This window comes from Lactuca serriola, chromosome 1, assembly GCF_051521515.1.
Source record: "Lactuca serriola cultivar US96UC23 chromosome 1, Lser_US96UC23_V15, whole genome shotgun sequence".
Classification (NCBI taxonomy): domain Eukaryota; kingdom Viridiplantae; phylum Streptophyta; class Magnoliopsida; order Asterales; family Asteraceae; genus Lactuca; species Lactuca serriola.
Window position 1 is genome coordinate 42,018,452 of NC_136408.1, and position 72,089 is coordinate 42,090,540.

The following is a 72,089-nucleotide window of genomic DNA, read 5'->3' on the forward strand; positions in this document are numbered from 1 at the left end:
GAGCGACTCGGCGAGTCCACGAGTGGACTCGGCGAGTAGGGTCGCGACTCTAGTCGCGTGTTAAGTGACCAACTCGGCGAGTAGCATGGGTGGACTCGGAGAGTTGGTGCTGAGTGGAGAAAACCCTAAATCCGGAGGTTGAGCCCTATATAAAGAACATTATGTTTCCTCCCCAGCCTCTTTATCATCCCTTGAGTTCCAGAAGCCCTAATTTCGTGAGGAAACCCCATTGTTGAGTGAATTGGAGCTTGGAGAAGTGGTTGTTGAAGAAATCTTGAAGGAGAAGAGACTTGGATCAAAGGGCTTTGCAAGGATTCGGGTTAATCTTCTCTTGGAGCTTCCTTTTGAGGTATTATTTCATTGTTTGAGCTGTTATTATCTAGACTCATCATTTTGGGGGTGTTAGAAATCATATCTTTTGATGTATTGGAGTTTAGAGGTTAGATCTGAGGTTGCTACCTCAGATCTGGATTGGAGAAGGGTTGGAATGCATGAAAGTCCCTGTTTGTGAGTGATTGATGGAGCTATCTTGTCCCAAACCCAAACCCTAGAGTGAAAAGGCCTAGATCTCCTTGGATTCACGTAAAGTTTGCCACTTTACGTGATGGATGGCCTTGGGAAAGGTAGATCTTTGGTTTGGACCATCTGCATGGCTTGGAAAGCCTCTGTATGGATTCAGACCCGGTAGTACTCGGCGAGTCACATGGGTGGACTCGACGAGTTGCTTGAAGATAGGCTGGGACTCGATGAGTTGGAAGAACAACTCGGCGAGTTGGATGAAGATGTCCTGGAACTCGACGAGTTGGAAGAACAACTCGGTGAGTAGGTTGAAGATAGCCTTAGACTCGATGAGTCTGTTCTTGGACTCGGCGAGTCTTGTCGAAGAGTCCCAATCTTTTCTGGTTGAGCCGTGAATCGGTGAGTCAAGGGATGACTCGGTGAGTTGTGTGAGAGTGGACCCAGAGTTGTTGAACTCAGCGAGTCTCGGGGTGACTCGGCGAGTTGAGTCGCGGATTGGGGAATTTCTGAGCATGGGGACTCGGCGAGTCATCGGGTTGACTCGGCGAGTAGAGTCAGTCAGGGGTTGCCTTTGACCAAGGGTTGACCAGTGGTTTCCAGGGGCATTTTGGTAATTGTTGGATATTGTTTTGAGTTCGGTGCCTTGGTGGTTGTCCAGTGGTGTAGATCGTATCAGTGATCGGAGCAGCTTGGGTTATTTGTTCAGTCGGCAGTATCGAGGTGAGTTATCCTCACAATATCAACAGGGTCTAAGGCACCAAGGCTGGCCCTTTATCGGATTGAGATCCGGGTATTTGTTGTATGTTATTGCTTTGATATGTTGCATCCTGGTAGCTAGGATGATATATGTTAGAGACTTGGTTGAGATCGGTATCCTGAGATGTAGGGCGATGCTATGCTAGTGACCGGTTAGGTCGGTATCCTGGTTAGGATGATGATATGTTATGTGATCTGTTTGATCGGCTTGTTGACTGTGAATTGTTATATGTTTGTATGTTTATGTGCACATGGTTGTTTGGATTGGAGTTGGGTTGAGGTGGGTCCTGCTTTGTGCTGTAGGCCAAGATACTCAGGGCGGACCGGTTGTCCCGAAGGCCCAGCGAGCGGTCCGGATAGGCTGTAGGCCCCAAGAGGGCGGACCAGACATGCCGAGGCTTGGAGAGTGGACCAGGCCGAATGAAGGCCCGATGCGGGCGGACCAGTTATACTGTAGACTCAGAGATTGGACCAGGTGGATTAAAGGCTCGGTGCGGGCGGACCAATCACACTACAGACTCGTTGTATGTGGATAGATTCGGAAGGTGGATTGAAGGCCCAGTGAGGGCGGACCAATCACACTGCAGACTCGAGGTTTATGGCTAGACTCAGAGGGTGGACCAGGTGGACTGTTGGCCGGTGCGGCGGACCAGTCACACAGTAGACCCGAAGTGCATGGTTGTTCTGTGATCGGATATGTTATGGCATGTTATGCGTGTATGGTATATGTGGTTGGTATTTTGAGGATGTCTCACTAAGCTTTCGGGCTTACAGTTGTGGTTTTATGTTTTTCAGGTTCTTCAGGAGACCGTGGCAAGGCGAAGGCGTGATCGTACCGCTCCTCATGTTTATGTTGTGATAAGATTCTGGGAATACTTTAATTTAACTGTATTGAAAACCTTTTTGTAATAATCTTAATGGAATCGGGTCGTTTTCGAAAATTTTAAATTGGTTGAAATTTTTGGTCGTTACACTTATAATGGAGTTTTACACTAAAGGAGAGGTTCATACTTGCTAAAGCTGAGAGCTTTATGAACTTAGAGACCAAAGAGAGTTCAGATATGAAGTTACAACTTCAGATCTTAGCTCATACCCAAGAATAGCTTCTTATTATGCTAGAAAAGCCCTAATCTTTAACCAAATGAGATATATAATGAAATGAGGTCAAGGTAACGACTTGATACCTTCCAAAAGATACCAACTAAGGTAGATATCAAATCCCCACATGTTCCTTGATTCTAGCCACTTGCTCTCCAAGCTCTTCTTACAAAGATCCATCTTCCAAAGCTTAAAACACACAAGAAGGAAGCACACACACATATTAGGGTTTGCTGGACTCTCAAGAGGCTGTAAGGGGGCTGAAGGAGGCTTATGATCCTTTAAATAGGGTGCAAAACCCCAAAAATTAGGGTTTCATCCTTCAGCCCCTACTCGTCGAGTCCTATCTTGGACTCGGCAAGTAGGTCACTTAAACACGTGTCCCAAACCGCTTCTACTCGACGAGCCAGGGCATCCAACTCGTCGAGTACACCTTGCAACTTATGAAAATCAAAACCATAAAATTATCTCCTAAGAGTCGGGGCGTTACAATTCTCCCCCACTTGAACTAGACTTTGTCCTCGAAGTCTGCTGCGGTGAACAACCCTGGATAGTGCTCCCGCATTTTCGCCTCCGGCTCCCACGTCTACTCGGACCCTTTCCGATGCTGCCACTGGTTTCCCTACATAGTTTAAGTGCTCTCCAACCTGAACATCACTCGGCGATACAAACGTCTACTCATCCAATATGCGCCTTTGTAACTGCCAAACGTGAAAAGTGATGTGAATCCAACAGAACCTTTCCAAAAGGTCTATATTACATGCCGCTTTGCTAGCCTGAGAAAATCCTGATGATCCAAAGTATCGGAAACCCAACTTTCCCTCTTCCTGAAGCGAACCCCTTTGTGCTGACAGGATAAAGCGTCCTTCAGCTCCTAAAATATCATACAAAATCAATCCACTAGTAAACACGAACACTCATGCCTGGCCCAATCAGCCTCGGGGCTGGAATACCAGGCATGCCTACGACGGGTCCAGTCATCCCTAGGATGGAATACCCTCGTATCCCCATACATGTTTGGCCCAATCAATCCTCGGGTTGGAATACCAAACATATCAAGTCCAATCAATCATAGGGTCCAGTCATCCTCATGATGGAATACCCTAGATTGGAATACCTCTATAAACATAACTTGGATCTACTCATAACTTGAGATCCAAGGATCTATACTTGCATCTCATCCACCATCCTCTGATTCGTTACAACCGAGTGCAACTCCCTCGAATCTCAACAATACATCCATTTCAAACGTGCTCCTACCAGAGACATAACCAACACAATCTCTATGCCCACAGCCTATGACTGGAATACCCTTACATGGTCCTCAACATAGTTCTGGATTGTCTCTGAGCCTAGAGCATGAGTCTGGTATGCCATCTCCGGCCCTCAGCTCATAACTGGAGTGCTCCTAATAACCTATTGACACCGTTGTCGCCACTTCAGGTGTCCAACACTCTATCCTGGAGGTACTCGCCTCCTCCATTGCCCAAGAATGCCTAATCAATGTCCTTCACAATGCCAACAAGTGTCACAGTACTGAAACCTCGCCCTACATTATCCACTTATAGAACAAGTTGCTACCCCATAACACATATATACTCTGAACCTGATCATATATCTAAAAAACCCCATAGAAAGTCTTCAACATGCCTGGACCGCCTCAACCCAACCACCCTGGAAACCGATATCTGAACCGCGGCATCCAGCATCTCACATAGCTAATGTCTCATCCGAGAATTCCCAATTCTCCCCCACATAGAGCACTAACAACTACCTACCGATAACAAAGTTGATACGCGGCTCAACCGTCCCGATCCGAAGTATCGAACTTCAAAAGAATCTGAATTCCCACTGATGATCTCTGAGTTTCTGAATTACAACTACATGCCCCAGACGGGCGATTATCTATCCTATCTCTTATCCTTGAATGCATCTCCGGATCCTAACCATCTACGATCCCTTGATAAAAAAAATTCTCCCTAGCATCTCCTATGTCCTAACAACTCATGCAAAAAGAAATTGATATATCATAATACAATCATAAAGAAACGATAGGAGAAAAGACATATTGGTCGCAACATCTGGTACTTTCCTGACCTCCTCGGTTGTAAGCTGAAAGGCACACCCTTGAGCCTTCGAAGGCTCTGCTCTACCCTGACGCACGCCAGTAATCCTCAGGGTAGCTAGTGTTGGGGATTGCACTGGCCTGGCAGCCAGTAAGGGACATTGGGCCTTCATATGGACCACCTGCTCGCAATGCTAATAAAGTTTGACACTTGCCCTTGGAGTCTGCTACCTATAATCCTTCGCGATGTGAACCTCCTTGCCACACTCTGAAGAAGATCGGCAAGCCCCGTCATGTACCTTGCCGCACTTTCCACAAGTACGACCCCTCTGACTCTCCTGTTTGTAATCAGTGGCCCTAAATCGTTTCGGAAAAGGCTGTGATTGTGTCGGGGCCTGTATTTGCTCTCTCAACTGAAACTCAATCTCAAGCTCATGTTGCCTACGGCCTCCTGTAACTCTAGCAAGGTATCACATCTTTGCTTGGACATGAACTGCCTGATGTCCATCTTGAGCATGCTCAGATATCGAGTCATATGAGCCTGCTCCAAAGCAAACTCAGGGCAAAACATCACCCTCTCAGTAAACTTGCAGGTGATCTTCGTCACCGACTCTGAATCCTGCCGCAGATCCAAGAACTCTTGCGCTAGTCTCTCCCGCTCAACCCACGGGACGTAACGGGTACGAAACATATCCCAAAATCAATCCCAAGTAACCACAGCACGTTGCTCATCCATAAATGATCCAGTAAACAACCTCCACCAATCCTTTGCTACGGACCTCAGGAGGTTCAGAGCACACCTGACCTTCTGGTCAGCGGGACATGAACATGTGAAGAAACATCCCTCCACGTTCGATAGCCACCTCATGGCTACGATCAGATCCTGAGTACCATCAAATGTTGGGGGCTTCGTGTTATCGAAGTCCCAGTACTAGAAACCACGACTGGCTCCTCCTCCCACCGCTGCTACAACTGCTGAAGTTGTTGCGGCATCCGTCTTAGCTAGAGCTACATATCTGTCATCAAAATACTCCATCATAGCAGTCTTGATAGACCCAAAAATCTCCGACAACTGAGCCTGGAACATATAAACAACCTCATCATGCATGATCTCCCAGATCCTATCATCTATCTCGTCTGGCTTCATCTGGTCGATAGTCGCGGGCGCTGCCGGTGCCCCCTGTCCGCCCTCTCCTAATCCTGACCCGGATCCAGTCACGAATCATTGTGTAATCGCCATACTGAAAATACACCAAAAGATATCAGATACTCCTCATATCAACCCGGGAACCAACTCCCAACAAAAACCTTAGGGGTTGTGACTTCCTTGATACATGTATGGGTCCTGTGCTTTTAGTAGTACGGGCCCATACTACCTTCCACACCTACCCACATTTGTCTCAAGTATAATAACAACACCCTAACAACATACATATACATAGTGATCGCTCAATCCTCACTCCTAGAGGAATGCTAACTATCTCATAACTGGCCTCCCGTCCTCTCACTACCCACCCATCCATGAAACTTCCACCAATTCTACAGCACTAGTGTATGCTAGCCATACATAATGTTGGACCCTATAGACTTTCGAATACTTGATCCTACTTTAAGCCCTTCATCATACAAGAATAGGAAATAAGGCCAAACCAAACATTCTCAGGCTATAAGATCTTAATTATGTACAGTCGTGATACATACACCAAGCAACTATAGTAATGATGTCAATTTCATATAAGGAAAACTCTAGGCTATCCGGCATCATGTAATCAGGCAATTCTATCATGAAATCCCTGAAGATCCCTAGCCTAGTACTAGCATGATGTTCTAACATATCACATAATCAAATAACTGCTTGGTATTTTGGGGTCTACTTACTGGCTCCGGCTGATCGTACACTTCGCATCCTCCATTACTTATTTTAAAAACCATTTAAAAACCATTTTGAAAATCTTTTTCCTTAGTTTGAGACTGGATTCAAATGAGTGTTCCTCCAATTCACTTAAACCAAGGCTCTGATACCAACTTGTAACATCCAATAAAATTCGAGCCAATTTAAAATTTTTTAAATCATTTAAAACCATTCAGTTATTAGAATTTGTTTTCAAAATAGTTTAAACATCAGAGTTCCCAGAAATCTAATCATCAATCGAGGAAGTGTACGGTCACGTCTTAGCCTTCCCGTGGTCATCCGCTGAACCTGAAACAATAAACTGAAACTGTAAGCTCGAAGGCTTAGTGAGTTACCCCCAAAATACCCATACACACAACCATGCACATACAATAACAAACAACATACTATGGGTCCAATCATCCATCACGATGGAATACCCCATGCCCTCAACCATCGGGTTGGAATGCCCACATACTACGAGTCCAATCATCCTCAAGATGGAATACTCTCGTTCCACAACCATCAGATTGGAATGCCCAAACACAGTACATATATATAACAGATACTATGTGTCCAATCATCCATTGGGATGGAATACCCCAGGCCCTCAACCATCGGGTTGGAATGCCAACATACTATGGGTCCAATCAACCATTAGGTTGGAATACCCCAGGCCCTCAACCATCGGGTTGGAATGCCAACATACTATGGGTCTAATCAACCATCGAGTTGGAATACCCCATGCTCTCAACTATCGGTTTGGAATGTCAGCATAACCAATCAAACATGTGCACCTATATCAGATAATCATATAACAATCTATAAAGACAACATACTAGGGTCCTATCATCCTCGGGATGGAATACCCTCAACTACCAATCAATCATGTGCACATATAACAAGTAACCTCCTACCATCATACAGACAGTCTCTCCAAACTATAGGTTACTAAGCATAGCCACATCCGATCTACCATGATACAGATCTAACAAATCATACTAGCATATAACCGTCCTATCTACCAGGATACCGATCTAACAGATCATACCAGCATATAACCATCCTATCTACCAGGATACCGAGCTAACATATCATAATAGTAATAATCCCAAATATTAAATCAAAGGGCCGACCTTGGTGCCTAAGACCCTTGAGTACAGTGAGGATAACTCACCTTGCAACTGTCGACTCGAAAGATAAACTCAAACTCTCAGATTACCGCCACAAACTCCACCACCTATATTCACCATAGGACCATACTCATAAATTTCCAACTTCCCAAAATGCCCCAGAAGTCAAATAGACAACCCTTGGCCAAATTCAAAGTCAACGATCAAGGTCAACAATCCATGTTGACCCGAATCATCGAGTGCAGTCAGTGACTCGTCAAGTCCTTCCAGAACTTGAGTAGTCATAAATCCCCTACTGACTCGTTGAGTTTCCCTGCAACTCATCGAGTTCAAGCATGTCCAAAAGTCTAGAAAACCCAAGTTGACTCGCCGAGTCACCGCACTGACTCGCCGAGTCACCACACTGACTCGCCGAGTCCATGCAGAAGTCCTTGCACAACAATCTTCATCGGATTCACCGAGTTGACCATGAAAATCATTGAGTCCATACAGTCCACTATCCTTTCAGATGCTTTTTAAGCCATTTTAAGGTTCCATATTGCAGATTCAGCTTCCCAAGGCATGTTTATCACGTAAAGTTGCAAACTTTACGTGCATGTAAGGATCTAAAGTCTTAAAATGTCAAAACCAAGCTTGTAATGGAGTTTTACACTTATGGAGAGGTTCATACTTGCTAAAGTTGAGAGCTTTATGGACTTAGAGACCAAAGAGAGTTTAGGTCTAAAGTTACCACTTCAAATCTTAGCTCATACCCAAGAATAGCTTCTTGTTATGCTAGAGAAGCCCTAATATTTAACCAAATGAGATATAGAATGAAATGAGGTCAAGGTAACGACTTGATACCTTCCAGAAGATGCTAACTGGGGTAGATATTAGATCCCCACACGTTCCTTACTTCTCGCCACTTACTCTCCAAGCTCTTCTTAAAATATCCACCTTCCAATGCTTAAAACACACAAGAAGGAAGCGTACACATAGATTAGGGTTTATTGGACTCTTAAGAGGTTGTAAGGGGGATGAAGGAGGCTTATGATCCTTTAAATATTGTGCGAAACCCTGAAAATCAGGGTTTCATCCTTCAACTCCTACTCGACGAGTAGGTCACTTAAACACGTGGCCCAAACCGCTTCTACTCGACGAGTCAGGGCATCCAACTCGTCAAGTAGACCTTACAACTTATAAAAATCAAAGCCATAAAATTATCGCCTGAGAGTTGGGGCATTACAGAGAGCATGTTTTGGTATTTTGGAGCAAAATTACCATACATGAATGTAAAGATCGAAGCTTTATGTGACAACTGAGTCTTGAGATGCTAGATCTAGTGTTTGGAGTGGTATATCTGCTTTAAATCATCTAAATAAGGAATGAGTTTTAATGGACTCGCTGAGTCGATAAGCCGACTCAACCAGTCGGTGAGGGTTTGTCCCAATGAGCTTGATCATGCGATAAACTCGGTTAGTTGGGGGTCAACTTGATGAGCTGGGCTGGACCTTCACAATACTTCTGAGGAAATGAGTGGAATCGACGAGTCACATGGGTGCACTCGGCGAGTCGGGTCAAACATGGACTGTTGACTCGAGTTTGACTTATGTTGACTTTAGGGTTGGGTCAAACATGAGTAATGGAGACCATGGAGGGGTAAAATGGTCTTTTATCCACTTTAAGACTTAGAAAGAGAAAGAATAGCCTTTGGGTATTAGAGTCATGAAAAGAGTATTAACTAGAGATATTCATCCTTTGTGTTAGTCAGAGGTTAGTTCGAGATACGAGTACGAGGTTATTTGCTTGCTTGTTTGTGAGGTGAGTCTTCTCACTATAATTACCATGAGTAGTATCTTTGTGTGACCGGAAGGTCTTGTATGCTAATCTTGAGTATTGTGATACCCCTCATTATGTTTTTTGTGATTTATGTTGTGTATTATTGTGATGATCTTATTAAGATAGGACCCGAGGGTCCACCCGAGTTGTGGGACCGGAGGGTATCCACTGAGACATATTGACCGGAGGGTCTTATTTGTGTTATAGCCCCAAGTGGCTAATGTGGTATGTGTGGTATTTTGGTTAACTCACTAAGCTTCGTGCTTACTGTGTTATGTGTTATGTGTTATGTGTGTTCAGGTTTTTCTTAGGATCACGGGAAGGCACCGGTTTGATTGTACACACCAATGAAAGAGTTATCTTTCGAGGATCCTGGATTTTAATCAAACAATTATGGGGTTGCGATTTGTAAATTAAATGATATTTTTGTAAAATGTGTTATGAGAATTATATGATTTAAATGAAAATTTTGTTTTAAAATTTACGGTGTTACAGTTCATGAGGTATTGATGGGCATTTGGGTTCAATGTCTCAATTTCCTTCATCAAAACTTTAAATGCCTTCTCAATTGTAGCTTTGGATGCTCTCCAAAACAATGTATGATCAATGGACCCTGTGAATATCTTCTATAAATTTTGGCAAATATGTCTAGACACTTCCTGTTATCTACATATGGCAGCAACTCTTTAACAGTCTCAATCAAACCCTACAAGAAATGAAGTAAAACTATGTTTACAATCAATCGGAAAATATTGAAAGTCTTATGAGATTCCAATCAAAAGACAAATATCGAAATTTAACGAAAACATAAAATTTTAAATAAGTAAAATTTTATTACTGAAAGTTGTAAAGAATCTCGTTAGAAACATTTAGGCGAAAACCTCATCGAAATCCGAGTTATAATGAAAAAGTTATGACCAATCGAAGATCCGCGACAAAACCGGCACGACGCCGAATGACGTAAGAAGTGAGGTTTTTGATAAACTACTTTTTATCTTTGGTGATCTGAAAGAAAGTCGTGGTATTTTTTAAACCGAGAATTTTCATAAAAAGAACGTCAAAATCTGACTTCGTATGAGGAAGTTATGATTTTTCTAAGTTTCAGAATAGCAGTAGACAGCTAAAAACTCGAAATAAAGATCGAGTGATTTTTAGCCGACGCAACCCAAATGAGAATCGAAGGTCTCGTCAATAGTAGTACAACGATAAAAAGACTGACAAAAAACGGACGTCGGATAAAGAAGTTATGAATTTTTAACGGATTTTCCTGCCACAGTCTGTTAAAAATAATAATATTAAAAATAAAATCAAAAGTAGCCGACAGAGTCTAAACAAAAGTTGTAGAGCATAATTTTACCTACACGTGCATATAAATAACCTAAAAAACAAAGTCCGTATGCGAAATTTATGGATTTTAGAAGTTTGGGACACAAAATTCAAGAAAATCCCGAAAACCGAGAAAAATTGCATGGACCTTATCCGGCCACATCACCTCGCACGCGAAGATGCCCGGTGTCCGAGGCGCGTCACCCTCTCCTTGTATCTGAGACGTGGTCCTCTCCTGAACCGATGCATGGCTTTCCGCTGGCGCCTTCTGAGCCCGCCTCGAGCCCCCTCGCATGCGAGCCACGTGCTCGTTTCTCCTCCCCTTCGGTCCGAAGCCTCCTCTATATAAAAGGGAGGTGCAAGATCTCCCGGTTTTTGTTAGAAATTCTTATACTTTTCACCTCTAAACCTGATTTCAAGCAACTTTTAATCCCCCGAAGCCCCGGGATCATACCAAACACCTAAAATACATTCCGAAGTGCCCGAGAAATTTATCTTTTCGGTTTGAAGTTCAACCCTCGCAGGACCTGGTTTTCAAGAAAGCTCCTGGTTTTCATCGAAGAAAGCTATTTATTATAATGAAGTGCTGCACAAATTACTATTTTAACCCCCGATCAATTCACGGTGAGTTCAATATATAGGAACAACTGTATGTTATGTGCTATATGTGCTATGTGCTTTTTCGTTATTATTATTTCTGCTATTTATGATAGCAAAGCTATACATTTAACCATGTGATCAGTGAAAGGACTTAGATTCACGATGATACTGGTATGTAGCCTCTGGCCATGTAGAGCATGTCTCGTAAGATAATGGCTTCTATTCTATGGCATTGGCAGAAGGTTAAACAGGGTTGAAAGCTTAAAATCTACCAAAATGTTTAATCAGAAAGTGTATGTCTTCTGTGCCATTTGGGCCGAAGCTTTATTGATGTATATCAAGTATGGAAATTGTTATGTCTCATTGTTTGTATATCTTTGAATCAAATCATTGATTGATATGGAAAGTTTGTCACATGATTCACATATGTCTTTGTTGTTCCTTGTTCCTCTTTGCTTCTTCCATATTGAAGTATATATATGGCATAACATTATATTATATCTATTATTGAACTCACTAAGCGCCACCGCTTACCCCTCTCAATGTTTAACATATTACAGGAGATAAGTAACCAATATAATCGTATACTGTTGGAAGATTTTGAATAGTTTGAACCTATTGTATTTTGTACTCATGCATGTATAAATTATAGTATCTTTGGAAGTTATGTAATATATAACACTTTGTAATAGTCGGTTTGTATCCAGCCTTATGTAAACAAGTTATCAAAGTAAAATATTGTTTTTAAGAATATGCAAATAGTATGTTTTGGAGTAACAATTGTCAAATATGAAAGTGTGGGTCTTTCAGTATATGTCAAAATTATGTATCAAAATAGAAATGTATTACCGTATAATATACTAACCTTATGTTGATCTAAAATTAAACTGTATCTATTGCCTAAATTTAAATTCAGATCATCGTTGAGCAGATCCAAAAACTACTTCCAAATTTTGCTTGTTCTCCACACAAACAACTGCCCAAGCAATATGATATATCTGATCATATGCATCCCTCCCAATTGTACAAAGCAATTTGTCACACCCCCAAACCAAGGATGGCGGAAACGTCCGGGGGTGGAGGACTTCATGTACAGTATCATAACAACAATGACAATAGTGATGAAAGTAAACACAAATCAACATATATATAATTGAAAGAGTTACATCATTGTAGGAATTACATGTTTCAAAATCAATTACAATATGTTGACAAAATATGAAATGTTTGACGCCTTAACGTCCCATCCTCAAAATGCACTTGATTTCCTGAGAATACAAGTTGTTTGAAAAAGTGTCAACACAAAGGTTGGTGAGTTCATAAGAGATTTCGTTAGAGAAGTAAACTGTTTTCCTTGTAAAAGCGATAAAGTACGTATCCAGAAAATCCAATATTTTCTTTAATATGTATATGTAGTCCTAAATCCCAGGACCGAGAAATAACAAGTATTTGCCATACTTAAAGATATAAAAGTGGTTTTAAATCGGCATAAAACCCTTTTTGATTTGAAGGAAAGTCCCGTAACAAATGATGTGTACTCTTAAATACCAAGACCGAAAGTGTACAGTAATATCCCTACTTATTGATATAAAAAGTGATTTTAAATCGACATAAAACCACTTTTGATTTATAAAAAGCCCCGTAAACTTTATGTATTGTTAGCTCCCTATGTGAGTCCCTATAACCATACTATGACTAGAGGTAACCTGCACAACGTCTTTCAGACGCCCTGATCCTATGACTCTTGTCACCCGCAGACCTGCCGGTCCGGCTGTAGCTAGCAGCGAGGTGTGGGATGTCAACCCCAATATAGATCTATACACAATTATCACGCTCTCCCTACAATAGATTTTGGTTATAACTTACAGGAATTTGGATCCCGTACTCGGACGTACGGGGAGAGAATGTATCACAACCTGAGTTAACAAGTTTACGTGTAGTGTGCGTGAGTGTAGAACCTTTTTGTATAAATGTACCCTTTTTGTATGAGTGTGTTATGTGATGTATTATAAAATAGACCTATTATAGTTTATAAAAACAAGGGAAAAAGTGGTAATGTACATAAACTATACTTAACATAGTTTATTCAAATGTTTGTATGTAATAGATGTACTTTGATTATAACAAATTGTTATTTTTATGCTTTGTCTAGAAAAATCCATTTGTTAACTGATATATGTCTACATACTAAGACAATATGGTCATATATTGCAATAACATATAATCATGTAAAGATATAAACCTTGCTCAACATGGTACAAGGTGAAATGAAATTGACAATATTTTTCTGTTGATAACATTTTCTATCCTTGTTATTAGAAAATTTGTAGAAAAATCATCAAAGGTCCAAATCAGAATCCAAAAATTCTGAGAGTTTGGAAAATGAGTCTAGTTTCTCCATAATTTTTCTCATGATTTTTAATGACCTCTAACTTGTGTGAACAACTCCATAATCACAGACTGGTCCGGATTGATGTTTGAAATGATAGGCAGTTTTGTAAAAATCACCATAAATCGTAGAAAAATCGTGTGGAGATGTGTGCAAGTAGTCATTTTACAGCTAAGAACTGGAACCACTTGCACCTAAAACAATTTTGAAAACTAAAATGTTTAAGTTTCCCAAAACAGTCCGTGAATGGAGTCCGACTTTTCTGATGAAAGCTGTTAGAAAAGTTTAGTTATGTTCTTGGTGTTTTAACTTGTATTCCCCCCCTAAAAACTTAAGAAAACATGAAAATGTAGGGGTATGAACTCACCTTGAGTGATTTCAGTGGGTGAATGTTGAAGATGAGAAGTGTTCAACTCAAGAACACTTGAAGGATCACTTGAAGATTCGAAGATCTAACATGAATGTGATGATGTTTGTGTAAGTAATCTATGGTTTTGAGTAAAAGGGAATGTATTAACCATAAGGAGAATGATGAAACTTACCAAAAATGAGAAAAAGTTTGATGATCAGCCCTTAAATCTCGAAATTGGAGTGAGAGGATTTGAGAGAAAAGTGATGTTTGATACTTGGAGGAAATGAGGAAAATGAGTGAAGTGAAGAGTGAAAGAGAGTTCTCCAGCTCCTTTGGACGTGGTTTGCTAGGAAAGGAGTGGGGTAGTGCCTTGAGGCGACTAGGAGTAGTGGGGAGTACAATGGCTGGTCAAAGGAATAGGCATGGGGTGGTGGTTTGTGTCAAATATTATGGCAAGATCCACACTTCACCTCAAGATCTCACTTAAAAGATTTTATTCTTAAATAAATATTTCCATGAAAATAAGTCTAAATTATGAATATTTAGGGTCTTATATGTTAAAATATGATTTCTGGAGAAAATCTCGCGTTAAAATAATTAAAAACAGACTTAATAAAATGGAGAACTAGTCGAAAACCGAGTGAAAAACACAAAATCCGAAGTCAGGAGGTGATTCCAGTCTTGGTCGTTGAAGTGGATCCGAAGGGAGAAGCTTAGTTGCGGATGCGGAGGTCGAAGAAGGAAGGCGTTGCGGTCGGGATAGCTAGAACCGGAAGCGACTTCGGATGTGGGCTTCATGTCGCTGCGACTCGTTGGATGCGATCGGCTTGCTGCGGCTCGCTAGCTGCGGTCAGCTTGTTGCGGCTGTACCCTGGGGCTTCGGTCCTGGCTATTTTCGGTCCAAGAGGGTCCGGACCTAAGAGGCTTCGGCCCTATAAAGGGGATTTCAGGTCTTTTAGGGTATTTCTCCATTCTAACTCCATTTTAAGCAGTTTTTTGCCCGGTTAAGTGTCGGGATGGCTCAAATGATTATAAAACTCGAAAGAGGTTTTTGGAGAGATTCCAAATTCTTGGAGAGATTTCACTTATAGAGAGAGATTTGGGAGAGATTTCACATTCTTGGAGAGATTTCTTATACAAAGAGAGATTTGGAAGAGATTTCACATTCTTGGAGAGATTTCTCATACAAAGAGAGATTTGGGAGAGATTTCACATTCTTGGAGAGATTTCTCATACAAAGAGAGATTTGGGAGAGATTTCACATTTTGAAGAGATTTGGGAGAGATTTCAGATAAAGAGAGATAGAGTGAAAACGATTTAGAGAGGTTTCGTGTTTGACATTTGTGAGTGTTTGGCTTCGCAACGCAAAGTCCGTAAGCCCCATTAAGCCATGTTTTGGGATCTTACACACTCCAGATGAGTATGCAACATTGTTTTATCAGTTTGGTTCATTGTTTAGCACTAAGGCTAAGGAAAACTAAACACACGAATTTTCCAACTGATGTTTTCTCATTAAAATAGTGAGTTGTACAGTAATTACATAACATAAACCCTAATATACAAGGTTTAATTGAGTTGACCGGTTTGACTCGTTGACTTTGTTTGACTTTGACTTGACCCGAAATTGACTATTGTCACATCATCCCCTCGTTAGAGGGAATTTCGTCCCGAAATTTACATTCTGACAGGGACTTCAAGAGTTTGGTAAGAGACGCGGGTATTTTTGTTTCATTTGATCTTCGCGTTCCCAGGTGAACTCAGGTCCTCGTTTTACGTTCCAACGAACCTTCACTATGGGAATACGACTTTGTTTCATTCTTTTGACCTCCCGATCCATAATCTCAACTGGTTCTTCCATGAAATGGAGACTCTCATTAACTTCAATTTTGTCGAGAGGTATCACGAGAGTCTCATTGGACAGGCACTTTTTCAAGTTGGATACGTGGAAGGTAGGGTGTACGTTATTAAGTTCTTGTGGTAATCGGACTTTATACGCTACGGGACCAATCTTGGCAAGGATTTCAAATGGTCCGATGTACCTTGGGTTTAGTTTCCCATATTTACCAAATCGTATCATTCCTTTCCAAGGGGAAACTTTTAGTAGTACTCGATCACCGACCTGGAATTCCAAGGGTTTGCGTCCCTTGTCCGCATAACTCTTTTGTCGATCACGAGACGCCTTCAGTCTTTCCCGAAATTGAACAATCTTTTATGTGGTCTCCCTTATGATTTCAGGACCACTAAGGGTACTATTAGGGACTTTCCCCCTAGCTAGTTGAGTGTCCCCTACTTCTGCCCAACACAGGGGTGATCGACACTTGCATCCATAAAGAGCTTCGAATGGGGTGACTTTAATGCTAGTGTGATAGTTGTTATTGTAGGAGAATTCAATCAGCGGTAAATGGGTATCCCATGCCTTACCAAAGTCTATCACACAGGCTCTGAACATGTCTTCTAATGTCTGTATGGTTCGCTCACTCTGCCCGTCGGTTTGTGGGTGGTAGGTCGTACTCATGTCAAGCCTAGTTCCTAGAGATTTTTGTAGAGACTACCAAAATCGTGAGGTGAATCTACTATCTCGGTCGGAGATAATGGATATTGGTACACCATGCATTGTACAATCTCCTTGATGTACGTCCTGGTTAACTTCTCCATCTTGTCAGTTTCCTTTATTGGCAGGAAGTGCGCGCACTTGGTTAATCTGTCTACGATTACCCATATGGTATCAAGCCCACCTGATGTCTTAGGCAGCTTGGTTATGAAGTACATGGTTATCCGTTCCCACTTCCACTCAGGTATATCCGACTGTCGTAGTAGTCCTGAGGGTTTTTGGTATTCCATCTTGACCTTGGCGCAAGTCCGACACTTGCCCACATAAGTCGCAATCTCGACTTTCATGTTTGGCCACCAGTATAACTTTTTGAGGTCTAGATACATCTTGTCCGAACCTGGATGGATGGAATATCGAGTCTTGTGTGCTTCATTCATGACGACGTCTCGGAACCCACCAAACTTTGGTGTCCAGATCCGATTCATGAGATAACAGGCTCCATCATCCTTGACTTCTAAGTTTTTATCCATCCCTCTTAATGCTTCACTTGTCACATTTTCTGGTTTCAAGGCTTCTAGTTAGGCTTCCTTGATTTGCTTGGCCAAGTGGGAATGGATGGTCATGGTTAAGGATTTTACTCGGCGGCCCGAATATTCCTTCCTGCTTAGGGCATCAGCCACTACATTGGCCTTGCCCGAGTGGTAGCGAATTTCACACTCGTAGTCGTTCAGCAACTCAACCCATCTTCGTTGCCGCATGTTGAGCTCTTTTTGATTGAGGATATGCTGAAGAATTTTGTGATCGGTGAAGATAGTGCATTTTGTGCCGTAGAGGTAGTGTCTCCAGATCTTTAAGGCGAACACTACCGCTCCCAGTTCAAGGTCGTGGGTAGTATAATTGACTTTGTGCATCTTAAGTTGCCTTGACCCAAGAGCAATGACCTTCCCTCTTTGCATGAGTACACATCCGAGACCTTGATTCGAAGCATCGCAGTACACAATGAAGTCTTCGGTTCCTTCTGCGAGAGACAAAACCGGCACGCTGCATAGGGCTTGTTTTAATGTTTGGAAAGCAACTTCTTGTTTATCTTCCCACTTGAACACCACACCTTTCTGAGTCAAGTTAGTGAGTGTTTTGGCAATTTTGGAGAAGTTCTGTATGAACCTTCGGCAGTAGCTGGCGAGCCCTAGGAATTGTCGGATTTCTGTCGGCGTTGCAGGTGCTGACCAGTTTTTGATTGCTTTGGTTTTTGAGGGATCCAAAAGTATCCCTTTCTTGCTAATTATGTGGCCAAGTAATCCCACTTCTCGGAGCCAAAATTCGCACTTTGAAAACTTAGCATAAAGCTTCTCGGCTCTTAGAGTCTCCAGTATTAGTCGCAGGTGTTGTCTGTGCTCTTCTTCGCTCCTTGAGTAAACCAATATATCATCGATGAACACGATCACGAATTTATCTAGGAAGGGTCGACACAATCAATTCATCAGATCCATGAACACCGCAGGCAAGTTTGTTAATCCGAATGGCATCACTACAAATTCGTAGTGTCTATAGCGAGTTCTGAATGCCGTCTTGGGGATATCTTCTTCTTGAGCTCGTAATTGATGGTAACCCGACCTAAAGTCAATTTTTGAAAAGTAGCTTGCTCCCTGAAGTTTGTCGAAAAGGTCGTCGATTCGGGGTAGGGGATATCGATTCTTGATGATAAGTTTGTTTAACTCCCTATAATCGATGCACATGTGAAATGATCCATCCTTCTTTTTCACAAACAGAACTGGTGCTCCCCAGGGTGAAAAGCTCGGTCTGATGAATCCCTTGCTTAATAGCTCGCTCAATTGACTAGACAACTCTTGCATTTCTGCCGGTGCGAGGCGATATGGTGCCTTGGCTACGGGGGTAGCACCGGGAACCAAGTCGATTCGGAATTCGACTTGTAGTGCAAGCGGTACACCTGGCAGATCTTCTGGGAATACGTTGGGGAGGTTGCACACTTCCGGTATCTCTTTGATGTCCTTTACCCCTTGATTCTTATCTACGACGTGGGCTAAGAAGTCATGGTATTCCTTTCGGAGATACTTTCGGGCTTTGACACAAGAGATGATTTGTAGGTTCGCACTAGGTTTGTCGCCATAAACGACGAGAGTGTTGCCATTCAGCAGATTGAGGCGGACGGCCCTTTCGTAACACAAAATGTCAGCACAATTAGAACCCAACCAATCCATACCAATGATGACGTCGAAACTTTTTATTGTGACCGGCATTAGATCGATTTTGAACGAATGGTTGTCTAGAGTGAGGGTACACCCTGAGTAAATATCATTAGTGCGCTCAACCTTTCCGTTTTCCATTTCTACAACGTATGAATTTTTTAATGACTGGGGATTTCGTTTAAGTATTTGTTTGAATTGGTGACTTACTAAACTTCTTTCTACCCCACTATCGAATAGTACGCATGCATAAAAGTTATTGAGGAGGAACGTACCAGTAACCACCGTGGGGTCCTTGACTGCTTCTCCATGCCCTAAAGTTAGCACTCTTCCTGTACCCCCAACATTAGTGTTTCGTGCTTTTGGGAAGTTTCTTTTGAAGTGCCCTGCCACTCCACAGCCGTAACAGGTTTGACTTGCTCTGGTGTTGGCGGCCGGGGCGACTTGAGGGGCGGATTGGGCTGGTATTTTACAGAATCGAGCAGTGTGCCCCTTCATGTTGCAATTACTGTAGTGCATTTCCCGACAAGCACCGGTATGGTGGAAGTTGCACTTGGGAAGAGTTCCCGCGTATTGCTTCCGTGGGGCCGGAGTGGGTGGAGTAGTGGCAGCATGAATGGTGACAATTTGCTATTTCTTGGGGGATTCTAGTGCCGACTGTTTCTTTTTATTACTCCAGAACTTTCTTTTATTGTTACCTCCTTTTGTTTGACCGGGGGTGGTGATCACGGTACCATGGCTGGCCCTATGGTTGATAAGTTGTTGCGCGAATTCCTTGGCACTCTCAAAGGTAGTGGGTTTCGAGGCCAATACACTATCATGAATCTGGGATGATAGCCCCCAAAGGTATCGTTCTACCTTTTTCTCCTCTGGAGTGACCATTGCGGGACAGAGGAGTGCTAGGTCATTGAATCGGGCGGTGTAATCTTCGAGATCCGTCCCCGACATCTTGAGGTTCCAGAGGTCCTCTTCCAGTTTTTGCACTTCGCCTCTTGGGCAATATTCCTTCAGCATCAAAGCTTTTAAATCCTCCCAACTTATAGAGTTAGCCACTGCAGGAGTAAGCGACTTAACTCTGCCGTTCCACCAAGTGAGAGCTCTTCCGATGAAAGTGAATGTCACGTACTTGACTTTGCTCGCTTCAGGGCAAGCACAAATTTCGAAGACTGCTTCGGTTCTCTTGAACCATTGCATTAGTGCGATGATGCCCCCGCTTCCATTCAAAGAATCGGATTTTCCATTTGTGAAGTCCTTGTAAGTGCATTCTTTTGTGCGCCCCGAACTGTCACCCTGATTAGAGGGTGTAGCACCAGATCCAGAACCACCATTGCCACTAATGCCGATTTGTGACATAGCTGCCGCCACAGCTGTTACTGCAGCCTGGAACATTGTTGGGTCAAATTATGGTGGCAGCGGCGGAGGAGGTAGTGTTGCGCTACTGGAAGGTCTTGGTCTTTTCCTTGGTGGCATAGTTCTGTCATAATTTAAAATGACAAGTCGGTAAAACTTCAATAGTAATAACGAGTCGAGTGTTACTGGTTTCATCTCAATTGTATTATATCCCGAGTTTATTACTTTAGCAGGTAATTCATCAAAAAGTTTATGCAATTATACTTATGAATTAAATAGTGTTGACCCAAGCAGAGTCACGTGCTTGGTTCATGTCAACATCCAAGGAAGTAAAATACATGCCAAATTCATTGATAATTTGTTAGTACATATTATTTTGGGAAAAGTTGACCTCATAGGGTTCCACATTACATCAAGGTAAAGATAAAGTTTTGGTAGTACAAAAGCCCCTTTGACTAGTGTGATCACTTAGTTGCGGGGTCAACCTATTCGCAATAAAGAGTAGCACCAATGCATACTCGAAATCCTAGATTTATAACAAAACATGAGCAGTGCGAACACTACTCGCGGCGGGTGGCATCTGGTCCATGGTGGCCCTGAGATGAGGTCGAGGCTCCCTGAAGCTACGCAATCCGGCGTTCGGCTGCGATCACTCTCTCCTCGAGAGCTGCATGCCTCTCCTGGTACTCCCTTACCTCTGCTCGAGCAGTGGTAAGGTCCTCGATAAGTTGGTCCACTGGATAGTAGTCCCTCTCCAAATCCCTGGTGCGTGCGTTGGTGGCTGCCGTAACAGCACTGAGATTTCGAACCTGATCTGCCATTTCTCTACTCTAGTTCCCCAAATTCGTGATGTGTTGGACCATGACGGGGAGGGCTCTATCAGCTGGTCCCCCATGGCTGAGGTCATAGTAACCTTGTTGGTCGCCATATGGTGACCATTGGCGTTGTTGTCGACTCCACCTCTCAATCATGGTTGCCCAACGGGGCTCAGGCCCGTTGTGGCCAAAGCGGTTTGCTGGCACCCTGGCAATGTAAGGAGGGTTGAAGACTTCCTCCTCTGGTTCTTCTTCACTTTCGTCCTCATCCATGTCTACCTCGTCGTCTTCCTCCTCTTTTTCTTTGTCTACCTCCTCTTCTTCTTCTTCGGGTTTCTCTTTGGGATCCTATTCGGGGTCCTCTTCAATCAGCTCTTCGGGCTCTTCTTCAATCCAGTCGGCATTTCCCTAATTTGGAAAGTATGGGTCGACTGGTAAGTGGAATCCTGCCATGTCGTCTGCGCGAGAATAGGGGTGTAAGAAGCAGGTAACGGTTAATAATAATAACATTGTGCTATAGGAACATACAAATACTCATATAGTATTTTAAATGTTTAGATTTGGTTCTTAGAGCATTCTTTGTATGGTGAAGTTAGGTTATTAGATTTTTCGCCCCTTATGACTATCCCCCGGTATGAGTAAGCCACTTCCCAGACAGATATAGTTGATCAGGCTATATCCTTCCCATAACTGATTACTCATACCAAGGCATACTCATAGCGTTCAACTCCTCTTCTTTTACTTTATGTTCTTCTAGTTATGACACTACGCGAGTATGTAATGCATGTAGGTATACTTTTAAACGAGAAAAACTATTTATTTTCTAAAAGTGTAACCCGTTAAAGTGTTTTAAAATCAGAGACTTTTAGTCCCAAATGTGTTTATAGTTTGTATATCTTATGTTGTTTGATATACTTAATTCACTATAAACCGTGCTCTGATACCAATCTGTCACACCCCTAAACCAAGGATGGCGGAAACGTCCGGGGGTGGAGGACTTCATGTACAGTATCATAACAACAATGGCAATAGTGATGAAAGTAAACACAAATCAACATATATATAATTGAAAGAGTTACATCATTGTAGGAATTACACGTTTCAAAATCAATTACAATATGTTGACAAAATATGAAATGTTTGATGCCTTAACGTCCCATCCTCAAAATGCACTTGATTTCCTGTTTAGTGATTTCCTGAGAATACAAGTTGTTTGAAAAAGTGTCAACACAAAGTTTGGTGAGTTCATAAGAGATTTCGTTAGAGAAGTAAACCGTTTTCCTTGTAAAAGAGATAGAGTATGTATCCAGAAAATCCAATATTTTCTTTAATATGTATATGTAGTCCTAAATCCCAGGACCGAGAAATAACAAGTATTTACCATACTTAAAGATATAAAAGTGGTTTTAAATCGGCATAAAACCCTTTTTGATTTGAAGGAAATTCCCATAACAAATGATGTGTAGTCTTAAATACCAAGACCGAAAGTGTACAGTAATATCCCTACTTATTGATATAAAAAGTGATTTTAAATCGACATAAAACCACTTTTGATTTATAAAAAGTCCCGTAAACTTTATGTATTGTTAGCTCCCTATGTGAGTCGCTATAACCATACTATGACTAGAGGTAACCTGCATAACGTCTTTCAGACGCCCTGATCCTATGACTCTTGTCACCCACAGACCTACCGGTCCAGCTGTAGCTAGCAGCGAGGTGTGGGATGTCAACCCCAATATAGATCTATACACAATTATCACGCTCTCCCTACAAGAGATTTTGGTTATAACTTATAGGAATTTGGATCCCGTACACGGACGTACGGGGAGAGAATGTCTCACAACCTGAGTTAACAAGTTTACGTGTAGTGTGTGTGAGTGTAGAACCTTTTTGTATAAATGTACCCTTTTTGTATGAGTGTGTTATGTGATGTATCATAAACTATACCTATTATAGTTTATCAAAACAAGGGAAAAAGTGGTAATGTACATAAACTATACTTAACATAGTTTATTCAAATGTTTGTATGTAATAGATGTACTTTGATTATAACAAATTGTTATTTATATGCTTTTTCTAGAAAAATCCATTTGTTAACTGATGTATGTCTACATACTAAGACAATATGGTCATATATTGCAATAACATATAATCATGTAAAGATATAAACCTTGCTCAACATGGTACAAGGTGAAATGAAATTGACAGTATTTTTCTGTTGATAACATTTTCTATCCTTGTTATTAGAAAATTTGTAGAAAAATCATCAAAGGTCCAAATCAGAATCCAAAAATTCTAAGAGTTTGGAAAATGAGTCTAGTTTCTCCATAATTTTTCTCATGATTTTTAATGACCTCTAACCTGTGTGAACAACTCCATAATCACAGACTGGTCCGGATTGATGTTTGAAATGATAGGCAGTTTTGTAAAAATCACCATAAATCGTAGAATAATCGTGTGGAGATGTGTGCAAGTAGTCATTTTACAGCTAAGAACTGGAACTACTTGCACCTAAAACAGTTTTGAAAACTAAAATGTTTAAGTTTCCCAAAACAGTCCGTGAATGGAGTCCGACTTTTCTGATGAAAGCTGTTAGAAAAGTTTAGTTATGTTCTTGGTGTTTTAACTTGTATTCCCCCCCTAAAAACTTAAGAAAACATGAAAATCTAGGGGTATGAACTCACCTTGAGTGATTTCAGTGGGTGAATGTTGAAGATGAGAAGTGTTCAACTCAAGAACACTTGAAGGATCACTTGAAGATTCGAAGATCTAACATGAATGTGATGATGTTTGTGTAAGTAATCTATGATTTTGAGTAAAAGGGAATGTATTAACCATAAGGAGAATGATGAAACTTACCAAAAATGAGAAAAAGTTTGATGATCAGCCCTTAAATCTCGAAATTGGAGTGAGAGGATTTGAGAGAAAAGTGATGTTTGATGCTTGGAGGAAATGAGGAAAATGAGTGAAGTGAAGAGTGAAAGAGAGTTCTCCAGCCCCTTTGGACGTGGGTTGCTGGGAAAGGAGTGGGGTAGTGCCTTGAGGCGACTAGGAGTAGTGGGGAGTACAGTGGCTGGTCAAAGGAATGGGCATGGGCTCATCAGTATTTGTCATCATGCAACATTCATTAATGAGAAATCTATGTCTCTCAGGTTCCTCACAAATCCTATCAGATATGCAAATGTATTATGTTTGATTAGATTGAAGTACAACAATTTCTTCATCTTCAACAATTTCTTGTTGAGTACTAGTGCCAACTTGAGTTTCACCGGGTTGTGGTTCTTGATATTCTTCAAGTTCTACACCCCTCCCATTTTCTTCATCCATTAGAAACTTGTTTTCTAAGAATTCAAATTTTTGTGTAATAAATTTCCTTTTCCTTGTCCGATTGTGGTCCTAGGGTAGAGTCTATTATTTGGCAGTCTATTAGATCATGTTATGTGTATACTTTGCATGCATAAGGCAGCCGACAGTGAGGATGGATGGATGTGGATAGCTCGAGTTATGGTATGTGGGCTGAATGTTCTATGGTAGTTCTTTGGATTGCAGTGCTACTGCATGAATGCTACTTTCATTGTGCTTTGTGGAACTCTTGAATGATGGGAGTCAGCTACTAAGTGAATAAGATGATATTCAGGAGGTAGATGGATGGCATCATGAGGAGTTCCTCAGCAGCTGATGGTTGGGTGAGGTTGGGAACCTAGGAAATCCTAGGATATGCTCCAATGAGATTATGGGGCGGTTCGGTGAGGTTGGGAACCTAAGGGAAGACTAAGAGTTGCTTTGGTGGGTATTGTGTTGTTTTTTAGCGGATATTTGGTGCACCAGTGGAGTAGGTGACTTAGAGGATTCGAGAGGATTGCTGAGGAAAGTATGGATATGTGTGGAAGGTAGTATGGCCCGTACTACTTAAAACACAGGATCCAAACTTGAATCGGTGAGAGTCTTGGAGAATATAAGAAGCTTATGGGAAGGAGAATTCTTGGTTATGCTCTGATAGTAGAGATAGTTGCTTTGCCAGATGAGGATGAGCATACACGAGGAAGGACCAGGGTTTGGTCCCGAAGCCGATGCTGATCCAGTTAGTGGAAGGACTGCCAGGGTTTTGAGTTTGCTATGGATCTTTTATATCGGACGGAACAGACTGATTGTGCATTCTATTATGCATTCGGGATTTGAGACTATGTCTTGGGAGTAGTTGTAGCCCGGGTAAGGCAGAGGTTGCTCCATCTATTGCAGTTCAGCTGTTGACGATTGAGTTGGTGAGTGTGTCAGAGTGCGAGACCCAGGATGATATGATTTCAAGAGCCAAGAGTGAGGGATTGATTTGGAACACATTGGGAAGAGGGGGCCAGATCAGGTGCATATATTAGAGGGTCCCGGAAAGAGACCCAAGAGTTCGGGTCATCTTTTGAGAGGCTAGCCAGGTCGGATTCGGTGCAGTACTTGCGGGAAACCGCACGAGATAGTTTTTTGTTTCAAGGGTTTTAGTAAGTGTATCCTGGGGTTTGTTTCCCTGCTTGTGTTTGGGTTATAACTTCAAACATTGTCATATGTCATTTGCATGTTGTGAGTTATGGGGTGGTTAGTGAAAAGTCGTTTCCCTCTTCGATGGTTTGGAGCATCCAATGTTATCTTGGTCTATGGTCGAGATCGGTTCAGATACGTGATGCAGAAGATCTACGGTCAGGATTGGTGACTCAACCATTGTGCTTGGAATGTCTTTTGGAAGCATCAAGGGAAGTGGTCTACTGTGGAGGCTTTGGTCTGGGAATTGGTTATTTGGATTCCAAGATATAAGTGTGGCATCATTTCAAGACGTCTGAGATTATTAGTTTCGCTAGGATTCGGGAAGTGTTCGTCTGATCTTTAGGAGTTGTGTGGTCTTTTGGGATTTGGGCCATTAATAAAACACTAGCATGGGTAAGCAGCAGGTTGTCAATAATTTGGTTATTAAAGAGTAAAAAGGACTGGTAATCCTTCAAATTTCATGTATTGTGAAGACTTAGTCGAATCTAAGTGGGGGAGAATCGCACAGGTATTCAGGACAGGGGCAGGTATGGGGATGGGTTTCTCATCCTCATCGAGGAAAATGGCAGCCCAAGTGGCTATTTGGTTTGAGGGTTGTGTGAGTATTGAGTTCGGTAAAACTCCCCAACATGTGAATCACGTCTTCTTGGGGCTTGATAGCAGAATTTGGGGAAGCATTTTGGGTCTCTAGTCATGAATTGAGTTCAGTTTGGGTGTTCGGTAAAGTACGTGCTCGACTTTGTATGCGTTTCGAATTGATAGATTAGGAGTAAGGAATTGGGCTACGGTTGTGTTGGGATGAAAGTGTTGTAAGACTATGGGGGAGCCGTAGCATTCACTAATGGTCAGTTGGGGTGACAATGTTGTAAGACTATGGGGGAACCGTAGCATTCACTAATGGTTAGTTGGGGTGAAAGTGTTGTAAGGCTACGGGGGAGCCGTAACATTCACTAATGGTCAGTTAGGATGAAAGTGTTGTAAGACTACGGGGTAGCCATAACATTCACTCATGGTCAGTAGGATGAAAGTGTTGTAAGACTACGGGGGAGCTGTAGCATTCACTAGTAGTCAGATAGTATGGAAAGTGTTGTAAGACTGTGGGGGAGCCGTAGAATTCACAAACGACCATATAGTGTCGGAGGTACAGATAAAATGCAGGGTAGCAGTGGCATTCACGGATTTGTTTAGATGACTTAGGACAGGTATGATGCAAGACTACAATTGAATTAAGAAACGGTAGGTCGAAGGAGACCGGGTATGATGCAAGACTACAATTATTCTGGTAGCATTCACCTTTTGCGTCAGATTCAGTGGCGATAGGTTGTCGGCCTATCATGATCGGATGGATCAAAGGATTGAATGACCCATGCGTAGCGGTATAGATGGGGTGGTTATTGCTAGACAAGGTATCCTTTAGAGGTCATGTGGGACTGTTTTGCGTGTGTTTTTGGCTCAGCAATCGGGTAGGTGCCCGGTGTTTCGGACAGTTGGCAGACAAGTTGGGACCTGGGAGGTCCTAGTTGTTCTTCAGGAAAGCAGTAGTGCGGCGGCAAGATGATTTGGAGTGATTTCAGTGACTTGGGATTCATGCATGGAGTTGCTCGTATTCGAGGTATACGCTAAGTTATTCGCAGTTGGATTAAATAATCTCATAATAGTCTGAGTCTAACTGTTGTAGGGATGGATCTTTTACTCGAAGGATTATCTGAGCCTACTGTCAAGTGTAGTAATCTACAGGGATAATTGGCCAGTGATTATGTTTCTACTAGGAAATTCCTAATATCAGAAGCTGAGGAGTCAGTTGGGAAATTTATTGGGATGGATTCAACTTTGGTTTAGTATGGGCGTCTATCAGGGAGTCAGACCATCTCGAGATTTCAGATTCCAGACTAAGTAAATTTGATTATGTTGCAATGAATTCATTTCATCTTCGGGTTTTAGAACCCTATGGGGTTGGTTTTGGTTGCCTTGGAAATGATATGGTATGCTCGGGATTGTGGTAGTGTCGTCCAAGTTGTCGGCGTGTAAGGGATGGTAAGGAATGATTTCGAGGACGAAATCTAATTTATTAATAATCATTTTACTTAATAAGTAATCAATTAGCGTTTACTTGTTATAAGGTGTGACCCTACAAGATTATATATTATTAGAAAATACCATTTCATAATGACTTTTGAGCATAAATGTAACATCCTGTTTATTAAATAAATAAATAGATAAAACTGATGAACGAATAGTCGCCCTAAATCCATATTATTTAGTGGGAGTGTTAGTATTGGGGAGCCAAATGTTATAAATTACATTATTTGGGGGTTAAAGTGTAATTTCGGGATTTATTTTGTAAAGATTTTTAAAAGACATGGGGTTTTTGGTAAGTATTGGACTTATTATGAAAGGATTTTGAAAGGTGAGGGTTGTTGGGTAAATTTTGGATTGGAGTTGAAAGGGATTTCCGAAGTTAGGGTAGAAATGGTAACTTATGGAATTTATTTGGAAAGTTTATAGTGGGAGGGATGGAATTGTCAATTTTGTATAAAGTTGTATGGAACACGGGATTTAACTGGTGCATCTTTTCCCACTCGTTGCATCACTTAACGTAACCCTAGACTCACGTATCCTCCAGCCACCACCTTCACCACCTTGTCTCTCCAACCGTCATCCCTCCATAACCGCCAATGTGAGCCATCAACCATCCAGCCCGTAGTTGCTTCCGTCGCCGGCAAGGACCACGAGCAGTCACCCATCGTGTTTATGTTGCTGCTATGGATCGCCGAAACCTAGCTGCCGCCGCTGCATTCATTCTGTTGAAAACGAAGGTTGCCCTTGGTCTTCGGGGCAGTGGGCGGTTACTAGAGCATGATTTGTTGCCGATGCCGTTCACCATTCGGGGTCACGACCTCCTCTCCTTCCCCGTTCTTCTTCTATTGTGTTGTCACTAGTCCGCCGCCGTCGCCTGTGCAATTCGTTGTTGCTCTGGTCGTCGTTTGCCACCCAATGTGGCTGAGTTGGAGGTGTTTACATGTTCAGATTGTATTTGTGAGTGTGTTTGTGGGTTTGCTCAACTGGAAACCAAGGAAGGCCCGCCACCACCACCGTAAGGTGGTGGCTGCTATCCACTTTCGCCATTCTGCCACCGTTAGCCACCATCTCCGGTGGCGGTGTGCATTTGGGTGTGTTTGGACTATGAGTTGGAGTACTTTAGTATTGTCTTGGCCTAAAAACACAGCCACCACCACTACGAGGTGGTGGCTGACGCCATGGACCGCCGTTGACCACCACTACCCAGGGTGGTACTGGGTGGTGCCTAATTTATCTAACACAAATTGACCTAGTGAAACCCCAATTTGACCCAAAACTTCACAAATGGACTAATTGGAATGTTATTGGGTTGGAAACCCTAATTAGGGTTTAGAAAACCCTAATTTTGGGTATGTTAGTTTTGGATTTGTCAGGACCCGCGTTTGGACCGTTGGATTTGAAATTTTGAATTACACCCGACCACATTGTATGTTTGGACTAGTGGAGTGGTGGACTTAATGGATTAAGTCCTTAATGGGTTAAGTAGGAACACTTAACCCTAATCGTAATTTTATGTGAAAAACCCTAATTGGGTTTGGGTTCTTATTGGGCCACTTCTTGGATTGACTTTCTGTGGGCCTTCGTGGGCCAATTGGGAACATATTTATGATCTAATGAAATTATTGGGCTTTAGGATAAGGCCCATTGGAAAGGCTTAGGCCCAATTTGGAAAATTAGGGCATAAGTGGGCCATAATTGGGCCTTGATTATTATGAGATATTAGGCCAACAGAATACCAAGTGTTGGACTAGAATTAATGGTTGGGCCCTGAAATAGTCCATGTAGAGGTTTGGGCCCAATTTGGAAAATTGGGCCATATGTTGGGCGTTGGTTGATTATTGGGCTTTTGGGCCTTCAAAGTGTGAGTTTGGGCCTTGGTTTTTGAACCAAGCTAGGTTAGGGGTAAATGGTCCATTTACCCCAAGTGTAGATCTATGGTTATGTATTGGAACCCAATTATTAATTGGTTGTCGTTTTGATGATTGACAGTTCGAGAATCTTTCAACTAGCAGCTAGAGTTTTATCTGTGGGACTTCAGCGGTGTCAGGAGTCTCCTCATCATACCAATGGGTCTAAGGCACCAAGGTCGGCCCATTTATTTAGTTGAGATGATTATCGTAAATTTACTATTGATACATTGTGTATTTATGTGAAGACCATGTGGGGGTTCCCATGGCAATTAGTTATATGTGGTATGCTAGTTGATTGTGTGGTATTTGGTATGCTAGTTATCTTTGTGATACTTTCATGGAAGACCTAGAGGGGGTTCCCGAGGCCGTTGGATATAAGGCCATGTAGGGGTTCCTATGGCATTCCAGGCTAAGACCATGTATGGCAATCGGTGTAAGACCATTGAGGGTTTCCATGGAACCTTTATATGTTTGTATGTATGGCTTATAGAGTTTGCATATGTGTACTGTTAATTGATTATGTATTATGTTGGTATGACATTTGTATGGAAGACCCCGGGGGTTCCCGTGACAGTAGTTAAGACCATGCGGGGGTTCCCATGGCAAGTGGTTGAGACCATGTGGGGGTTCCCATGGCAGTGGGCTAAGACCACGTGGGGGTTCCAGTGGCACCCATAGTAAGACCTTGGAGGGTTTCCAAAGCTTCCTTATATGTTTATATGCATGGCTTGTGTATTTGATATGATTTATGTGATTATGTGTATAAGACCTTGGAGGGTTTCCATGACTCCCTTATATGATTGTTATGGCCTATGTGATTGATTTGGTTTATGCGGTTATGTGGATTATGTGGGGTATGCTCTAGGGAACTCACTAAGCTTCGCGCTTATGGTTTACATTTTTGGTTTCAGGTTTTATCAGTTTGGAAAGAAAAGGGCCCGGCTTGATCGCAGGGCACACACCCGGGTTTCTGCAATATATATTTTGGGACGAACTTTGATAAATGTTTTTAATTAATCATCTTTTTAGAATGTTTGGATTAAGTGATATCTATGTTTTGGTTATATTAAAAATGAAATTTTTACCCTTGATTTTGGGTCGTTACAATAAAGATCTTTTAGTAGTTAGAAGTTTGGGTGAGTTACGAGGAGTACACATCCCCCATCTTACTATGTCTTCTGAAATGTTTTTTGTAAAATGATATTGCTTCCTAATTGCCTACTACAAGTATGGTTGCATCCATGAGATATTATTTCAGAAAAACGATTTAATTATAAAAGCTAAAAACCCATTATCCTTACAAATGTTTTAAGCATCCTACTTTTTGCATTACATGTTAGGATGGGTTGTGACTTGAGATCTCTGGGTGCCAAAAATTGTCTTTGTTGGTATATTTTTATAAGTAGATTTCTAGATAATCCTCTCGTGCACATGTGGGCTCGCTACCCTTGTATCAGTTGTATGACATAGGGGGTGACTCCCTATGGCCTAATTGTGAGTATAAGGACAATAGTTGGGTGTGCACTAGCCATAAATTCTTCATATCCACTCACCAATTGTGAGATGGATAAGGGAGAGTGTAACGGCATGCATTGCATATCTTTCAAACAATATTAGAGTATTACTACTTATCCTTGTCATTTCATTATTCTTTTGAAAACAAATGTTTTAGCCACTTTGGAAAGTTTAAAAATCTATTTTTGAATGTTTGATTTGAGTAAGTTGGATTGACATCCTCTTACTCTAAATGAATGAACCCTGAGTAACTCACGAAGCAAATTCATTGTCTAACTCATTTTGATGTGTGTTCAGATTGGAAACTTGATGATGCTAGGATATAACAATGACCTTTAGAAGCCCGAGATGTGGGGGTACTTGAACAATTGTTATTATAGATATTTGATACCTTACACTTTTCCAAACAACTAAACTTTTGGAATATTTTTGGGATTGTTCCGGAAAAAAATTTTAAATTAAAAAAGGGTTTTTAAAATGTGTATTTTCAAATTACCCAAACCAAAGATGTTTTAGGTTCACTATCATGCATAATGTTGACATCCCTTTTCCCTTTTTTGGCCAAAAGTCATGTCTAAAGCACAAGTTATCTCGGCATAATACTTGTCGGGAAACTAGTAAAACTTAATCCCCAGTTTACCTTATACGATCTCGTTTCATCCCCTCTTATTCCACGGATCTTGACGTCACCTTGGTTCTCCGAAAAGTGACCTCTTTTATCCTTTTGTCGTGTTGTAGGTAACTCTCGAAGAGGGTGGCTAAAGACCACGGCATGGTGAACTCTCATTTCTCTTTTAATTTCTTAGTACTTTGCCGTAGTGGCACATAACATCGAAACAACTAAGACCTCGCCCTAGATTAATACTTCCGTTACCAATGGCTTTATTCTTTGTTTACGTTTTCCTTCAGCTTTCATAATTGACAATTACATAAATGTAATCAACTAAAAAGAAACGTTTTCCTCCATTCTTTAAATAACAATTACATAATTTATTTCTTTATAATGGCCATACATTTATTCACATTTTAATCTGAATTTATAGTCCTTGAAAGTATGCCCTATTTTCATAACCATCGATCAATCCAATACTTAGTTGAATTGATTTTAAAAGCCAAAGTTACAACATTAACCCTTTATTTTTACTTATTTATTTGTAATTCACCTTCTACTTCTATTTAGATTATTTCTAACCTGTACATATATTTCAGACATCCGAGTATTTTGATTTTTGAATGGGTAGGAGAGAAAGATACTTATGTGGTTTAACATGAGTTTATCCTCTTGTGGGCCTGATGAATAGGGGTTTTACAGCGAGCAGAAAACTCTAAAAATTGTCTCATGCAAAATAGCAAAACACGATAAAATGTGCATGAAAAATCAACATGTATTTATAGTATTCGTGTTTGATAGATTTGGTACCATTACACCAAAGTCTCCTCAATATATTCCGGTGTGTCATGCATAGATTTGGTACCATTACACCAAAGTCTCCTCAATATGTTATGACCCCAAAATCTCTAAGTGATATTCTTATACAAATTAGTTTTATTATCCAAAAAGTATTAACGACGTTATTTGTTAACCATTTGTCTTTTGTTTCAATATAAACTCTTGTTCGTAAGTGGCTATAATTGAATAAATTTTGGCATATATTATTTAATTTATTTACATAATAATTTCTGTTTATGACCTTTTAAGGCTCTTAATTAATTTCAATGTCACATAGACTTTTTCATAAATTATAAATTTTAAGTCAATTACATTTGGATTTATTCCCGTTTATGACATTTAAGACTCTTAATTAATTTCAATGTCACCTAAGACTTTTTCATAAACTTTAAGTCAATTACATATGGTTTAATGTTTGTTTATATTTTCCTTCCTTTTCGTAACTAACAACTACATATTTGCAATTAATTCATAAGAAATGTCCTCCTACTTTTCTTTCTAATTATCTTGATACCCATTTGAAATAATAAATAATAACAAGTGTCCTAAAATATCATTAGTTTTATCCAAATATGACACTTGTTATAATTTCATGTGGATAGGAATATAAGTAGGAAAAACATACAGAAGGATATTTAATTTCTCTTCCTTAAATAACAATTACCTAAACTAAATTAATTTAGAACAATTTACTTGTGATTCATTAAAATTTTGCGTTTGGTCCTTATATTTTTTTTGCACTCGGACAATCCTTATAGTATAGTTTTATTACATTTTTCGTCCCTAACCAACTTAAAATGACCAAAATACCCTTATTGATCATTTTATTTGTTTTCTTTATTATTAACATATTACATGAAATGTTTTAATATCTATGGGGCCCACCTAACACCACAAATTATTCCCACTGCGTACATACTCTATTGACACCATCCCTAACTTTTTCCACCGACCCCCTCACCAAACATGTCGCCTCCCTATTCCTTGCCGGAAACCACAATCGATAACCCTCTTCCTTATCGGAAAGTACCACCACTGTCTTTGTCCAATGGTACAAATGACTAACGATGACCATCATTTGTGCATTCTTCCCATTCTCGATCCCACTCCCACATGACAACCACCACCAGTCACATATAACCACCACCAGTCACATGACAACCACCACCAGCTACCACCACTACCATGAACCAGAACTTGTAACCCCACTTCTATCAAACATATCAACCACCACCATCTCCCCCTCTCCTAATTAGATAAATCCCAACCATATCACTGGTAAGTACGAAACCTGATGTAATTTCTCCCTCTCGTTCCTCTATTGGACCGTCGATGAGCACAAAACTCCCACGAGAACATAAAATCACCCAGATTACAATCGATTTTAGAAACCATCAATTACCACAACCCCCATCACCACCACTCCATCATCTTTCTGTTAGGGTGCAAAGTCACGTTTGGATGTATTTTATGCTTACTTTCTTGTTTTGTGTAATGGGTTATCTTTCCTATAAATAGGAAGTGAGTGACACTCAATTATGTAAGGAACATTTTATGAGAGCACTAGTTTTAGAGAGAGAAATAGCAAGACCCACTTGTAATCTTTCTATCAAAAACTAATGAGAGCTTAAACCCAAATTTATTTACTATCTTGTGTTCTTCATGTTCATGATTCTTACAATGATTCACTAGATCATTCATATTCTACATTTGTCATCATAATCAACACCACTACAATTGGTATCAAAGTGGGTGTTCTTAATTTGATCAAGAATTGATCCATGATGACATTTTTGATTTGGTGATTCTTCATTGTGTTTTGATCTTCGTGTTTAGAGAGTGTTTCGTGTTACAAAAATCGAATTTTTCCTTGATTTGATCCATAATTCGATTTTCTCTCTTTAGAATACTTGTTTGAGTCACTTTCTCTCTCTAAAAATTTTTCAAGTTTTTGTGATCATGATGTTTTTGGCTTATGATTCTTGGGTTGTGATCATTGAAGATATCAAATACAAAGTCAACGAAAATCAATTATATGAATTATTGTTGAGAGGTAGGTTGATATTATGGGGTACTATGGTTTCTTATGGAGATTTGAAGGATGATCATGGAAGAATGATTTTTCAACCACTTTCAAAGATTGAATGATTGGTTCAAATTTCCATGCTCATGGTATCTTGTAGTGAAAATCAAAAAGAAGGAGAAGAAAGAGATTTGTTTAATAAGAAATACATTTCTCTTATTGAAAACCCAAGTTATATACATGCTCTTAAGTATGTTAAAGTTCAAGACTATGGAGTTCAATCAACATGATGTTCTTGATGTTCTTGAAGTTTATGATAAGAAGATTCAAGTTGATTCTCATGAAGATGATTTTTTTTGCTCGATTGGAGTTCAAACCGATGATATTTGTGTTTTTGTGATTCGTTTGAAGGAATCATTCCTTATCGAACGCCATCAATCCAAGAAATTCACAAGTATCAAACTCCAAAAGAATTGATTCAAACTTGAAAAGTTGAAGTTGTCAAGAATGAAGTGGGTCTTGAAATAAAATCCTCAATATGCAAAAAGATGAGAAAGAAAATGAAGAAGAAGATCAAACGTAAGAACAAGCGGGTTTACTCACAAAAATCGTCAAATATTGTTGTGAATCTGAAATCCATGAAGCAAATTTGGGTTCCAAAGCAACAATTTCCAAGTGTTGCATTGAATTTCAAGTCAAAACCCAAAAGTGTTGATGGTTCTTATGAAGATGTTCTTAGATCGTTGAAGAACACGAAGAACGAGCTGTACAACACGCATCGTGGGTGATACAATTTTCAAATTGTAGATTTTCTCGTTTCAACAAAAGAACCAAGAGTTTCAAAATTTGTTTCGTTCGTCACAAATGAAACTTGGATCGTAAAAAGGTATCTTAAATTCTCAAATAGATTCCAAAACGTCCATGATTTCGATTCGTGTTTTACATTTTTCATTTTTGATCGATTTGTCTCATTAAATCAAATTCGTTTCTACCCCATTGATTGATCCAATTATTTTTGTTCAGATGAAGTCCAAACAAATCATGATTTGTTTGATCAAAAATTTTAAGCCCGTTCATTTTGATTCATTTACGAATCTTTTACTGTTCAAAAGAATTAAGCCCAATCTAAGTCCTAATCTGGTTACTGTTCATCATCTTGTCATATATCTATGTTCGTTCTAATCGTCAGCATCCAAATCGAGCCAAGCAAAATTAAGTCATTTTTATTTTCCTTATTCTTGATCGATTTCACCATCTGAATCAATTAGGAATCAAATTTGGAGATGCTTATCTGAAATCGATAGTCAATATTCATAGCTTGGTTCGTCTGTGACATTGAAATCGAAAGTTTAAGACTGCAATCGATTTCGAAATGGTGATAGGTGTTGAGTCCAAATCGAATGAATCAAATGGCTTTGGAATCGATTGCGACTGTTGATTCAACTCGTTCTCATTTGATTTCCATTGTCAAAGTTTGAAATCGAAAGTCAAACTATAAGTCAATGTTGATTTTGACTATGTTGGTCGTTGATTCGAATCGTGTACTGAGTCGATCGATGTTAGGATCTTGATTTAGATTTCGAATAGTGTTTAGTGAGGAACAAAAGTCATATTTTATTTGTGAACTATTGATTTTCGATTGGAAAGTTTTGGATTTTCGAAACTTCAATTGGCCTGAAAATAGGTATCGATACAAGGAGATCGAAGTGATATTGAGTTTAGAAATTAATATCTTGGAATAAAAAGAGAATGATAATCGGTTTGAAGGTCGATTTTGGATTTAATTTCGAATCAATGAATGCAGTTTCTCTAGTTGAATTGGGTTTAACGTCTTGAGATCAAGGGTCTAAATCGATGTCAAGGGTCGAATGAGAGAATTTGACTGGTGCGTGGTTGTAATGAGAATCGATGATCGAATGGGAAGGAGATGGTTCGCTTTTGGTTAATTGATTTTGGTGGATGTTCGTTTTCAATGGGTGTATGCTTTATGCTTCGCTTTTGATGATTTGCTTTTGATTTTGGGGTCTAGTTGTTTTGATGTCGATTTCAAAGTCGACGACTTGAGAATCAATAGTCGACATTGTGTGTTTAAAAGCGAAGTGTGACGTTTTGGGTTACTAAAAAACAATGGCTATGTTTAAGAATTCAATTTTGGAGTCACGAATTCAACAACCTAAAAACGAAGGCAGTGGATTCGAGCTTAGTTGTCGTGAACCATACACGCTTCGTTAACAAAGACTTTACATGAAAAGCGAAGGGTTGAGTAACAAAAAGCGAAGTCTGTGCTTTGTGAGTTCGACATGGGTGTTTAAATTTCGACTTTTCTTAATCAAAACATCCCATTCGTTACCTGTATAATGAAGTGAAGAAGAAAAGAATAGTTTCGATTTTGGTCCCTGAACTTCTGGCGATGTGGCAGTTATGGTCCACATTCGACATTGAAGTAAAAGTTTGTGAAGAATGAACAATATTTCTCATTTAGTCTCTGCAGTTTCGAAATATTGGTAGAAAATACCCAACTTCGAAAATGGACTAACAATTATGAGAAATTGAGAAATTTACAGTTTAGCCCCTGCAGTTAATGCGACTTAACACTTTATCTCCAGTTTCGCAATTGGGGAACTATTTCGCATATTAGGTTGTTTTGGGTGCAACGATCCGTATAGAATTCTGAAGTGACAGTTTATACCTGGATTTTGGAAATTATTGCAACTCTCACCCAAAAGTTGAAAATTTTCTCAAAATTGGAAATTTTTCATAACTTTTTCGTGATTGTTTTTCCATGCAAGTTTTTCGTGGTTTCGTTTTTGGCACGCATCAAGGGGGAGTTTTGTGAAGATTATTCATCGGGCGCTTCTCACCCTTAATGGGTTTTATAATCATTTTGTTATTATAAAAAGAGGGAGAATGAAGAGTGGGTATTCGAAGCTTCAGGTATTCATTTGTGGATTTGAAGACCGGTATCATTTCAAGGGGGAGTTGGTCTTTATCGCGCAAGCTCGTTGGATATTGAAGTCGGGACATCCAATCTTAACTTTGAGGGGGAGAATGTTAGGGTGCAAAGTCACACTTGGATGTATTTTGTGCTTACCCTCTTGTATTGTGTAATGAGTTGTCTTTCCTATAAATAGGAAGTGAGTGACACTCATTTATGTAAGTAACATTTTGTGAGAGTATTAGTTTTAGAGAGAGAAATAGCAAGATCCACTTGTACTCTTTCTATCAAAAACTAATGAGAGCTTAAACCCAGATTTCTTTACTCTCTTGTGTTCTTCATTTTCATGATTCTTACAATGATTCACTAGATCTTTCATATTCCACATTTGCCATCATACTCAACACCACTACACTTTCTCAGCACATTCTGAAATCGAAGCTTTTCAGCAACCTCATTCATTTCCTTCACTAAACACTTGGAGCCATCGACCATATCTCATAATCAAAGGGGGAAGGTTTCACAATCTTGCCTCTTGAGATGTCCGATGGGAATAATTTTTGTGGGTTTCACATTTTGGTGAGTATGGATTATGATGTTGAGTACACGATCTCATCGGATCTGTGACGGTAGTGGGTGAATGAGAGAAAGTTGGAATAAAGATGTGGTGGATGGTCGTTGATGACATTTGTTGTAGCCGGTGGCGGTAGTCTACAGATGGCGATGAAGGGAGCAGGAATCGACGATTGCTTTTAGGGAGGAGATGAGTCACATACTAGAAACGAGCATAAAGTAGGAGAGAGGTAAAGGAAGGGTGTGGGGGTGGGGTGTAGGTGGGTGGGAGTGTGGTGGGGTTATTTAATTGGTAAAGAATAATAAGCAATTAAAAATAAATGCAAAAGAAAATATAAAGGGTATTATGGTCTTTTTATGTCTACGATGGACCAAATATGCAACAATATTACACAATAGTTTTTGTGGGTTTCACAGTTTGGTGAGTATGGATTATGATGTTGAGTTCACGATCTCGTCGGATCTGTGACGGTAGTGGGTAAATGAGAGAAAGTTGGAGTAAAGATGTGGTGGATGGTCGTTGATGAGACTTTTTGTCACCGGTAGCGGTAGTCTATAGATGGCGATGAAGGGAGCAGGAAACGGCAATTGCTTTTAGGGAGGAGATGAGTCACATACTAGAAACGAGCATAAAGTAGAAAAGGTAAAGGAATGGTGTGGGGTGGGGTGTAGGTGGGTGGGAGTGTGGTGGGGTTATTTAATTGATAAAGAATAATAAACAATTAAAAATAAATGCAAAAGAAAATATAAAGGGTATTATGGTTTTTATGTCTGTAACACCTCGAAATTTCAGAAGTTTAATGAAGGGCAAAAGTGTAATTTCGAAGAAGGGACTCGACGAGTAGGTACGCTTACTCGCCGAGTCGGAGCGGGTTTGAGTCGCGAATTAAGTGATCAACTCGCCGAGTCGGAAGCTTGGACTCGACGAGTTGGTGCTGAAGAGAGAAAACCCTAATCTCGAGAGTTGTGCCCTATATAAAGCACTTTAGGTCCTCCCCCCAGCCCCATTATTGCCCTTGAGAGTCAGTAAACCCTAGAAATCGTGTGAGCTTCCATTATTAACGAGAATTGAGCTTTGGAGGAGGAATTTTGAGAAGGGGACTTGAAGACCAAGAGGCTAGCATCAAGGGATTGGTGTAGATCCAGAATCTACTTCAGCTTGGGCACATTTCGGAGGTAACAAGCTGTTACCTTGACTCTTTTGCATCTAGATCTATTTCTTGAATATTTTTGGGTCCATTTTGGCATGTTAAGGAACTATTTCGGGTTAGAGGTCTAGATCTGAGGTTGCTACTTCAGATCTAGACTTGTATTGGTCCAGAACCTCATAAAGTATCAGCCCTTGGTTTGTTGGTGAAGCATCCTTGTCTTAAACCTTAGCCCTAGAGTGATTTGGGCCTATAGCTCTTTGCTTTCACGTAAAGTTTGCAACTTTACGTGAGAGGCATGCCCTAGAAGAGGGGATCTACAGTTTAGAGCCCTTACATGGCTCGAAAAGCCTTTGAATGGATTGAGAACTGGAGAGACTCGGCGAGTCACATGGGTGTACTCGACGAGTTGGATGAACATGTGCATGGACTCAGCGAGTTGGAAGAACAACTCGGTGAGTCTGTTGAAGATTGCCTTGGACTCGGCGAGTCTGTTCTTGGACTCGGCGAGTCTGGTCTCAGAACCCTAACCTCTTCTGGTTAAATCCCCGAATCAGTGATTCGAAGGGTGACTTTGTGAGTTGAACAGGGTGGGACTCGAAGGTCATTGGACTCGACGAGTCGTGGGGTAACTCGGCGAGTTGATTCGGGTACTAAGAGTTTCAGAGTTTAAGGAATCGACGAGTCAACGAGTTGACTCGGTGAGTAGGGTCAGTCAGGAAGTTTTGACTTTGGCCTGGACTTTGACTTTGACCTCCAAGGGTTTTATGGTGATCGGTTATTTATGGAAATGGTCCATTGATGGCAATAGGTGTTGGAGTTTGGAGCAGTGCTTCAGGTGTGTGCTTCCGTGGTTCGGTTCTTCATTTCAGGTGAGTTATCCTCACTGTACTCAAGGGTCTAAGGCACGAAGGTCGGCCCTTTGAATTGTTGTTTAGATCTTGTTATGTTATGTGATGATATGCTTGCTAGTATCTTGGTAGATAGGATAATGATATGAGGATATGCCTTGTTAGCTTTGTATCTTAGAGAAATGGATAGTTAAGTGATGGCTAGTTCTATTGGATCAGCGCCCTGGTAGTTGGGTAGTGGTTATTTATAGACTTGTAGTTGGTCTTGCCTTATGTACGCTGGTAGGAGATTACCTGTGGGTGATGTATGTTGAGCAGTAGCAGAGGGTATTCCATCCCGGTAGGATGATAGGCCCTAGTATGTTGGTTCTATAGAGTATTATGTGGTTGCCTGTTATGTGTGCATGTTTGCTAGTGTGGGGAATTCCAACCCGATGGTTGTAGGCCAGGAGTATTCCCTCCCAGTAGGATGATTGGACTCATATTGTGTTAGCATTCCAACCCGATGGTTGAGGGGCATGGGGTATTCCATCTTGTGAGATGATTGGACCCATAGTAGTTATTGTTGTACGTATAGGTGTATGGGCATTCCAACCCGATGGTTGTGGGCTGAGAGTATTCCATCCCGGTAGGATGATTGGGCTCGTATTATGTTGGCATTCCAACCCGATGGTTGAGGGACAGGGGTATTCCAACCGGAAGGTTGATTGGACCCGTAGTATGTTGTTCTTTGATGTATGTGTATGATTATGTGTGTATGGGTACTTTGGGGGAACTCACTAAGGTTTCGGGCTTACAGTTGTGGTTTATTGTTTCAGGTGCTTCAGGAGATCGTGGCAAGGCGAAGGCGTGATCGTACCGCTCCTCATCTTTTATGTTCTTATGATATGGTTCTAGGAAAGACTCTGATGCTTGAAATATTTTGAAAACAAGATGTATGGACTTAATGGTTTTGAATGAAATAAAATGTTTTAAATTGGTTGAAATTTTTTGGTCATTACAAGTTGGTATCAGAGCCTTGGTTTGAGTGAATTAGAGGAACATTCATGTGAATCCAGTCTCAAATCAAGGAGAGATTTAAAAAAAAATAGTTTTCAAAAGGTTTTCAAAATAAGTCAAAGGAGGACGCAGAGGGTACGATCAGCCGGAGCCAGTATGTTACCCCAAAATACCATACAAGTTATTGTTTATGTGATATGTTGGAACAGCATGCTAGTACTAGGCTAGGGATCTTCAAGAATTGCATGATAGAATTGTCTGATTACATGATGCCTGCTAGCTTAGGGTTCTCTTTATATGAAATTGACATCATTACTGTAGTTATCTAGTGTATGCATCACGGTTATACATAATTAAGATCTTATAGCCTGATAATGTTTGATTTAACCTTATGTTTTGTTCTTGTTTGATTGGGAGCTTAAGGTAGGATTGAATATTCGAAAATCTCTAGGGTCCAACGTTATGTATGGCTAGCATACACTAGTGTTGCAGGGTTGGTGGAAGTTTCGTGGTTGGGTGAGTTGTGGGACCGGTAGGTCGGTATGAGATATTCGGTATTCCCCTAGGGGTGAGGGTTGAGTGCTTGCTATGTATGTTTGTGTTTAGGGGGTTGTGGTGATACTTGAGACAAATATGGGTAGGTGTGGAAGGTAGTATGGGCCCGTACTACTTAAAGCAAAGGACCCATACGCGTGATCCTTTCAGTATGGCAATTGCGAGACGTCTCAGGGCAGGATCTAGTTCAAAATCAGGATCAGGAGAGGGTGATCAGGATGGATCAGTACCACCCGAGGTCATTGGTCAGATGAGCACGGATGAGTTGGATGCTAGGATTCGCGAGATCCTGCATGATGAGGTTGCTGCTATGTTCCAGGCTGAGTTGCCGGAGATGTTTGGGTCAATCAAGACCGTCATCGTTGAGTACTTTGATGAACGCTATGCAGCTCTTGCGGAAGCGGCTGTAACAACGGCAAGGGGAGGAACCGGTCGAGGTTTTCAGTATCGGGACTTTGATAATACGAAGCCCCTTACTTTTGATGGAGTTCAGGATCCGATTGTTTCTATGAGATGGTTGTCAGACGTGGAGGGTTGTTTCTTCACGTGTTCATGCCCTGCAGATCAGAGGGTGAGGTGTGCTCTGAACCTTTTGAGGCTCGGGGCGAAGGATTGGTGGAGGCTGACTACGGGATCGTATTCTGACGCGCAGAGAGCTAAGGTTACTTGGGATCAGTTTCGAGATATGTTCAGTACTCGTTATGTTCCGCGGGTGGAGCGAGAGAGATTGGCTCAGGAGTTCCTGGAGCTGAAGCAGGATTCAGAGTCGGTGACGGAGATCACCAGGATGTTCAATGAGAGGGCGATGTTTTGCCCGGAGTTTGTTTCGGAGCAGGCTCAGATGTGATAACAATTTTTTTAACATGTAAAATTATGTTATAAATAGTATTTTTAAGCCAAAAACAACAACTTGTTTTAGCCCAATAAAAAAATATCCCAAAAGTCAATCGGGGGTAGGAAAATGGGGGTAGGGATGGGGGATAATCCATGAATTCAAGGGTAGGGGCGGGGGTAAGGAGGTTGAAAATTTTGGGGGCAGGGGCGGGGACGGGGGAATGAGAAAATTTTGGGGATAGGAGCGGGGGATACAGTCCCCGTCCCGTTTGCCCCCGTTGACAAGTATGATCAGTGTTGCAGAAATCGCCCTTAGCGGCCGATTAATCGTTTGGCGGCCTCGAATCGAATACAATTTGGGTTCTTGACGGAAATTGGTCAAAATCGGTCAAACTCGGCCTTGGCGGTCCTCGCCAGTCATAGGCGAGAAATATTTAAAAAATTCAAAAAAAAAAATTTCAAATATTACACCAAGATTTTAAAATTTTAAATTTTTAAGCTTTAAAATGTTAAAATATTATACTAAAATTTTTAAAATTTCAAAATTTTAAAATTTAAATTTTCAAAATACTTAATTTTTTAGGAAAGATTCATTTTTTAAATAATTTTATTAATAATTTAGGGTCCCCGATTAATCGCCGCCGAGTCTGATTAATCGCTTATCGTCAGTCGACCGCCGAGCGATTTTTACAACCATGAGTATGATCTTGTTGGGTTTTATTTAAAACTAGTTTCAAAAACTACAAATAATGGCAAATGGAAGACTTGAGTTTTATAAATAACATAAAAATTTTATCACCCACCAAGGATCATCTTGCAAATAGTAGAAATATTTAAAGCACAACCATAGAAGGAATAAGCAACACAACCTTTGATGAACTTTGGGTCCTCTTGGGAGGCTTGGAAGTTTATGGAGAGATGTTGATGATAGGTTTTAGCCATAAGAACTTTCCTATGTGCGCATGCAAAACCCTAATGCTTGGATCTAGGCTTTCTAATAAACATGCTTTGAATCCAAGACTTCTAATTACTAATTAGGTTAAATAACAACATTGAAACAGATCTAGAATCATACCTTTGAGTTCCTTGTTGATCTTGAGGTCTTGGAGCTTCTAGAGTCACAAATGTCACTCCTCTAATGGCTTACAAACACCAAAGCAAGGAGGATGATTTGGGAGAGAGGAGAGGGGAGGAATTTCGACCAGAGTTCTCTTACTTAATCAGAGGTGTCGAATTCCCTATGCCATGGGGTCTATTTATACTTGTAGACTCCTTAAGGGTTACAACCTAAACCCTAATTGGATAATCTTCTCTTAAGGCTATCCAAATCCATTCCTAGATAAGCATATGGACGATTTTAGCTTTCCTAAAGCCCTTAGAATCCGTCCAAACCATATCCTAATGGATTTACAGTCTAAAGCTTAACTATCAAACAATTGACAGTTTATACCCCTTTATTTAATTAATCTCTTTAAGTCACCAAATTAATTCTAATTAATTCTATGACTTATATTAATCAAATAACAAATATATTATTCATTATATTATTCCCATAATATATTAATAATATTTATTCTCTCTTAATAAATCATCCTATCAAGTTGCTATGGTGAAGGCAACCCAAAAGGACCATGCACAACCGGATATAGTTACAGCCTTAGACACTATTCCAACAGTCTCCCACTTGGATAAGTCTAGTAACTATACAAGTACAATTTGGTTTGCAATCGTAGCTCTCAAAGACGCTGTCAACTCTGATCTAATCAATCTTGTCCTTTAGATAAGGGAACGTACAGTCCTCTGTTAGATATCATGCTGACAATCCTATGGAATGGTTAGTCAAGCATTTAGGTTTCTCGATCTCTGATTTATTTGACATAGAACTTAATCGAACACATCAATTCAGTTCTGACCGGGCCCGGCACATAAGTCAGATCAAATCATCGAGCGGCCGAGATATCGCTTTTACCTTCTTAGATAAAAGTTACAGATAAACTTCGACTTATATGCATTTACTTATTCATTTACCAACTATACACAACAATACGTTTTATAACATCAAGTTACTGATGCGTTTTCGTATTATCAATGTACAATCAATTAACAAATAATAAACCATATATCTAGGTTTTAAGACTATATGATATTATCGTCTTGCGATCACCTTTTATATCTTATTCCATAAGGTGATTCCATCAAGCGCGGGTTTATTCCAATGCTCAAAACTAGTTCATAAGCACTCATGAACGTTGCAGCAATCCTTTGCTATGTCTAACACCATTTAGACATTCTACACACCAATTCATGACAATCTTCTTTCATATCTACTTCCAATATATGAACGATTGTGGACCATTTGAACAATTCTATTATTCCTAATAATTTCAATTATTCTGGAAGTCAAAACATGCAAAGTGAAACAATAGCTAACCAATTAACATAAGATAGTAACATTACTCATAAATAAAACTCCTTTATTTAATCATCAAATGTCAATTACATTTATCTATTACACGTTTCTAATACTATCTAATCTATGCTAATATCATCCTTCAGCCCAATACTCCTAGCATGCTGCAAGTGCTTAACCCTACTCAGTCCCTTCGTAAGCGGATCTGCTGGGTTATCTTCTGATGATATCCTCTTAACTACGAGTTGTCCTTCTTCTACATGATGTCTAATGAAGTGATACTTTATGTCGATATGTCTTGATCTACCATGATCCCTCGGTTCCTTGGTTAAGGCAACCACACCTTCGTTATCACAGAAAATCTCCATTGGCTCCTTTATGGCAGGTACGACTCCAAGATCACCGATGAAGTTCTTTAGCCATATTGCCTCCTTCGACGCTTCGCTCGCTGCAATGTACTCTGATTCGCATGTTGAATCAGCTACGGTTTCCTGCTTGGAACTTTTCCATGTCACTGCTCCTCCATTTAGGGTAAAGACCCAGCCCGACTGTGAACGGTAGTTGTCCCTGTCGGTTTGAAAACTGGCGTCACTATACCCTCGCACCTTCAAGTCATCACTTCCTCCGAGGACTAAGAACCATTCCTTCATCCTCCGAAGGTACTTAAGGATATTCTTCACCGCTATCCAATGGGCTTTGCCAGGATTCCCTTGATATCTGCTAACCATGCTCAAAGCGAAGGCTACATCAGGGCGAGTACAAGTCATAGTGTACATGATTGAGCCAACTGCGGAAGCGTATGGTACTTGGCTCATTTCTGCTATCTCAGCTTCGGTACTCGGACTTTGAGTCTTACTCAATTTGGCATTACTTTGTATCGGTAGTTCTCCCTTCTTTGAGTTTTCCATACTAAAACGTTTTAGTACCTTCTCTAAGTAAGTATTCTGACTAAGTCCAATTAGTCTCTTACTTCTTTCTCTTATTATCCTTATTCCCAAAATGTAAGAAGCCTCTCCGAGGTCCTTCATAGCGAAACACTTCCCGAGCCAGGGCTTTACCTCCTGCAGAGTCGGAATGTCGTTTCCTATGAGTAATATGTCATCGACATATAGAACGAGGAAGCTTACTATACTCCCACTGGCTTTGACATATACACAAGATTCATCTTCGCTTCGTACAAATCCAAACTCTTTGACTTTCTCATCGAAACAAAGATTCCATCTGCGAGATGCTTGCTTAAGTCCATAAATGGACTTCTCAAGCTTAAACACTCTATCCGGATGCTTCGGATCCACAAACCCCTCTGGCTGAGCCATGTAAACATCCTCAGCCAACTTTCCGTTAAGGAAAGCGGTCTTGACATCCATTTGCCAAATCTCATAATCATGAAATGCGGCAATTGCTAACATCACTCTAATAGATTTAATCTTCGCAACTGGTGAGAAGGTCTCATCATAGTCAACTCCGGGAGTTTGAGTAAAGCCCTTCGCGACCAATCGCGCTTTATATGTGTGTACGTTCCCATCCACGTCGGTCTTCTTCTTGAAGATCCATTTGCACCCAACGATCTTACGTCCGGGCACGTAATCAACCAAATTCCAAACTTCGTTATCATACATGGATTGGATCTCGCTATCCATTGCCTCTTTCCACTTTAAAGACTCCGGGCCTGCCATGGCTTCCTTGTAGCTATTAGGTTCATCAAGATTTACTAGTGTACCATCACTAATATACGTGTCCCCTTCGGTAGTAATATGAAAGCCATAAAACTGGGGATGAACTCTAACTCTATCGGAACGTCTAAGAGGTAAGGATTCGTCAATTGGTTCAACCGGAGTTTCCTCCTCGGGTTGAGTGCCAGCGGTAGAGGTTCCTTCATCCATCGACTCTTGAATCTCTTCAAGTTCGATTTGCCTCCCACTGTCTCCTTGGCTTATGAGTTCTCGCTCTCGGAAAACTCCTCTCCTCGCAACGAAGACAACATTGTCCTTCGGTCTATAGAAGTGATATCCAAAGGATGTCTGCGGGTAGCCGATGAAAATACATCGCTCACTTCGAGGTTCAAGCTTGTCGTGAGTATCTCGTCTTACGAAAGCCTCGCAACCCCAAACCTTGATATGTGTCAACGAGGGAGCTTTCCATGTCCACATCGCGTGAGGTGTTTTGGCAACCTTCTTAGTAGGGACTCGGTTAAGGATATGGGCGGCAGTCTCTAAGGCATACCCCCAAAAAGAGATTGGTAGTGAAGCACGACTCATCATAGAGCGAACCATATCCAATAAGGTTCGATTACGCCTTTCTGCCACACCATTCAACTGCGGTGTCCTAGGAGGCGTCAATTGCGAAACTATTCCACACTCCTTGAGATAATCGTGGAATTCAAGACTTAGGTACTCTCCTCCTCGATCGGATCGAAGCATCTTGATTTTCCTGCCCAATTGATTCTCCACTTCATTCTTGAACTCTTTGAACTTTTCAAAGGTGTCTGAATTTTGCTTGATTAAGTAGATATACCCATATCTACTATAGTCATCGGTAAAAGTCACATAGAAGCGGTTCCCATCCTTCGTGGTTGATCTAAACGGTCCACATACATCGGTATGTATTAGGTCCAATAGACCATCGCCCCTTTCAAAAGTACTCGTGAAGGGCGACTTAGTCATTTTTCCAAGCAAACAAGACTCGCATGTGTCATCTTCCCTAAGGTCGAATGACTCCAACACTCCATCCTTTTGGAGTTGGGCTATGCGTTTCTTGTTGACATGTCCAAGACGACAATGCCACAAGGATGCTTTATCCATACTAGTGGAAGAATCAATATTCAAAACATCATTTCCAAAGTCATCAACAATCATAACAGTTTCATATATTCCATTACATGGTATAGCTTCAAAGTAAAAGACACCATTTAGATAAGCCAAAATAGAACCATTCTCATTATTAAAAGAAAATCTAAATCCTTGTCTAAATAAACCATGAAATGAAATGATGTTTCTTGCCATTTCTGGCGAATAGCAACAATTGTTCAAATCTAAAACTAAACTATTCCTAAGCACTAAGGAATACACTCCAATCTTGGTTACAGGCGACGATCTTCTGTTCCCCATGATTAGATTGATCCTTCCTTGCTCCACATCCCTACTTCTTCTTAGTCCCTGCACATTAGAACAAATGTGATAACCACAACCGGTATCAAGAACCCAAGAAATAGCATGATTAGAATCGTTAGATTTGATTGTATATATACCTGCGAAAGATGGCTTGATCTTTCCTTCTTTGATTGCTTGCAGGTAATCCGGGCAGCTTCTCTTCCAATGTCCTATCTTGTGGCAGTGGTGGCACTCTGCCTCCTTCGGGTTAGAGCAGGGCTTGGCGGGATCAACTTTGGTCCCACTAGAAGAGGCACCATCTCGGGCTTTCACCTTGCGATAGTTCTTCGATGAAGCTTTCCTCTTCTTTCCCTTCCCTTGTCCAATAGCCAAGACAGGAGCAGCGGCCAGATTGGGAGTAGGTGCAACAGACTTGTCTTTAAAGTTGCTCTCAGCAACCCTCAAGAGACCTTGGAGCTTGCTTAGGGTGACCTTTTCTTTGTTCATGTGGTAGGTCATCCTAAATTGATTGTACATCGGAGGCAAAGAGTGAAGCACCATGTCGATCGCCAAATCCTCACCGAAGTCAACATTTAACTTGCGAAGGCGGTCGACATACCTTTGCATCTTTTGCAAGTGCACGGTAAGAGATTCTCCATGACCCATCTTCGCGGAAATCATGTTAGTGAAAATCTCGTACCTCTCTTGTCTCGCGTTTTGGTGGTACCTTTCCAATAAGTCTTGGTGCATCTCGTACGGGTACATGTCCTCGTAGGACTTTTGGAATTCGGAGTTCATGGTGGCGATCATGATGCAATGTACCTTCGTTGCATCTCGCTCATCAGTTTCAAAGGCGGTGATTTCAGCTGGAGTAGCGATTTCGGTGTTGATTTTTTCGAGCTTCTCATCAAGGACATACTCTTTGTCCTCATAGCGAGCAATGGTGCGAATGTATCTTATCCATTCGCTAAAGTTCGTTCCATCGAAGGTGACCTTTTGGCAAAGGCTCATCAATGTGAAAGAACTAGCAGCAGCGTTGTTTGCGTTCGACATCTACAATTAGAAAAGGACAAAGATAGATTAGAATAAGAATCCCTAATTATCACCCAATAAGAAAATTAGGGCTAGGATCCAACAATAACATTTACATACTAGAAAAGGGATGCTGTAATCTAACATGAAAATAAATTGAAGGTAAGTGAATGACGATTCACTAATTCTCCATTACGAAACTTAAACTATTAGTCCTAAGTGTTTTTGAGAATTCCTAGGTTCGGACGAGATTCATTGAAACTATTCAATGGCATGTTTAAATCTCGATATGCCCCTCTTGTTTGTGACTGGGATGCCGAGGATCACAAAGCGGGTGTGAATTACCATGCAAATTCACATGGCGCCTTCATTGTAACAATCACCTATTCGACGTGCCGGTAAACCACACACGCTCCATCGAACTATGATAAACAACGAATCACCCTTTGCCACCTTCGCTTAGAACCAATTAGTGTGCCGGTAAACCACACACGCTCCACTAACATCTTAGCAAGGTGCAAAGTGTAATTTCATGGGATTGCATCAATTCACTTTTCCTAAAGTAACTAGGATTGGGAAATTTTAAAATATGTGTAGTTACTTTATATTTCTTATTATACTTTTAATGAGAGGATGAGGTTGCCCTATCCTACCCGTTCGGCTAACGACCCTCCACCAATCAAGCAAGCGGTAGGTGTGAGTGTACACCCATTAAGCGTCATTTTATAGGCCGCAACCTTATACCCACCTTATAGATCGGCTTCGTGAATGAGGCCTACTAACGGTAAGACTAGCATTTAGTTATACATATATATATATATTATTCTAGTAATATCATATTAGTATAGGGTTGTATTTTAAAACTTTTAAAATCTAGGGCTTGAAATTTAAGTTGTCTAAATTAAAGCTTTTAATCACAAAAGTAAATTTCAAAACATGAGGGTAGGTTTTAAACATTTAAAACATGGAGGATCAAATAACAAATAATTCCAATTAACAATTAATATCCTAATTATCTATATTTGATTTTTTCAAGATTTCTTTTTAAGATAATTACCAAAATAATCAAAATAATCAATTAATTATCATATAAGGAAATTAAATATTTAATTAGTTGATAATTACCTTTAACTAGATCAAGATAATAGTTATATTTATCAGAAAAACGAATTAATATTGATCTAATTAGTTTATGGTAAGTTAAGATAAGATAAACACAAAGAAATCCCGAATCTGGCCATTCCTGACGCCTGGACTCGCCGAGTGCACAAAGGGACTCGCCGAGTCCACTTTGAGACTCGCCGAGTCCATGACTCAGAAACCAAAAATCGAATTTTGCAGGTTTGTTTCAGTTAATCAAGCAACAATTTACAGAAAACCAAGCTATGCTCTGATACCACTGATGGGTTTTAGCCATAAGAACTTTCCTATGTGCGCATGCAAAACCCTAATGCTTGGATCTAGGCTTTCTAATAAACATGCTTTGAATCCAAGACTTCTAATTACTAATTAGGTTAAATAACAACATTGAAACAGATCTAGAATCATACCTTTGAGTTCCTTGTTGATCTTGAGGTCTTGGAGCTTCTAGAGTCACAAATGTCACTCCTCTAATGGCTTACAAACACCAAAGCAAGGAGGATGATTTGGGAGAGAGGAGAGGGGAGGAATTTCGACCAGAGTTCTCTTACTTAATCAGAGGTGTCGAATTCCCTATGCCATGGGGTCTATTTATACTTGTAGACTCCTTAAGGGTTACAACCTAAACCCTAATTGGATAATCTTCTCTTAAGGCTATCCAAATCCATTCCTAGATAAGCATATGGACGATTTTAGCTTTCCTAAAGCTCTTAGAATCCGTCCAAACCATATCCTAATGGATTTACAGTCTAAAGCTTAACTATCAAACAATTGACAGTTTATACCCCTTTATTTAATTAATCTCTTTAAGTCACCAAATTAATTCTAATTAATTCTATGACTTATATTAATCAAATAACAAATATATTATTCATTATATTATTCCCATAATATATTAATAATATTTATTCTCTCTTAATAAATCATCCTATCAAGTTGCTATGGTGAAGGCAACCCAAAAGGACCATGCACAACCGGATATAGTTACAGCCTTAGACACTATTCCAACAGTTGAACCTTTAAGACACCAACAAAATGTCAACTTGACTTCAAGATGCTAGTCTTTTTGGTTAACTCTTAAGTTTGGAAGAAAATACCCAAGTATTACTTCCAAGAGAGCAAAAACAAGTAGTATTCAAACATATTTGGAAATACAATATGGAGAGAGCATGGAGATGGAAGAGCTACGGTTTTGGCACTCAAAAATGACCATAATGAAAGCCTTTTTCATGTTTAGTTAAAGTGGAAACTGTAAGTCCCGAATTCTTCTACGAATCAATCGGAATCACTTTGATGGTGTAGAATCCCAATCAAAGTGTATAATGCAAGACAAAGATTAATAAGAACACAAATAGTTAATCTTCAATGCACACTATTAGATTGAATAGTCGGGTACATAAGATGTTGATTACACACTCTTCTCTCTTGTTTTGTCTCCAAAACGTGTTCTTAGCAATATGGCAACCCCTAGAACGTCCCACACTCTAATCTCACTCATTTCCAAACGTAAATAGCAATATATATACCTAGGCCTAATAACCAAGCCCAAGCCCAAAACCTAAACAAAACAATATAAGGCCTAACCAAAATCACATGTGATTTTGGTCCAAACAACACCAAAACATGGTGTTTTCGGTCCTAGACCGAGAACTCTAATAACTTATGAAAAGCAAAGTATAAACCACAATTTATGACCTAACAATCCGCCCTTGGTTTATAGCTTTCTTTTCACATAAAATAAACCATAATTTAGTCCTAACAATCTCCCCATGGTTTATTGCTTTCTTTTCTTATGACCTAACAAACTCCCCCTTGGTTTGTAGGTTTCTTTTCTCTTCAACCTTCGCTTTGTTCTTGGCTTCAACTTTTATCTTTAATGTCTTCACAACTTCAGGATGAACATATGAATCTTCATGAAAAACTTCATCTTTAGTAGTTGGACTTCCTTCTAAGAATTTGACTTTGAAAGCACATTAGGCTGTGAGGCGCCTTATAAAGATTCTTGAAAATCAACACTTGTAGCTTTGAGAAACTTCAGAGATAATTACAGAGAGACCGACTCTTCTGGATCACTTCAGCAGGTACATAGATAGCAGAAAATTGATTGAGGAGGCTTCAATGCAATCTATCACATAACTTCAAGTAGAGCTTCACCTTGCTTCTAGGATTGAAAGATTTAGTGTTGAAAGATAATCTTCACATCTTGTTCCTTCGTATAAACTCTCTTTAACGATCACCGATGCGTCTTGAATAGCAACCATTGACTAAAAAGTCCTTGTGGATCACATAAAGAATCATAAAGACCCTTCTCACCACGATTGTTCAAGGATGAATCCTAGGCTCAGGAAGAGACTTCTCACAGTATCTGTGTTAACTCGGAGGAATGCACTACCATTTGTTGAGTATTGGAGAACTATTCATGGCTAGTTTTGATGTTAGCCCCTATATATCCTTGATCATAGATCTCAATACAATTATCAAGTTAACGAGTTAACTTGACCCTTGGCGAGACGTTCAGCGATACCTGTTTCCCTGTTGGGTGAATCGCCTTGGTGTCGTGACAGTTCTTAGGTAACGAAAGCTGACAAGACCAACCTGACAATTTGTACCATTTCAGACTTTCAATTCCTTAGATACGACAGTTCTTAAAAAGAAACTGCATGGCTGGCATTTTGTACAATGTCACACCAGGTATGAGCCATTATCCGTCAATTCATGGGTGAAATCTAGAACATATAAAATGTTCACCGTCAATTCAGAAATAAATGGTTTGGGATTTTGGGTTTCACTTAGAGTCATGGTGACAACAACATCTAAGATCATAAACACATACTTTTTGGCAACCGTCAGCCGACTTGTTTTATACTCGAACCTCAAAGGGTACCGGTACGTGGAAATGATTTGATAGAGAAAATTTTAGATATGGTTGAAGAATGGTTGGGTGAAAATGACCTTTGATCATTAACATAAGATGTGAAAATGACCTTTGATCATTAACATAAGATGTGAAGACTCATATTAGGACTGGTATATGTCTCAATATGGAAGAGTCTATCACTCGCATTTGAATTTTCCGTCAATTGCTTGGGAAAGTAGTGTGGAGTGAAATGACCCTCAATTCCTTTCCCATTTTCAGGTTTCTTCTCCTTGCTCAAAATATTTTGATACAATCTCCTTGAGTCTCATCTTCTCCTAAATTCACTTTTCAAGACAAATAAAATTTTGAGATAAACGTAAAAAAATAAAAGTAAACTTAGCACACTAAGAAAATAAAAATAAAAGTAAAATAGGCTCAAAATAAAAATAAAATAAAATAATTTTTGATTTTTCTGAAAAAGAAATAAAAACAGAAATAAACATATTGTTGTAATTTTTTTTTATGATTTTTGTTTTTTGATTTTTTTAATTCTCCCCTTAAATTTGTGCATATAAGAAAATATGAACAAATTTAACAAACAACATAAATAGAATACAAAATCTACAAACAAAAACTTTGGGGATCAAAATTGTCAAGCAATTTAACTTGCCCTTTATCACTAAGTCTCATATCACTTCCCAAAAGTACTTACAGGAGAGAAGACACATTTTTTTATTTTCTATTTTAAATTTTTAATTTTTTTTAATTTCTCACCCTTAAATTTGTGCATAAGGGAGAAAGGAAACAAAAGCGCAAATATAAACAAACAAAAATAAAAATTTTCTTTAAAACGAATCATTTGAATAAAACTCAGGAGTATCGAAAGAATTCAAACCGTAAGTCAGCAATTGAAGACACATCCAGATGACTTGATAACAAGCAAATGCAGCAACAAATTCAGCCTTAGATGTGTTTCAATTCTGGAACGAAATAAGCATATTTAGAATGCAACACGCCATTAAAATCGATCCCCAGTTGTGATCCTCTTTTTTCTTCCTTCCCTACAAAGGACACATACCCTCAATTAAAATTCTGAATGTTATACAGTTGGGATATGCCTCCTATCATGTGCTTGGAACAGCCACTATCAACAAACTGAAATATGATGATATTCCTCCATGACTGCTCTAGCACAGAGTACGGGATTAGTTGGTCTTTCGAACCTTGTCCATTTTGAAGCTGTGTTGACCTTTCTCATCTACGCAAGGTACTCTCTCCCATGACATATCCTGTTTGCCAGACACGGAACATGAAGAAGAATTAGAATCATTAGATGATTTGGGAGTGTGAACCTTTGGTACCCATCTATAGTTGGGTTTAAACAATTTCTTGTTTGAGCGGATGGATGTCTCGACACTTGATTTTGAACTTGAAGCCGATCTTCAAGATGACTTTGATCTAACTGATCTTGATTTCACTGGAGCATCTCTTGGATTGGACTTCTTGGCCGACATTCCCTTCTTGTTGTTAGGAGTTTGATTTTTGGCCTTGTTTGCGTTCCAGTCACCATTGCACGATTATGACCTCGAATGGTTCCTTTTGGAGGATCTCCCTCTTGGCACGTTCTACCAGCCTTGTTTGTAGTAAGGAACATATGCATGATGTGGGCAATTTCTGGCAATGTGACCTGGAGTCCCATAGTTAAAGCAAGTCTGTCGTTTCATGTAAATCAGATTGTGACTTGGTCCTTGTCCAACAAAAGTTTGTTTTGAAGAACTTTCACAATCACAAGTACAAGAACATTTGTTAGGCTACTTGACAGACTTTTGTGGTTTGGATTTTTCAATAGTGGGAGTGTCATCATCACAAACTTTTGAGATACTTCTGGCAGACTCAGAAATGATTAATTTCTGCTTACTCCCATCTTGCATTGCTACGTTCTCTATCTCTGAAGTAGAATCATTAGAGTTGCTCACCTCACCACAAGTTTTTGAATCATTTTTAGCGGAACAAGAGTTATTTGTATTCTCCTCATGCCCATCTTGCATTGTGATCTACTCACACATGAGGTAGTAACATTAGTATCATTCACCTCAATATTCTCAGTTGGACCAGATTGTTCAGTCTTAACTGAAGCTGGTACAGAAGTTTGGTCATACTGAGCAGGTATCTCTACCTCATTGGTTTCAAGGGGTGGGGTATAGTTGTCATTGAAGGGAGGTGGAACACTGTGATACCCTAGACCCTTATTCTAATTATCCTTAAATTTTAATTGTTTTTCAATCATTGTCTCAACTTTCTTACTTGACACATCAAACTTTTTAAAATTAAATTATGCATTTTCAAACTTATTTTTCAATGTGTCAAGCTCGGCAGTTAGATTGGCAATTGCTACTTGAGCATAAATATATTGTTCACATTTAGCACTATATTCTTCCTTTATTCTTTTTAAATCTTTTGTTTGGGCTTCAAATTGTTGTTTTAAGGGTTTTGCGGCCTTTCTGAGAGTGTATCATTCATATTTAAGGTCATCAATTTCCCTAATTAATAAATCATATTGATCACGATAAAGTTTAATTGTGTCACTTCATGCTTGAGAAGAGGAAGTTTCATTGACCTCTTTTGTGATTGATGAACTCATTATTCACCAAAAAGAATAATTTACCAAAAATAGTAACAGTTTTAAGTTCCCTTTGATTTAAAAACTTGAAAGTCAAGCTTGAAATTCAAACTTGAAAGGTCATAATTTAAAAGTCAAACTTAAAAGTCAACCTTGAAAAGTCAACGTTTTATAGTCAAATTGGAAAAGTCAACCTTGAAAGTCGATCTTGAAAAGCCAAACTTGAAAGTCAAATCTGAAAAGTCAAACTTAAAAATCAAATCTAAAGGTCAAACTTGAAAGTTAAACGAGAAAGTCAAAGTTTAAACTTAAAGTCAAATGTCAACTTTGAAAGTCAAAGGTGAGAGTCAAAGTTCTTTGTCCAAAAAGAATAGCCTTTATCGAAGACACAAATTTGTAAACCGAAAAGGAAAAATTTTAGACTAAAACCAAGAATATTTGACTTAAAAACGAGAGCATTTGACCAAAAACATGACTTTTTGATCAAATATGAGGCCTAAGGACCAAAAACGAAATTATTGGATAAAAAATATGGCAATTTGACCAAAAATAAGTCAAAATATGGAAATTTCGAAATCACAGCCGAAATTGCGAAGCTGGATATCCGAATCCGAAAATAGGGGTGAAATCCGAACCGAGAAGTTTAGGATTCGAACCGAAGAGGGTCAGACCGAATACATGTGATCGAGAACGAGGCCGAAGACGCGAGACCAAGAACGGGAACTTCGGACCGAGAACCTTGCTTGTACATTGAGAACCTGTGAAGCCGCGTCCGAAATTTCGCTGCTGAGTCCGAAAACGTTGCTGGCCGCCTAGGGTTTGACCAGATCCGAAGCTGGCCGCCGAAATCTCGCAAATTTTAGCCCTAAAATCACCCAAAACTTGCCAAAAACACAAGATTTTCAATTTTTAATGCCAAGATCGATCAAAACTCACAAAATATGAAGAACACGAAGAACAATGGCCAAAATTTTGTCAAAAATAAATTAAAAACACCAAGAAACTCGAAGAAAAATCGTTTGCAATGACCCGATTAATACCGATCCAAGCTCTGATACCACTTGTAAGTCCCGAATTCTCCTACGAATCAATCGAAATCACTTTGATGGTGCGAAATCCTAATCAAAGTGTATAATGAAAGACAAAGATTAATAAGAACACAAATAGTTAATCTTCAATGCACACTATTAGATTGAATAGTCGGGTACATAAGATGTTGATTACACACTCTTCTCTCTTGGTTTCTCTCCAAAACGTGTTCTTAGCAATATGGCAGCCCCTAGAACGTCCCACACTCTAATCTCACTCATTTCCAAGCCTAAATAACACTATATATACCTAGGCCTAATAACCAAGCCCAAGCCCAAAACCTAAATAAAACAATATAAGGCCTAACCAAAATCACATGTGATTTTGGTCCAAAAAACACCAAAACATGGTGTTTTCGGTCCTAGACCGAGAACTCTAATAACTTAAGAAAAACAAAGTATAAACCACAATTTATGACCTAGAAGAAACCTTAACTAAAGGTCCATAACCATTAATCCCTTATAACACAACACAAGGATGTCCCTCATGCAAGCCATGCTTGTTTCTTTTAATTAAATAATTCGAAAGTCTGTACTCTTCCAACAAAAGAGAACCTAAAGTTTTGTTTATAAAAGAAGTAGACATTTTTATAAATCTCGTAACTAGTTTATAAGATTTAGACTTTAACCTTTTGGTAAAAGACAAAAGGATTCATCCACTCCAAAATGTTGTACATGACTAATTAATTCGAATCCACTTTGTGCGCTGTCTGAGGAAACTTCGTGATAAAATCCATAGTAATCTCTTCCCATTTCAAAATAGGAATGCCCAACGGTTGCATCTTGTCGAGAGGTCGCTGATGTTCGGCCTTGACTTTCCTGCAAGTCAAGCACCTCTCCACATACCATGCCACATCCCGCTACATATATGGTCGCCAATAATCGGGACGAAGATCTCTATACATCTTTGTTGCTTCGGGATGAATAGAGAATCTCGACTTATGCGCCTCCTCCATCAAAACCTGTCGCGCACCACCCCAGTACGGACCCCACACCTATAACGCCCGTAGATCCGGACTAGTCAATTTAGAGACAATAAGCGTCAAAAATGAATTTTTGATAGAAGAGTGTTTAGAAAAAATAATCTTAACTAAATTTAGTATATGTTACAAGGATTTTGTACATATAAAGAACGCCGAAATTTGAGTTATAACAAAGAAGTTATGACCTATCGAAGTTTCGCGACAGAACCGGCACGACACAACGCGATGTAAATAGTGAATTTACGATAGAGTGATAATTAGCCTTAGTGATCTAAATGAAAGTCGTATATTACGTTAAACTGAGAGCGTCCATAAAAAGAACACCCAAATCTGACTTCGTATGAGGAAGTTATGATTTTTCGAAGTTTCGACTTAGCGGTATGCAGCCCAAATCTCGAAATTGAGATCGAGTGATTTTTAGCCAAAACAATCTAAATGAGAATCGAAGATCTCGTTAATAGTTGTGCATCAAAAAAAAGACAGACAAAAGCGGACGTCGGATGAAGAAGTAATGGATTTTTAACGGACTTTTCTAGTCCCGGTCGGTTAAAAATAATATAATAAAAATAAACTCAAAATTAGCCAATGGAGTCTAAATGATAGTTGTAAAGCATAATCTCACCTACGTGTGGATCACTGTGATACTGAGCAGGTATCTCTACCTCATTGGTTTCAAGGGGTGGGGTATAGTTGTCATTGAAGGGAGGTGGAACACTGTGATACCCTAGACCCTTATTCTAATTATCCTTAAATTTTAATTGTTTTTCAATCATTGTCTCAACTCTCTCATCTCCTCCTCTGGCTCCCACGTCTACTCTGACCCCTTGCGGTGAATCCACTGCACCTTCACCAACCGTACAATCTTGTTCCTTAAGGTTTTCATCTTTCGATCAAGAATCGTCACTGGCCTCTCAACGTAGTTCAGGCAGTTGTCCACCTGAGTACCCTCCAAAGGCACAACCACAGAATCGTCCACTAACCACTTCCGCAGCTGGGAGACATAAAAAAGTATTATGGATCTGACTAAGATCGAATGGCAGATCCAGTCGATACGCCACGCGGCCTACCCGAGCCAAAACCCTGAACTGACCGATGTACCTGAATCGGATGACACCCTTCCAAGGTGACACCTTCAGGAGGACCATATCTCCTACCTGAAAGTCCAGGTCCGATCGGCGCCTATCATCATAGATCTTCTGTCGACTCTGAGCTGTTTGAATTATGATTCGAACCTGTTGGATATTCTTAGTTGTCTTGAGTACCACTACGGTACTCCCCATGACTCTCTGCCCGACCTCGCCCAAACAGATTGGGGTTCTACATTTCCACTCGTAGAGCATCTCAAAGGGAGGTCGGTCTATGCTAGCATGATAACTGTTGTTATACAAAAATTCCACTAACGGAATATACATATCCCAACTCCCACCAAAATCTAATACACATACGTGTAGCATATCCTCTAGAGTCTGAATCGTCCTCTCACTCTGCCCATCTATCTGAGGGTGGAAAGTTGTATTGAAGTGAAGATGAGTACCCATCTCGTCATGAAACCACTTCTAGAATCTGGAAGTAAAGTGAACATCTCGGTCTGACACAACCGAAACCGGCACTCCATGATGTGTCACCACCTCACGGACGTAGATCTCGACTAGCTTCTCAGCCGATATACTATCCTGGATCGGGATGAAATGTGCACTCTTGGTCAACTGATCCATGATGACCCAAATCGAATCTACTCCACGTGCAGTCCTGGGAAGCTTTGTAATGAAATCCATGGTGATGTCTTCCCGTTTTCACACGGGAATCTCCAATGGTTGCATTTTGTCGTGAGGTCGTTGGTGCTCGACCTTGAATTTCCTACAAGTCAAGCACCACTCCACAAACCAAGCCATATCTCGCTTCATGTAGGGCCACCAATAATCAGGGTGAAAATATCGATACATCTTCGTCACCCCGGGATGGATGGAGAACCTAGACTTATGGGTCTCCTCCACCAGAACCTGTCGTACTCATCCTAGATATGGCACCCAGACCCTCCGATCTAGGGTCAACAATCTAGGGCTATCATAATCAAAGGAAGCCACCTAGCCCACAATGCGCTCACTTTTCCTGTTCTCTTCCTTCATAGCCTCTACCTGTGCCTCTCGGATCTACTCCGGCAATGGAGTAATCATTTTCATCCTTAAGCATATATCCTGAATCGGTGTTGCAGCCGCCTTGCGGCTGAGAGCATCGGCCACCACAATGGCCTTCCCTGGGTGATATAGAATCTCACAGTCGTAGTCCTTTACTACGTCCAACCAACATCGCTACCTCATGTTCAGATTCGGTTGGTCCATCAGAAACCTCAAGCTCTTGTGGTCTGTGTAAATGGTACAGCGAACCCCATAGAGGTAGTGTCGTCAAATCTTGAGGGCGAAAACCACAGCCCCCAACTCCAAATCGTGTGTCGGGTAATTCGCCTCAGGAGGCTTCAACTGCCTCGAAGCATACGCTATCACACGACCCCGCTACATCAACGCTGCACCCATACCCATGATCAAAGCATCACAGTAAACCAAAAAATTGTCGATGCCCTCTGGCAAAGTCAGAATCGGTGCATCGCACAACCTCTATCTGGGAGTCTCAAAAGCTACCTGCTGAGGAAGCCCCCAACGGAATGTCACTGATTTCTTGGTCAGTCGGGTCAATGCAACAACAATCGTGGAGAAATCATGGATGAATATCTGATAATAACCCGCCAAACCAAGAAAACTCCGAATCTCATATGGAGACCTCAGAACCTCCCACTGCATCACGACCTCTACCTTGGCCGGATCGACCATGATACCCTTTTGGTTGACAAGGTGCCCCAAAAATTGCACCGTGCGCAATCAGAACTCACACTTGGAGAACTTTGCGAAAAGTCTCTCCCTCATCAATGTCTCAAGCACCTCTTTCAGGTGCTCCTCGTGCTGCTCCTGAGTCTTGGAATACACTAAGATATCATCGATGAACACTATCACAGATCCGGTCCAGCATCGGTCTACATACACGGTTCATGAGATCCATGAATGTGGTAGGAGCATTGGTGAGTCCATACGACATCACCATGAATTCGTAATGACCATAACGAGTCCGAAAGGCTGTCTTCTACACATCGTCGTCCCTGACTCGCATCTGGTGATATCCCGATCGCAGGTCAATCTTGGAGAACCAAGATGCACCCTGAAGCTGGTCAAATAAATCCTCAATCCTGGGGAAGGGATAACGGTTCTTCACCGTTACCTTATTTAATTCCCGATAATCTATACACATCCGATGTGACCCGTCCTTCTTCTTCACAAATAGAATCGGGGCTACCCATGGCGAACTGCTCGGTCTGATAAATCCCTTGTCTAACAACTCCTGCAGCTGTGTAGACAAATCTTGCATCTCGGGAGGAGCCAACCGATATGGTGTCTTGGCTATCGGAGTCGCACCCAAAACTAGGTCAATCCTAAACTCCACCTGTCTCTCCGGAGGTACCTTAGACAGATCCTTCGGGAACACGTCCGGATACTCTCGCATGATCGGTACATTGTGCACGGTTGCCTTACCCTTATCTCAGGTATCCATAACATAGGCTGCTGGAATAGTGTCTAAGGTTGCAACTATATTAGGCAAGTATTTGACCCGGTTGTGCATGGTCCTTTTGGGTTGCCTTCACCATAGCAACTTGACAGGATGATTTATTATGAGAGAAGAAATATTATTAATATATTATGAGAATAATATAAAGAGTAATAATATTATTATTTGATTAATATAAGTCATAAATTAATTAAGAATTAATTTGGTGACTTAAAGAGATTAATTGAATAAAGGGGCATAAACTGTCTGATAGTTGTACTTTGGGCTGTAAATCCCTTATGGATAATGGTGGATGGTTTTAAGGACTTTGGATAGGCCTTGAAAATCTTCCAAAGGCTTATCATGAAGGGGATTGGATTGCTTAGGGCCTAAGTTATCCAATTAGGGTTTAAGGGTGAAACCCTAGGAGCCTCACTAGTATAAATAGACCCTAGGGGTCAAGGGAAATCGGCACTTGTGCTTTAGAAAGAAACCCTGGCCGATTTTGATCCCCTCTCCTCTCTCTCAAATCATCCTCTTGCTAGTTGGTGTTTGTAAGCCATTAGAGGAGTGACAATTGTGACTCTAAAGCTCCAAGGACAAGAAGATCAAGCAAGTGATTCAAGGTAAGCTTCTAATTCTGATTTCATATTGTTATTATAGTCTATTAATCATTAGAAGTCTTGGATACAATGCATGTTTAATTAGAGAAACCTAGATCCAAGCATTAGGGTTTGCATGTGCACATAGGAATGTTCATATGGCCAAAACCCATCAGTGGTATCAGAGCCTAGATTGGTTTCTATTGAATTGATGCATTGGTTGCTTGTTTGATGCCTTCAAAATTCGTTTTTTGTGTTTCTGTCTGATGGACTCGGCGAGTCCCATAATGGACTAGGCGAGTAGGCTCGACTCGGCGAGTCCATTGGGGTACTCGGCGAGTCCAAGCGTCAGAAAGAGGAAACTTCGGGATTTCTTGCTGCTTATCTTTGAGATACTTGCCTTAACCATATTAGATCAATATAAATCCGATTTTATGATATATATATATGAGTATATTTTTGATCTAATTGAAGATATTTATCAATTAATAAAATATTTATTTCCTTATGTGATAATTGATTAATTGTTTTAATTTAATTGGTAAATTGTTTTGCAAGAAATCATTAAATAAATCAAATATGGATAATTATGTGATTAATTGTTAATTTGGATTATTTGTTAATTGATCCTCTATGTTTTGAAAAGTTTAAAACTTGCCCTCAAGTTTTGAAATTTATGTTTTGTGATTAAAAGTTTAATTTAGACAATTGAAATTTCAAACCCTAGAATTTTACAAGTTTAAAATTCAACCCTATACTAATATAATATTACAAGATTAATATATATATATATATATATATATATATATATATATGTATAATTAAAATGCTAGTCTTACCGTTAGTAGGCATCATTCACGAAGCCGGTCTATAAGGTGGGTATAAGGTTGTTGCCTATAAAATGGCGCTTAATGGGTGTACACTCACACCCACCGCTTGCTTGATCGGTGGAGGGTCGTTAGCCGAACGGGTAGGATAGGGCAACCTCATCTCTTCATTAAAAGTATAATATGAAATACAAAGTAACTACATGTTTTAAAAATTTCCCAATCCTAGTTACTTTAGGAAAAGTGAATTGATGCAATCCCATGAAATTACACTTTGCACCCTTGCTAAGAAGTTAGTGGAGCGTGTGTGGTGTACCGGCACACTAATTGGTTCTAAGCAAAGGTGGCAAAGGGTGATTCATTGTTTATCATAGTTCGATGGAGCGTGTGTGGTTTACCGGCACATCGAATAGGTGATTGTTACAATGAAGGCACCGTGTGAATTTGCATGGTAATTCACACCCACTTTATGATCCTCGGTATCCCAGTCACAAACGAGAGGGGCATATCGAGATATAAACATGCCATTGAAAAGTTTCAATGAATCTCATCCAAACCTAGGAATTCTCAATATATTTAGAACTTAAAGTTATGTTTTCATGGTGGAGAATTAGTGAATCGTCATTCACTTACCTTCAAATTGTTTGCATGTTAGATTACGGTATCCCTTTTCTAATATGTAAATATTGTTGGTGGATCCTAGCCCTAATTTTTCTTATTGGGTGATAATTAGGGATTCAAATTCTAATCTATCTTTGTCCATTCTATTTGTAGATGTCGAACGCGAACAACGCTGCTGCTAGTTCATTCACGTTGATGAGCCTTTGCCAAAAGGTGACTTTCGATGGGACGAACTTTAGCGAATGGATAAGATACATTCGCACGATTGCTCGCTACGAGGATAAGGAGTATGTCCTCGATGAGAAGCTCAAGAAGATTAACCCAGAAATCGCTACTCCGGCTGAAATGACTGCTTTTGAGACTCATGAACGTGATGCAACGAAGGTTCATTGCATCATGATAGCTACTATGAACTCCGAATTCCAAAAGTCCTATGAGGACATGTATCCATACGAAATGCACCAAGACTTGTTGGAGAGATACCACCAAAACGCGAGGCTAGAGTGTTACGAGATTTTCACTAACATGATTTCCGCCAAAATGGGTCATGGAGAATCTCTCACCGTGCACCTGCAAAAAAAAATGCAAAGGTATGTCGACCGTCTTCGCATGTTGAATGTTGACTTTGGGGAAGACTTGGCGATCGACATGGTGCTTCACTCTTTGCCTCCGTGTTACAATCAATTTAGGATGACCTACCACATGAACAAAGAAGAGGTCACCCTAAGTAAGCTCCAAGGTTTCCTTAGGGTTGCTGAAAGCAACCTCAAGGACAAGTCTACTGCACCAACTCCCAATCCACCCGCTGCTCCTGTTTTGGCCATTGGGCAAGGAAGAGGAAAGAAGAGGAAGGCTTTGACTAAGAACCATCACAAGGTTAAGTCCCGAGATGGTGCCTCTTCTAGTGGGACCAAAGTTGATCCTGCTAAACCCTGTCCTAACCCAAAGGAGGCAGAGTGCCACCACTGACACAAAATAGGACATTGGAAGAGAAGCTGCCCAGAATACCTGCAAGCTATCAAGGAAGGAAAGATCAAGCCATCTTTCGCAGGTATATACACAGTTAAATCTAATGATTAATCTCATGCTATTTCTTGGGTCCTTGATACCGGTTGTGGTTACCACATTTGTTCTGATTTGCAGGGACTAAGAAGAAATAGGGATGTGGAGCATGGAAGAATAAATCTAATCGTGGGGAACAGAAGATCGTCGCTTGTGACCAAGATTGGAGTGTATTCTTTAGTGCTTAGGAATGGTTTATGTTTAGATTTGAACAATTGTAGCTATTCGCCAGAAATGGAAAGAAACATCATTTCATTTCATGGTTTGTTTAGACAAGGTTTTAGATTTTCTTTTAATAATGAGAATGGTTCTATTCTTGCTTACCTAAATGGTGTTTTATACTTTGAAGCAATACCGTGTAATGGAATTTATGAAACTGTTATGATTGTAGATAACTTAGGAAATGATGTTTTATGCATGGATTCTTCCAATGGTATGGATAGAGCATCCTTGTGACATTGTCGTCTTGGACATGTCAACAAGAAGCGCATAGCCCAACTCCAAAAGGATGGAGTGTTGGAGTCATTCGACCTTACGGAAGATGACACATGCGAGTCTTGTTTGCTTGGAAAGATGACTAAGTCACCCTTCACTAGTACATGTGAAAGGGGTGAGGGTCTATTGGACCTCATACATACCGATATATGTGGACCGTTTAGATCAACCGAGAAGGATGGAAACCGCTTCTATGTGACTTTTACCGATGATTTTATAGTAGATATGGGTATATCTACTTAATCAAGCAAAAGTCAGAAACATTTGAAAAGTTCAAAGAGTTCAAGAATGAAATGGAGAATCAATTGGGCAGGAAAATCAAGATGCTTCGATCCAATCGAGGAGGAGAGTACCTAAGTCTTAAATTCCACGACTATCTCAAGGAGTGTGGAATAGTTTCACAATTGACGCCACCTAGGACACCGCAGTTGAATGGTGTGGCAGAAAGGCGTAATCGAACCTTATTAGATATGGTTCTCTCTATGATGAGTCATGCTTCACTACCTATCTCTTTTTGGGGGTATTCCTTAGAGACTGCCGCCCATATCCTTAACCGAGTCCCAACTAAGAAGGTTGCCAAAACACCTCACGAGATGTGCACAGGGAAATCTCCCTCGTTAGCACATATCAAGGTTTGGGGTTGCGAGGCTTTCGTAAGACGAGATACTCACAACAAGCTCGAACCTCGTAGTGAGCGATGTATTTTCATCGGCTACCCGCAGAAATCCTTTGGATATCTCTTCTATAGACCGAAGGACAATGTTGTCTTTGTTGCGAGGAGAGGAGTTTTCCGAGAGCGAGAACTCATAACCCAAGGAGACAGTGGGAGGCAAATCGAGCTTGAAGAGATTCAAGAGTCGATAGATGAAGGAACCTCTACCGCTGGTACTCAACCCGAGGAGGAAACTCCGGTTGAACCGATTGACTAGTCCTTACCTCTTAGACGTTCCGAAAGAGTTAGAGTTCAACCCCAGTTTTATGGTTTTCATATTACTACCGAAGGGGATACGTATATTAGTGATGGTACACTAATAAATCTAGATGAACCTAATAGCTATAAGGAAGCCATGGCAGGCCCGGAGTCTGCGAAATGGAAAGAGGCAATGGACAGCGAGATCCAGTCCATGTATGACAACCAAGTTTGGAATTTGGTTGATAATGTGCCCAGACGTAAGACCGTTGGGTGCAAATGGATCTTCAAGAAGAAGACTGACGTGGATGGAAACGTACACACATATAAGGCGCGATTGGTTGCGAAGGGCTTTACTCAAACTCCCGGAGTTGACTATGATGAGACATTCTCACCAGTTGCGAAGATAAAATCTATTAGGGTGATGCTAGCAATTGCCGCATTTCATGATTATGAGATTTGGCAAATGGATGTCAAGACCGCTTTCCTTAATGGGAAGTTGGCTGAGGATGTTTACATGGCTCAGCCAGAGGGGTTTGTGGATCGAAAGCATCCAAATAGAGTGTGTAAGCTTGAGAAGTCCATTTATGGACTTAAGCAAGCATCTCGCAGATCGAATCTTTGCTTCGATGAGAAAGTCAAAGAGTTTGGATTTGTACGAAGCGAAGATGAATCATGTGTATATGTCAAAGCCAGTGGGAGTATAGTAAGCTTCCTCGTTTTGTATGTCGATGACATACTACTCATAGAAAACGACGTCCCGACTCTGCAGGAGGTTAAGTCCTGGCTCAGGAAGTGCTTCGCTATGAAGGACCTCGGAGAGGCTTCCTATATTATGGGAATAAGGATAGTGAGAGAGCGAAGTAAGAGACTAATAGGACTTAGTCAGAACACTTACTTAGATAATGTACTAAAACGTTTTAGTATGGAAAACTCGAAGAAGGGAGAATTACCAATACAAATTAATGCCAAGTTGAGTAAGACTCAAAGTCCAAGTACCGAAGCTGAAATAGCAGAAATGAGCCGAGTACCATACGCTTCCGCAGTTGGCTCAATCATGTATGCTATGACTTGTACTCGCCCTGATGTAGCCTTTGCTTTGAGCATGGTTAGTAGATATCAAGGGAATCCTGGCAGAGCCCATTAGATTGCGGTTAATAATATCCTCAAGTACCTTCGGAGGACGAAGGAATGGTTCTTAGTCCTCGAAGGGAGTTATGACTTGAAGGTGCGAGGGTATAGTGATGCCAGCTTTCAGACCGACAGGGACAACTACCATTCGCAGTCGGGCTGGGTCTTTACCCTGAATGGAGGAGCAGTAACTTGGAAAAGTTCCAAGCAGGAAACCGTAGCTGATTCAACGTGTGAATCAGAGTACATTGCAGCAAGCGAAGCGTCGAAGGAGGCAATATGGTTAAAGAACTTAATCGGTGATCTTGGAGTTGTACCTGCCATAAAGGAGCCCATGGAGATTTTTTGTGATAATGAAGGAGCGGTTTCCTTGACCAAGGAACCGAGGGATCATGGTAGATCTCGACATATCGACAGAAAATATCACTTTATTAGACATCGTGTAGAAGAAGGACAACTCGTAGTGAAGAGGATATCATCAGAAGATAACCCATCAGATCCGCTTACGAAGGGACTGAGTAGGGTTAAGCACTTGCAGCATGCTAGGAGTATTGGGCTGAAGGATGATGTTAGTATAGATTAGATAGTAGTAGAAACGTGTAATAAATAAATGTAATTAATATTTTTTGATTAAATAAAAGAGTATTATTTATGAGTAATGTTATTGTCTTATGTTAATTGTTTAACTATTGTTTCACTTTGCATGTTTTGACTTCCAGAATAGTTGAGTTTATTAAGAATAATCGAATTATTCAAATTGTCCACAATCGTTCATATGTTGGAAGTAGGTATGAATGAAGATTGTCATGAATTGGTGTGTAGATTGTCAAAATGGTATTAGACATAGCAAAAGTTTGCTGCAACGTTCATGTGTGCTTATGAACTAGTTTTGAGCATTGGAACTAACCCGCGCTTGCTGGAATCACCTTATGGAATGTGATAAAAAGGGTGATCGCAAGACGATAATATCATATAGTCTTAAAACCAAGATATATGGTTTGTTATTTGTTAATTGGTTGTACATTGATAATGCGAAACCGCATCAGTAACTTGATGTTATAAAACGCATTGTTGTGTATAGTTGATTAATGAATAAGTAAATGCATATAAGTCGAAGTTTATCTGTTACTTTTATCCTAAGAGGGTAAACGCGATATCTCGGCCGCTTGATGATTTGATTTGACTTATGTGTCGAGCCCGGTCAGAACTGAATTGATGTGTTCGATTAAGTTCTATGTCAAATAAATCGGAGATCGAGAAACCAAATGCTAGACAAATTGTTCCATAGAATTGTCAGCATGATATCTAAACAGAGGACTGTACGATCCCTTATCTAAAGGACAAGATTGATTAGATCAGAGTTTGACAGCGTCTTTGAGAGCTACGATTGCTAATCGGATTATACTTGTATATAGTTACTAGACTTATCCAAGTGGGAGACTGTTGGAATAGTGTCTAAGGCTGCAACTATATTAGGCAAGTATTTGACCCGGTTGTGCATGATCCTTTTGGGTTGCCTTCACCATAGCAACTTGACATGATGATTTATTATGAGAGAAGAAATATTATTAATATATTATGAGAATAATATAAAGAGTAATAATATTATTATTTGATTAATATAAGTCATAAATTAATTAAGAATTAATTTGGTGACTTAAAGAGATTAATTGAATAAAGGGGCATAAACTGTCTGATAGTTGTACTTTGGGCTGTAAATCCCTTATGGATAATGGTGGATGGTTTTAAGGACTTTGGATAGGCCTTGAAAATCTTCCAAAGGCTTATCATGAAGGGGATTGGATTGCTTAGGGCCTAAGTTATCCCATTAGGGTTTAAGGGTGAAACCCTAGGAGCCTCACTAGTATAAATAGACCCTAGGGGTCAAGGGAAATCGGCACTTGTGCTTTAGAAAGAAACCCTGGCCGATTTTGATCCCTTCTCCTCTCTCTCAAATCATCCTCTTGCTAGTTGGTGTTTGTAAGTCATTAGAGGAGTGACAATTGTGACTCTAAAGCTCCAAGGACAAGAAGATCAAGCAAGTGATTCAAGGTAAGATTCTAATTCTGATTTCATATTGTTATTATAGTCTATTAGTCATTAGAAGTCTTGGATTCAATGCATGTTTAATTAGAGAAACCTAGATCCAAGCATTAGGGTTTTCATGTGCACATAGGAATGTTCATATGTCCAAAACCCATCATAGGCGACATAACCTGTGTTGCCTTGTTGAAGGTAGTGCCTAGCCCTCACTGCTAAACACACGACCGACCCATACTACGGCCTCTGGCCCTGAATCACCAACCCTCCCCCACTTCGGGTCCGAACTCGCACTAGCTGCTGCTTATAGTCGATCACTGCCCCATTGGGACTCAACCAGTCCATACCCATGATAACCTTATTCCCTCACAGGGGAATGGGGACTAAATCCACAGAATAGTGCTCATCGAACAACTGCAGTGTATATCCCCGATGAACCCTCGCGACCCGAACGGTCCTACCATCCGTAATCTCCACATCAAGTGGACAGTCCAGCTCCCCAAGAGCTCCAACAAATCGCTTGCTAAGCGCGAGCGAAACAAAAGATCGGGTAGCCCCCGAATCGAATACTACTAGAGCAGATATGTCGTTCACTAAGAGTGATCCTTTAATGAAACACATAAACATAAGCAATAATCAATATAAATAAAGAGATAAGGAGAAGGTACATACCCGTCACAACATCAGGAGCTGCACGTGCCTCCTCTGCAGTCACCTGGAAGGCTCTGATCTTTGCCACAGGCGCCTTTGTCTAGCCCTAATGGCCATCAGTAATCCTCAATGTAGCAGGAGCGGGTGCTGCTACCTGTCGTGCTGCTGCTAAACTTGGACACTGGGACCTCTTGTGGCCCCTCTAATTGCATTGAAAGCAATTCAGATCAAATACGGTGGTAGTGGTGGTAGAAGTACAATCCTTGCTGACATGACCAATTCGTCCGCACTTAAAGCAGCCCGAACTACCAACCTTGCACGTCCCCTTGTGCGTCCTCCATACCGTTTACGATGTATCGAGATACTATGAATTATGTTTTGATGAGATGGTTTTAATAACTATGGTTTATTTATGATTCAAAAATGAAATTTTTGGGACCGTATTTTATGAGTGTAACAAGTTGGTATCAGAACCTTGGTTTGAGGGATTCGGGCGCACTCTCGGGTGTGTGTAATGCAGTCATCCCGAGCTCTTCCATTTGCTACCGGAAGTACCTGAAACCAAAATTGAAAATCGTAAGCATGAAGCTTAGTGAATTTCCCCCAAACTACCACATACCATACACATAACATGCAACTAGGAGCCCCGCCCACACTCAAGGAGATATGGGCCCCGCCCACACACGGATAAATGGCCTCGCCCTATGAAATACGATCCTCCCCCACACATAGTGAGATACGGGCCCCGTCCACACTTAGCTAACTAGGAGATACATGCCCCATCCACACTCAGATAACTAGGAGATACAGGCCCCGCCTACACTCGGATAGCTAGGAGATATGTGCCTCACCCACACTCGGCTAACTAGGAGATACGGGCCCCATCCACACTCGGCTAACTAGGAGATACGAGCACCGCCCACACTCAGCTAATAGTGAGATCCGGTCCCTACCCACACTCAGCTAACTAATAGACACATACATGTATCACGCAAACAACAAGTATCGCCAAAACCTACCATTTCATATCCATACCTAAGAAATGCTAAGATACGGGCCCTGCCCACACTTAACTGCTATTCAGCACACATACTATACACGGTCCGGCGTTGGTGCCTTCGACCCGTTCAATCCAGGAGGAAACTCACCTCAAATTTTGGATGATAGCTGAAACATCTCTGCCCCGAAATTGGCTCTACTCAATCCGTAAATCAAAAAAATCCCTTAAATGCCATTTCATACTCATAACTCTTTAGGGTCAACCATGGTCAAAGTTAAGTCTAGGTCAGAGTCAGATTTAACACTCTGAGTTGACTCGACTCGTCGATTTTACTCTTCAACTCGTTGAGTTCCCATAAATCACGGAATCATGAAATCGCGATCCAACTCGTCGAGTTTTTCTCCAACTCACCGAGTTCTTCCTTTTAAATAGAATCGGGACACTTTGACCCAACTCGTCGAGTTCCTCTATGAACTCGTCGAGTTTTTCAGTCTGTTAACCCCTCTTAATACATTAAGCCCTTATTCTTCAGATCTACACCCTACACTCCTGATCTAGACTGGAAATGCCTCTAGAAGGGTAAAGTTTCCAACTTTACCCATTAATACTGTTCCTAAAGGGACGAAGCTCAAATCCTAACCCAAAAAGGCCAAAGTCTTAATCCAAACACCATCAAAACTAAAAGATATACGATGAGGTCATAGATCTGGACTCTAGGGACAAAAAGATCACGTAAAGTCCCAGCTTTGTCTACATGCATGGCCAATAGAAGCTCCAAAAGGCCAAAATGATGGTCCAAAGGTTGAATGGGACTTCCATGGCCATAAAGTTGGAATCTTTATGCCAGGAAAACCCCTCAAGACCTTAGATCTGAAGTGTTAACCCATTTGGGACGTCCAACTCCCAAGCACCATGATATTTGGACCAAAACTAAGCAAAATAACCCCAAAAGAATATTTAACGAACTACAAAGAGAGGTTCAAGCTTTATACCAGCAAAATGTCATGGACGAGGCAAGGATTCTAGATCTATAAACTCCTTCTTGTGTCCTCAAGCTTTTCCTTCTTCCAATGGCTTCAAGCACACAATAAAACACTTAAAATGGCTCACAAACTCTCATAATAGCATTAGGGGGTTTCGAGATCTAGGGTCAAGGACTTGGAGGCTGGAAATGAGGCCAATACCTTGGGGTTAAGGTGTCTAAATAGAGTGCAAACCCCGGAAATTATGGTTTCATATCTACCAGCCTACTCGTCGAGTTGAGGCCTCCCAACTCGTTGAGTAGGTTACTTAAAATACGCGGCCCTTACGATCTCTACTCGACGAGTTTGGGGCTCCCAACTCATCGAGTTGCTCTATAAAATGGAATAAATTATAAGTTAAATACATAACAAGAACCAGACGTTACACTTGTGATCCATGTAGATGATGGGTTTTGGTCATAAGAACATCCGATGTGCTCATACAAACCCTAATGCTTGGATCTAGGTTTCTCTATTGTACATGCAAGTTATCCAAGACTATAAACCCTAATTCTAGCATTCAAGTAATCATATCAACATGAGAATAGGTTTAAGATGTTACCTTGATTGTTATGTAGCAATAACAATCCCAAATCTCCTTGTATTGACTTTAGAAAGCTTAGAGTCACAAATGTCACTCCTCTAATGG